The 72089-nt window shown below is 30.5% G+C and overlaps 6 protein-coding genes and 1 pseudogene across 8 annotated transcripts in view; 6 read left to right on the forward strand and 1 right to left on the reverse strand.

The window, feature by feature from the left end:
• Positions 1–1321, forward strand: part of LOC105779404 (FRIGIDA-like protein 4a) — a 3721-nt gene extending 2400 nt beyond the window's left edge. The window contains exons 2-3 of the mRNA XM_012603491.2: positions 206–381; positions 461–1321. Of these exons, the coding sequence (XP_012458945.1) occupies positions 206–381; positions 461–1033 (749 nt within the window). The 3' untranslated portion in view covers positions 1034–1321. The remainder of the gene's footprint in view (positions 1–205; positions 382–460) is intronic.
• A 4236-nt stretch (positions 1322–5557) lies between these two features.
• Positions 5558–11267, forward strand: LOC105780141 (aldehyde dehydrogenase family 2 member C4). Its single transcript, XM_012604670.2, has 9 exons — positions 5558–5692; positions 5786–5928; positions 6895–7278; positions 7471–7560; positions 8401–8574; positions 9012–9149; positions 10016–10153; positions 10241–10302; positions 10913–11267. Exons 1-9 carry the CDS (start codon positions 5581–5583, stop codon positions 11184–11186), a joined length of 1515 nt encoding a protein of 504 aa, XP_012460124.2. The 5' UTR covers positions 5558–5580; the 3' UTR covers positions 11187–11267.
• Positions 11268–14717: 3450 nt separating this feature from the next.
• LOC105780881 (aldehyde dehydrogenase family 2 member C4) lies at positions 14718–20695 on the forward strand. The gene is made up of 9 exons (XM_012605713.2): positions 14718–14886; positions 14959–15101; positions 16133–16516; positions 17059–17148; positions 18395–18568; positions 18664–18801; positions 19458–19595; positions 19683–19744; positions 20229–20695. The coding sequence occupies exons 1-9, from the start codon at positions 14775–14777 to the stop codon at positions 20500–20502; spliced, it is 1515 nt and encodes a 504-aa protein (XP_012461167.1). The 5' UTR covers positions 14718–14774; the 3' UTR covers positions 20503–20695.
• A 1421-nt stretch (positions 20696–22116) lies between these two features.
• Positions 22117–24828, reverse strand: LOC105781587 (trihelix transcription factor ENAP2). The gene is made up of 2 exons (XM_012606358.2): positions 23544–24828; positions 22117–22421 (listed from the first exon to the last, which is right to left on the reverse strand). Exon 1 carries the CDS (start codon positions 24602–24604, stop codon positions 23552–23554), a length of 1053 nt encoding a protein of 350 aa, XP_012461812.1. The 5' UTR covers positions 24605–24828; the 3' UTR covers positions 22117–22421; positions 23544–23551.
• A 3392-nt stretch (positions 24829–28220) lies between these two features.
• LOC105803117 (probable sulfate transporter 3.5) lies at positions 28221–35470 on the forward strand (annotated as a pseudogene).
• A 17070-nt stretch (positions 35471–52540) lies between these two features.
• Positions 52541–55238, forward strand: LOC105778123 (leucine-rich repeat extensin-like protein 3). Its single transcript, XM_012602054.2, has one exon. It carries the CDS (start codon positions 52742–52744, stop codon positions 54857–54859), a length of 2118 nt encoding a protein of 705 aa, XP_012457508.2. The 5' UTR covers positions 52541–52741; the 3' UTR covers positions 54860–55238.
• A 14414-nt stretch (positions 55239–69652) lies between these two features.
• The window catches only part of LOC105775439 (uncharacterized), a 3887-nt gene continuing 1450 nt past the window's right edge, over positions 69653–72089 (forward strand). For all 3 annotated transcript variants that reach the window (XM_052633128.1, XM_012598147.2, XM_012599496.2), the window contains exons 1-5: positions 69653–69910; positions 71216–71515; positions 71593–71666; positions 71750–71909; positions 71989–72013. In XM_052633128.1, the coding sequence (XP_052489088.1) occupies positions 71290–71515; positions 71593–71666; positions 71750–71909; positions 71989–72013 (485 nt within the window). In that variant the 5' untranslated portion in view covers positions 69653–69910; positions 71216–71289. The remainder of the gene's footprint in view (positions 69911–71215; positions 71516–71592; positions 71667–71749; positions 71910–71988; positions 72014–72089) is intronic.

Below are 72089 nucleotides of genomic sequence, written 5' to 3' on the forward strand. Positions count from 1 at the left end.
AGGCACAATCTTCTGATTTGGTAGTTTTGAAGTGGTTCTTTTTCTTATTTCTTAAGCAAATCACAAACACTTTCAAGAAAAACCCGAATTTTGTGGATTATGTGATTGATATCACTTAAAGATGAATGTGGATTATGCTTATCATCATTTTCTGGGAACTGAAGTAAATAGCACCTCATTGATTGAATTGTTTCTGAACTTTTAGATATTATTGATGAACTAGTAAAGAACGGCAAAGAGATCGAGGCAGTGTACTTTGCCAGAGCAGCTGGCCTTACAGAAAGATTTCCTCCTGTTTCTCTACTCAAGTCCTATCAGCAGAATTCCAAAAAGAATGCCACCACGATATTGAAGAATGGAAATTTTTCTGCAGCTGCAACGGTATATATGTATTCACTTTTTATCTTCTAATAACATAACAATTTAAGAACTGCAGGTTAAAGTTAAATAAATCATGCAGGAGGAGTCAAAAAATGTGGAGCTGAATTCAATTAAAGCTATTATCAAATGCGTTGAAGACCATAAGCTTGAATCAGAGTTTTCTACTGATTTGTTAAGAAAGCGAGCCACGCAGCTGGAAAAAGTCAAGTCAGATAGGAAAAAGAGTTCAGCAGCAGCTGGAAAGCCTCAGAATAAACGAAGTCATAGTGCTGGTAGTGCCCGAGGCAGTGGACCACCTGCTTTCCGTCCCACAAAAGCAGCTAAGTTTTCAAATGTTTATCCCCCTTTCAATCGCCGAAACCCAGCTCCCTCAGCGCAGCAAAGCCCGGCTGCACGATTTTCCGCACAGTATAACTATGTTGGCCAGAATGTTTTCGAGGCTCCTACTGCTCCTTATGCATCAGCATATGGTGTGACTCACTCACAAAGTCCTGCTGCAGTTACTCAACAGCACTACGTACACCCGGTGGAAAATTTGGGGGTTTCCAGTTTTCCAACCAGTGGTGCTTATGGGGGTCAAACTAGTTATGTAGCATATGACTATGGCTCTGCAGCACCGTCGGTGTTCCAACCCTCTTCGAGTACCCAATAGTCTAGACTCAGTAACCTAGTGAGTTGGAAACTTGTCGGTTTCCTCGAAATTTGGAAGCCCATCTTTTTCATGTACTCCTATCTTGTTTTCATAACTAGTAAGTAATCTTTTCGTATTGGAGATGGTTCATAATCCTGAAAAGAAGTAAGCTGCCTTGTGTCGTCATGTGTTATCAACAATCTAATTAGGAAATATTTCATTGTTAGAGAGGATGAATAGAGGAAATATTGCAATAATGAAATTGTAATATTTAGTAAGCTTTTAATACATGTTAGATTTTTGCCCTAATTGGAATTTACGTAATATATTTTTACTTTCTAGCATGAATAGTAGTTCTACCATAATGCTATTTCTATGCAATTAAAGATTTTCGGATCTAGGATTTATTTGGGATTGTGGCTGAAGATCTTGTTGGAAAAAAATTCATCAAAACCTATATTTGTACTTGGATTAAATTGATAAGATTTGGATAAAAGCCTTAAATTGCAATTATAAAAAATGGGGTTACTACAATGACCTCACAATGATTTGGATAAAAGCTTTAAACTACAATTATAGAAAAAGGTTACTACAATCACCTTACAATGGTATTGAACCGATGGATTGACCAAATGCATGTAGCAAACAGTGAAGTATAAATTGGAAAATGGTGCTCCGACTAGAGACATAAAATTAAATAGCAAATGGTGAGGCATAAACTTAGATAACAAAATTGATGGTTTAATTAATCCAACCAATTTATGAATTTTTAATAATTTTTATTTATTTATTTTATTATTATTGTATCAACAGTTTAATCCATTAAATAAAAACTAATGATTTGATGAGTTTAACCTAGTAGCTTAGAGGTGTAACTTACGTAAAGATCCAAGAGGCTGAAATTTTCAGAGTTTTGAGCAATGGATTGTTTTGTAAGGGATTTTGCTTTGTTAACTTAAATAAGCTGAATTCATCAAAACACCTCACAATTACTACATTTAATGTAAAATATAATAATTAAATAATAAACTTAATTTAGGTTTAGAAAAAGGGTAAATTACATTAGTAGTTGCCCAACAATTAATAAACTCCTTTTTTAATCACCCAACTATAAGAAATTACAAAATGTCCAAAATATATGGGGACTAAGAGCATATTTTAACCTTAATGATAGCTATACTATTTTTCCCCCTAAAACTCTTCTATGCCTGATTCATCGCTTCTAGCCTCAACTACATCTAGAGTTGAATTAGGTCATAATTCTAAATGGAGGAGTAAGCTTACCTATACCATTTTTTCTATCCACAAGACTCGAACTAGAGACCAAGAACAAATCGAAAGGAAGTAAGAAGGGCCCTGTCCTCTCTTATCAAAATGATAAAATTTCATTTTAATTTTTTTGAAAATATAAGTTATTATAGTGGAAAAGTTGCATTTTAACCCTCAAGATGATAAGATTTTAATTTAAATCCTTTAAAAAATCGAAAAGAATAAGTTTATACAATGATAAAATTATACTTTAGCTTCCTTAAAAATTTGTAATTCTTATCACCTAACCCAGCCAATGTTAAAAGGGATAGCATAATTCATTTTGTACTTGCAACTTTTTAATCCACTTTGGTATTTGAACTTGACAACTAAATTCATTTTGGTCCCGAAACTTAAAAAATATAATTATGTACTAAAAAATAATTATATCATAAAAGGAAAACAACAGGGTCTAATATGAATAGGAACAAAGAAGCAGACCCAAATTTCCTAGAGTGAAAGGAAAGATTTGAAATTTAAAAACTTTAAATTATTATATTCTATTTTAAGATAAAAATAAGAACTAATTCATTTCATACCGAATATAAAAAAAGCACAGACCAAAACCAAGAATCTGTTGTAGGTATTGACAAAGTCGTGTAATAAAATATATTGACTTTAAAAGCTTGTGTTTTTGTCTGAATTTCACTCTTCCAGTGTTACCTCACAAAAAGAAAAGTGTCAATTACACTCAAGGTCTTTATGTTTGCATTTTGGCCACTTAATTTTAAAAAAGTTAGAAAATAATCATACAACTATTAAAATTGTTGTTGTATGGTCTTCTCCATTTGCACCGGTTGCACCAACCGAAAGCTCTTCTTCCCTTTCGCTTCTACAGTTCAATTTTCTTTATGAAGCAACTTTGAACATTACGAATCTGTGAACTAAAATTCAAATAGTTTTCTTATCCGATCTCTGACACAGACTGTCAAATCGATTTGGATTTAATGTATATTCTTCTACTCATCAATGGATACAGATTCACCATACTGAACGTTGAATCGTCGTTTGGAGTTTGCTAGCCGAACTTTAAAAAAAAAATATTAATAGCCCAGTGACTTAAATAGAATTTTTTGATAGTTTAGTGATTTAAATAATAACTTTTGAATAATTCAATAACCATTTTGTAATCGTTACTATTAATTTACCAAAAAAAATAGTAATGAGTTTTTAACACGTTTATTATAATATTTTTATTTCTAAAAAGTAAAACGTTTTAAATTTGTAAGTGTATTTTGGAGTTTGGACAACATAATTATTTGATATTAGGCTTTGTTTACTGTTTGAATATGTACATATTATTTAGAGGTGAATAGGAACTGGTATAGTTCTAAGGGTAAAGCCTAATTTAATGGGATTTTTACTCTTTGTAAAAATAATTTAATAATCAATTGAGAGCCTCAATAAAAACAACACCTAATTAAGTTCTTAATCGAATATAAGCAATCAATTGAGATATCGAAACATTAATTTTCGTGTAAGTCATTGATGTTTGTTAACTTTACGATGTGGCATGCTAGGGTTGTGCTGTGCTGCATAGCGAAATCTGTTAGTTTTTCTTTAAATTGTTTTAAAAATCATTAGAAATTATAAAATAAATTTAAATTTTGGAAATTTTTATAAAATTGAAATTCAAAATATAAAATTATAAAAATTGCAAAAAAATTAAAATATTTAAAATTGAAAATAAAAATATAGATTTTGAAATTTTAAAAATGAATTTTAAAAACTATAAAATTGTAAAAGATTTTCAAAAGTTATTAAAAATAATAGAAAATTGATTAAAATGGAAAAAAATATAGAATTTTCAAAATTATAAAAATACAAAAATTATATTTTTGCAAGAAAAATCATAAAATATAACAAATTATATTTCTTATAGATCCATCTTTGAGATTGATCAACTTGTTGTTATCACTAATATAAGCATAAATGTCATGTCGGAACATGGCATCGTCACTAAAGAACCTGAACATCTCCCCTTTGACCTTAACCCAATTTTGGTTCTTTTTCTCGATGATCAAATCTTTATGTGACATGTTAGCTACCTATGCAAACTCTTTTGCATAATTTTATATATTTTTAATTTTTTCAGTTATTATAATTTTTTTATGCTTTTGTGATTTTTACTTTTTTTTTGTAATTTTGTATTATTTTAATAATTTTATAAAAATTTTCCATTTTTTTATTTTATATTTTTTAAATTCTATTTTGTAATAACTTTTAAAAGTTTAAGTTTTACTTTTACAATTTTTATTTTAAATAAATTTATTTATTATTTTTATCCTTTTAAAATTTATATTTTTAAACTTGAAAGTTCTATTTTTTAATATTTTTAGAATTTGTAATGATTTTTTAAACAATTTAAAAAGAAATTTCGCCATGTAGTACAACCCTAGCGTGCCATGTGGTAAAGTTAACGATTGTTAAGGGCTTACACGGAAATTGAATTTTCAAGAACTCAATTGGTTGTTAATGAGTCGAGGAGTCAATTAATTATTGAATTATTTTATAAGATTTTATTATATATTATTAGTTTTGGATTGAGGTTCTTACCTGGCTTCATTCTAAACCGTTTTACAATGTTCTTAGTGAATCATATTGTAAGGAGGTTATTTGGTCGACTCTGGACTAATCTAAATTCGGTGCTATTATTCAAGATTGTTAGTCGTTGAAGTCATTTTTTGAACATCTGTTTTGTCGTTGGACACGGTGGTATGTTAATAAAGTGGCTTATGAACTTGTTCGGATAATCCTCTCTATTTTCTTAGTATTTTTCTTAGAAATGGTTACTCTTTAATTATCCTTTTTTATAATTATCGAAGGGCATAAGATTAAGTGTACGAAATAAGTCTTATATGATAATTTTGCGGAATAACTAAAGCAAAATATTTAGATTAGGAAATCATGTAAGGTATATATATTTTAAAATTAATATGTTTCTATATATACATATATGTAACAAAATAAAAAAAATACTATATATTTATTTATGTTTTACTGTAAATGAAAATACAAGTTACCATATATGACATGGTATAAAATACCCCTCATATTAATAATGAAAGAATACAATTAGGTTTACTTGATCCGATTCAAATAAATTTTATTTGATTCGTACAGATATTAACTTTTGAATACATGCCATTTGAGTCTACTTTAATTTATTTTTAAGTTTATAAATTAAAAAGTTTATTATATACATGGTGAACCAAAGACAAATATTGATGAGAAAAATAAACACAGAGAGAAACTTGAAAATGGCAGATCATTGCAATGGAAGCTCTCAAAGCTCTGAATCTTTTGTCAATATTCCACCAATAAAATTCACCAAGCTCTTTATAGACGGCAACTTCGTTGACTCCGTTTCCGGTAAGCAAAAACCGGCGAAAAAGTTGTAAGTTAATACGATGAGGAAATTTCATTTTAGGTCCCTTTTAAAAAGTTTACTATCTTGTGTTACAGGGAAAACGTTCGAGGCAATCGACCCGAGAAGCGGGGAGGCAATAACTCGGGTTTCGGAAGGGGATAAAGAAGATGTTGATTTGGCTGTGAAGGCTGCACGTTTTGCTTTTGATAATGGCCCTTGGCCTCGCTTATCAGGTTCTGTATGTATTCCTTGTTTACTTCCTTTCTACTTTCAAATCCTTTTGTTGTTTAGGGGAAATGAAATAAAATTATAAAATTTTGGGGTCAGAATTAAAAATTTAGTGCTAAAATGGTTTAAAAGTTAAATTATTGATTTCTCGAAAGGGCTGAAAATGCGTAAAAAAACTGAAATTGAATATTTTGTTTTGTTGAAGGGACTTAAAAAGGAAAAATTTTCCATTTAGCCTCCTGCTTTATTTTCATTAAAAATATAAAAATAGTTGAAGAAGCAAAAAGTGATTTATAATATAAAAATATACAAGCCATGAACTACGTTGATATTATTGGAAACAAATTAAAATGGTTATCGGTATGGTGTGGATAACCATGATACCATTTTTGACATCACACAATAACCCCTGGTAGAATCAAATTATAACAAATAAGGGCAAACACGCCCTCTAGATGGTAAAAATACTACTAAAGTCTCTTGGAAAATTATAAAATTATAAATAATGGTAATTAAAAAATTTTGGCATCCAAAATTTTATAATTTAATCCGTCACTTTAATCCGGATTTTTAGATAAAAGTATTATGGAGGACCGTGAATTAGAATTTTGAATTGCATTTTGTTCCTTCTACTAAAAAATAGACAGATTAACCTTTGTATCTTAAATCATTTTGTTAAAAATTTCCTCTATTTCTACCATTAAGTGATGATGTGACATGCCACATGTCGTTGTCTATTTGCTCCACTTGCCACATTATTACTTAACTGTGGAAATAGATTGAATTTTTAACAAAGGGGTCAATTTACTCTTTTTCTTTATCTGCAATCCAGACTCTTAATATACGCCTCCATAATACTATTTTAGTTATTTTTTTTCCTTTTACTCCTTATCAGTAACTATTCGAAAAATTCAAAACACCCTATCAAATTCATCACTTAATTAGTATATTCTGTTGATTTAAATTGACTTTTTAGGAACGAGGAAGGATCCTAATGAAGTTTGCAGACTTGATCGAACAAAACATAGAAGAACTAGCTACATTGGAAGCCATTAATGCTGGCAAGCTGTTCTCTCTTTGCAAGTTCATGGAGGTCCCAGGTGCTGCAATGACACTGCGTTACTATGCAGGTGCAGCCGATAAAATCTATGGAACCGTGTTGAAATTAAGCAAAGGACTACAAGGTTACACTCTCAGGGAACCCATTGGCGTCGTTGGAGCTATACTTCCATGGAATTTCCCCACCACCATGTTCTTCATCAAGGCTGCACCTGCATTAGCTGCTGGCTGCACCATGGTGGTCAAACCAGCTGAACAAACCCCTCTTTCAGCTCTTTACTATGCTCATCTTGCTAAGCTGGTAATTAAAAGTTTGGACTAAATTAAAACAAGTTTTTAATATAATGTTAAAAGCTAAAAGTTAGGTCAAAATGTAATTTGACTTATTTACTCATTTTTTTAATAGAAACCGTAAATTGCAATCTGACGTATAGAACAAACCGATCTTAAAATGGATGTTTTTTTGGTTCTTGTTTGGGTTGAAATTTCTCAGGCTGGCATCCCTGATGGAGTGCTCAATGTCGTGAATGGATTTGGAGAGACTGCTGGTGCTGCCATTAGCTCTCATATGGACATTGATAAAGTAAGAAGTATGTTTTCATATGTATTTATATTTAAGGTTAATTTGTACCTTACGTCCCTAAACTATGGTGCAGATTTTTAATTGGTTTTAAAGTTTAAAACGTTTTAATTGAGCTTTTAAAGTATCAATATTTTACCAATCAGGTTCTTTAATTAGTTAGTTTATTGTTATTTTGAGCATTAAACGGGAGTCCAAATCTATCCTGAAACATAACTCATGCGGATCAAATTTTTTAAAAAATGTACTTATTATATGAACAACTTTAATACTTGTAAGGTTAAAAAACAAATAAATTTTATGAAGAATAATTTTTTATGTAAAATTCAAGTTGTCAATGAGCTAAGTACTAGGGTTGTAGCTAGAGAGCAGGTGGGCCTTGGTCTCCTGGCTAAATGGGAGTATTGCTTTTTTGCCCCTCCAAAAATTAAAACATTCAATTCAACACTTTCTAGTCTTTGATTAAATAAAAAAATGTATTTTTAGCCTAAAAAATTAATAATTTAATTTAAATAAATTTAAAACAAAATATTTAACTTTAATCCCAAAATTTTATAATTCGATCTTGAACTCTAAATAGAATTCTTAGCTTCACCATTGGTAAGTTTACACATATTTAAATGTACTTTGCATTAAATCTAATTAGGGATTTAACACTCAAGCTAACAGCTAGGTTAGTAGAATTTGTTTGATTTGATATTGATACTTTAGTGATTCTACTAGAACGTTTTAAAGTTTGAGATGAATTTAAAATATGAGTTTCCAATCTAGAGATATTTATATATAAGATAATAAAAAAATCACATTGATAAAGAAATGAGGTTACCTTGATGGGTCTTTCAGGTGAGCTTTACAGGGTCAACTGAGGTTGGGCGTAAGATAATGATGGCAGCAGCAGCAAGCAATTTGAAGCCAGTTTCATTAGAGTTGGGTGGCAAATCCCCATTGTTAATATTTGATGATGCTAATGTTGATGAGGCTGCAAAATTTGCTTTCGATGGCATCTTCACCAGCAAAGTAGGTTATTTTTGGTAAAAGTACTATAGAGTCCTTTGTATTAAGAGTCGGGTTGCAGTTTGCTTCCTCTATTAAAAAAATGGGCAAATTTGTTCTTATATATTAGATTAAGGAGCAAATTAATCTTTTTCTGTTAAATATTTTAACCAATTATGTTATTAAAAACCAAATAGTGGCACATGGTGTGCCACATGTACATCATGCTGATATACAATGACCAATTTTTAATAATAGCAATAGATTAAATTTTTAACAGAAGAGCTAATTTACTCTTTGATCTAACATATAAAAACTAATTTGCCTATTTTTTAAATAGTGATGCGCAAAATACAATTCAACTCTTAATACAGAGGTGTCTATGGTACTTTTATAGTTCATTTTCACTTTTATAGCAGCTTTAAATCCACAATTGGAACCCTAACATTTAAATTTTGTAGGGTGAAATTTGTGTGGCCAGTTCTCGTATTTATGTTCAAGAAGGTATTTATGATAAGATTGTGAACAAGTTAATAGAGAAAGCAAATGCATGGGTTGTTGGAGACCCGTTTGATCCTCAAGTTAATCAAGGACCTCAAGTAAGTGTAATTTATATGTTTCAAACACAAGTCATATTATATTGAACGCTAGTTAGAATTCGGATTATTTGATTGGGTTTAACGGTTTGCTTAAAATTTGAAAATTTTCGATAAAAACATTAAATTTGAAAAATAGATTTGAATAAAAAGTAAATTATGTTTCCTAAATAAATCGAACTTTAGATACAGATTATCAAATCTAAGTCAGCCGACCCGAATAGTAATATATTTAGTATTTATACTTTATGTATAGTAGTTAAATATATTTATGTAGCTTATAGCTAATCAATAGTCATTATCCAAATACAGAAAAAGATGGGGAAATTGGGTTTAGGAATTATGCTTCATAAATATGAGATAAATTACTTTTATTTAGATATTTTGTTGTACTCTTTGAATTTTGAAATTTAATTAGTTCATTAATTTAGAATGTAATTTTTACTTATGTAATATAAAAATTAAAGTTCAATTGATAATGCTATTAATTGATTTTCATTAAAAGAATTAAATTCCGAATTAAAAATCTAAAAAGTGTAGAGATCATGATAGCATAGTTAAACCTTTTATCAATTACAATATTAGAAAAAACGATGGAATGGTAGGATTTGAATGTATATCACAAATAAGAACTTTAACTACGGCTTCAATTAAGGGTTAGAAATACAATTTAATTTAGGCATGTCAGATCAAATATGGGTATTAAAATGAAATTGTAAGTCGGATTTGGTTATAAACCGACATCTATATTTCAAACCGGTTTATATTAATTTATTTAGATCCGGTTTAAACTTGAATCGACTCCATGTAATTGAGGGCCTATATGAATAAATGCAAATTTTTTATTTTTACTTTGAGGAATGGTGTAGACCGATAAAAATCAATTCGAGAAAATACTATCATACATCGAGCATGGCAAAAGAGAAGGAGCCACTTTACTAACAGGGGGCAACCGCATTGGCCAAAAGGGATATTACATACAGCCTACCATATTTGCTGATGTTAAGGTAACAAATATATTGTTTGAACAACCTTAAAAAACTATGATGTTTTTCATATGTTTCTTAATCTATGGGGACCTTTTTGTCTAACAGGAAGATATGATCATAGCAAAAGAAGAAATTTTTGGGCCAGTTATGTCATTGATGAAGTTCAAGTAAGTAGTTCTTATAAAAATTTCGTTAAATTATACTATTAGTCCCTTTACTTTGTAAAAATTATGGATTTAGTCCTTTTGCTTTAATTTGATCAATTTTAGTTCCTGTACTTTCCGATTTTTGGAATTTTAGTTCTTACTCAAACGGTAGCAGTTAAATACATTTGGTTAAATTGAATTACTAGTCTTGTACTATGCATATAGTCATATGTTTAATTCATATTCTCAAATTGATCATTCTAGGTCCTTATACTTTTCAAATTATGAAATTCCAATCTCGATGCAAATGATAGTCGTTAATCCATTGACTAGATTTTAAGTGAGTAATATGTGGAAATAATAAGTGGTATGACTTTACACATATGATCATATATGTTTGTCGCATTAAATTTTAAAAATAGCATAACTTAATGAATTTAATAGTTATCATTTACTGAGGATTACTAGTTCCAAACAGTAGCAATTAAATATATATGTTTGGTTAAATTCAATTACTAATCTTATACTATGCATACAATTATAGATTTAGTCTATATTGTCCAATTGTATCATTCTGTTGATGAACTAGTTTTAAGATAATCATTTTGTGTTTTCTTTTTCTTTTTGTAAGGACCATGGAAGAGGCAATTAAGAGGGCAAACGACACAACTTACGGCCTAGCGGCCGGGGTTATAACGAAGGACTTGAATGTGGCAAACACCGTGTCGAGATCGATCCGTGCCGGGGTCGTGTGGATGAATTGTTACCTTTTGCTAGATGTAGGTTGTCCATATGGTGGGTACAAGATGAGTGGGTTTGGAAGAGAAAATGGCATGGATTCATTTAACGAGTATCTGCAAACCAAGTCTGTTGTAACTCCTATTCATGACTCACCATGGCACTAAGTGTATAAGTCCCTAATTATTATCCGAGAATTCTATTTTAAGAGCACAAAACTCTAAATAAATAAAATCTCTCTATGCAAGAACAACCACATGTGTTATATTTTGAAAATCTCCTATGTTTAATGTTTGGTTAAATCACTTTTTGGCTTAAACTTGGCAACTATTCTCATATTAGGGTGTAATTTTTTTTGGGTCCATGTTAGTTTTGAACTTGACACTTGTTTCCACATTGAGCCTTTAACTTATTTGTCCAAGTTAGTTCCTGAACTTTGTAATCGTTCCTAAATTGAGGCTTAAACTTTTTTTGGTCCAAGTTAGTCATTGATATTTCCTTAAAAACCCTAAAGTTCATGCCCCTATGTCGGAACAATTGCTAAGTTCAGGTCCCAATATGGAAACAATTGTCAAGTGTAGGGACTGACTTGGACAAAAAACATTCAAGCCTTAATATGGGTACAATTGCTTAGTTCAAGCCCTAATATGGAGATAATTACCAAGTCTAAAGGCTAACTTAGAGAAAAAAAAATTCAAAGTTAATATAAGAATTGTTACCAAATTCAAGCCTCAGATAGTGATTTAATGTGTTGGTGAAAGATAATTCTAAACATCACCTATATATATATATATAAATCATCTAGATGATAAACTAAAATTCCAATTCCATATGTTCATGAACTTCAATTACAAATGTTTATTTTGGATTTAAATCAAAATAAATTTGGATAGTACTTGCTAAGTGTCAAAGAGGTCAAGTAATGGCATTGATTTCCCTAAAATGGTAAAATTTTAGTATAAATTCTTTAAAACTATGAAATTAAAATTGATAAAACGAAAAATTATATTTTAATCCTTAAAATCTATAATTTAATTATGTTAGATTGATTTCATCTTGAGCTCAAACATAATACCAACTTAAACCAAAATAAATTTAAGGAAAATTGAAATATGATTTGCATATTTCAACGTAAAACCTGACTCTCAATCTTACTTTTAAAACTAATACGTCGTTGATTATTATTTTTCTATTTTTAAATATGAAAATGTCAACAGTATTTCGTCACTGCATGTGTTCGTTACTAATTTTGTCAACCATTTCTTGCATGAATAACTGGAAAGTTGGAAATTGAAATAATAATAATAACAAAATAATAGTCATTCAACGGCGGCTATTCTATTTTATTTATATAACAAAATGCCGACCGATGATGACGTTAAAATATCCGGTGGAATAGAAACAATATTGTAACCTCACTAAATTATTAATAAATTTATATTTTAATTATTTAATTTTAAAAAGTTATTGGGCCGTTAAAGTCATAGTTGTATCATCTTCTCTATTCATATTGCTTACACCATTCGAAAGCTTGTCTTGTATTCTCCTTTTCTACAGTTTATTTTTTTTCATGAAATAATTTTGATTGGCACAAATTTGAGAACCAAAATCTAAATAGCTTTTTTCTCTGATCTCTAACATTGACCGTCAGATTGGCTTGGATCTAACGTATGTTCTTCTACTTATTAATAGCCAACAGAGAATTTACAGGGCAAGCAGGATCCCCAACCCCCCTAAATTTTGTAAAATTTCAGTTTAACCCTTTTAATTTTTTTATTTTAACCTTATAATTAATGCTTAAAAATAGGATAAAATTGTATTTGCCCCCTAAAGTTTTCTAACATTTCTTTTAATTTGATTTATGTTGTAGATTTATAGTTTTTATGATAAATTTAATAACATTTTTGTTTAATCTGAGAAACTAATACAAAATAATATCTAAAAATTAATTTGGTAAAATAATTAATGCTTAAATAATTACTATATTTAATACAAATTGAACATTTAACTTTTTCTTATAAATGTTAATTTTGGTTATCAAGGTTATCTCAAATTTAATAAATACATCTTTTTAAAGTCGACACTTTTAACATCCCCCTATCAATATTTCTAACTTCGCTCCTGTCAATAGGTACTATCCCATTGTACCGATTGTTGATTGGAGCTCGCCAGTCAAACTTAAATAAAAAAGATTTAACAGTCTAATGACTTAAATGAAAACTTTTAAATAGTTCAATGACCATTTTGTAACATTTTAAAGTTGAGTGACCAAAATGTAAACTTACTAATAGTTCAACGACTTTATGTGCAGTTTACCCTTTTCTTTATTCTACTACTACTAATAATAAAAATTATCGAAAGATAAAATAAATATGAATTTGTTTTATATCAAATACAACAACAAGAAGCACATGGAACGTGGGATTTAGTCACATGTTGCAAGCATTGACATAGTCATGTTATAAAATATATTCACATTAATTTTTAATTTATAATTTCATTGTCAGAAATTACCTATAACTCATAAATAAGAAAATAATGCATTTCATCGCATTTGAACTCACGTCCTCCTGCGTTGACAATAATACTCATACCAATCGAACTAAGACTCGATCGACAAAAGAACTATTAATATCTTTATTTGATTGAAATTCTTTACTTATGGAATATAATATTTTTGCTTGTTACCTCATACAATAAATAAATTAGTAACCAACTTTTTAAGGCATTCACTGAAGAATTAAAATGTAATACGTTTGTAATAAATTTAAATTTCCTATATGTTATATAGGTTTGACCCAAACCAAATTAATTTGTTCTCATCTTTTCTTCCAAATAAAAAATTCTTATGTTTAAAATTTGGATATTCATGAATATTTATAGATATCCATGGTAAATTCGAGGTATACGTGGATGTTAATCCTCGAATATCTATAATTTGAATTTATTTTATATTATAGTATAATCTAAATTCAATTTAAGGTATTTATCAATCAAACCCCCTTTACTTTTACAAATAACTAGTGATAGATCTTGATATCAAATTTTGAGGGTCTAATTGAAATTTTCAAAAATCATGAGAGCTTAATTAAAATTTTTAAATATATTCAAGGGAATAATGAAAATATCTAGAAAAAAATTTGGGTAGACCAAGGCTCCGCGGCACATATTACCATCCGACCTGCAAATAACCAATTTGACATTATCTGCTTTCCAGGTTAATATATTACTTGGTACTTATATTTGGTATTTGAATTTTTTTTGTCACTTAAGTTTGGCTTCAAAATTTAGTTTCGTACCTAAGTTTTTTCAAATCGATACTTGAGTTTTTCTTTGCCTCATACAAGTACTTAAGTTTTACTTCAATGTTCAATTTGGTACCTAAGTTTTTCTTTTGTCTCAATTAAGTACTTTTGTTTGTTTTTTACTAGAGCATATATGTCAAATATTTATTGGGCGACATGATATTGTTTAGTTTGGGTACCAAATTAAACATTGAAGCTAAACTTGAGTACAAATTAGAACAAAAGAAACCCAAACATCAAAATTAACATTGAAACTAAATATAGGTACCAATGGTGTATTAATTTTTTTGACTTACGAAATGCAGATAGGGACTTAAAAAGGTTTATGAATTAAAAACTCCTCCACTTGGCATTAAATACCGGGATACTAGACATACCAAATGTCAACCAAAATTTGAAGAGCTACGTTCTCTTTATATAAACGGTGAACCATAACAAAGAAACTTGAAAATGGCAGATCACTGCAATGGAAGCTCGCACAGCTCTGAATCTTTTGCCAATATTCCACCAATAAAATTCACCAAGCTCTTTATAAATGGCAACTTCGTCGACTCCGTTTCTGGTAAGCGAAACTGGCGAAAAAGTTAAAAGCTAATACAATAGTTATCTCTAATTGTTTATGATCTCGTTACAGGGAAAACGTTCGAGGCGATCGACCCGAGAACTGGGGAGGCGATAACCCTAGTTTCGAAAGGGGACAAAGAGGATGTTGATTTGGCTGTGAAGGCTGCACGTTTTGCTTTTGATAATGGCCCTTGGCCTCGCTTGTCTGGCTCTGTATGTCTTTCTGGTTTACTCTATTTCCTTCTTTCAATTTAGTATGTATGTATCCATGTATGTGTTTTCTTTTGAACAATAACAAAAGGTCCAATTCATTTGAGTACTACTTATGAATTTAATTGCATCTGGTGTCTACAAATTATGGTTCAAACTTTAAATTGGTTTATAAATTTCAAAACGTTATAATTGAGTTTTCCATTAGTTTCATATCGCGATAAGGTCTTTCTCTCAATAAAATCTTTAGTTTAAGTATTAAATGCTAGCTCGAATTTAACATGAAACATATTTAAAGTATATAAATTAAATTGTAAATACATGACATTCCATAGACAACTTAAATATGATGTGTTAAGAAAATAACTTTGAAAACTCAATGGCAAAGTCAGAAAATTTTTGGGAGGGCAATTAAGTTAAATATATTTTTTGGGAGCTAAAAAATGCAACTTTTTACTGTTTTAATAGCTTATATCTTCTTCTTCTTCTTCAAATGACTAAATTAAACTTTTATCATTTTTGAAGGACTAAAGTACAACTTTATCTTGTACTAACTTAAAAGTTTATCTAATTTAAAAGGCTAATAGTGGGATTCCCATTTTAAGGGGGCAGATCCCCTACCAGCTCCTCGTGCCGTTCTATAAGAACCAGAACCAGGGATAAAGGCAAACAGGCAGGAAGCGGCTTGCCCCCTCAAATGGTAGATTTGCCATTTAGCCCCTTAAATATTTATGAAATTATATGTTAGTAGTATAATGGTAAAATTGCACTTTAACCTCCCCAATAATTTATGATTCATCTCTGGCTCCCCTAAGGCAATTTTTTTACTCCGTCCCCGATAGGAATTGTTGGTTTTTCTTAGCACATCAAATTCAAGTTGTCTTATATGGGCTCTACATCATATCAGAATTGACATTCAATGTCTAAAATGATCACTAAACTTACAAAAGGACCTGATTGATAGGCTATTAATAATATGAAGATTCAATTTTAAGGGTCAATTTAGTGAAATTAACTTATTTCTTTCATGTTAGGAACGAGGAAGGATCTTGATGAAGTTAGCAGACTTAATAGAAGAAAATATAGAAGAAATAGCTTCATTGGATGCCATTAATGGTGGCAAGCTGTTCTCTCTTTGCAAGCTCATCGACATACCAGCTGCTTCAATGGCACTACGTTACTATGCAGGTGCAGCTGATAAAATCCATGGAACCGTGTTGAAATTAAGCAAAGGACTCCAAGGTTACACTCTTAGGGAACCCATTGGTGTTGTAGGAGCTATAATCCCATGGAATTTCCCCACTATCATGTTCTTCATGAAGGTTGCACCAGCATTAGCTGCTGGCTGCACCATTGTGGTTAAACCAGCTGAACAAACCCCTCTTTCAGCTCTTTATTATGCTCATCTTGCTAAGCTGGTAATTAAAAGCTTGGATTAAATGAAACAATGTTGAGGGGGTCGGCTCTCTTTTGAGAGAAGTTTTTAAAGGTTGGTCTGTTGAGCAGCTAATCGGACTTTCAAACAATAGAAGTATTATGCCTAAAGTGTTCATGCTCGGTTTTAATCTTGGATTTCATCTTTCGACTTCAAAGAGAGCCCAACCGGGTTCACAAAGTTTGTGGGAAAGCCTCGCCACCAAGAAAATGTTTTATCATTTTAGGGCCAAATGATAAAACATTTCCTTGGTGAACCTAGGCACTCCAGTCAAACCACGTGAACCCATTTGTGCTCTCCTCAAAGTAGAGAAATAAAACCCGAGGCTAAAATCGAGTATAGTCACCTCAGGCACAATACTTTTATTGTTTAAGGGTCTGATCAACTACTCGACAGACAACACTTCAAATTTTTCTCCCAGAGTACTTATCCCACAACAAAGTTTTTCGATTGTCCATGAAATGGAAATTATGTTGTTGAATGTTTTTTTTTGTTTTTTTTCTTGTTTACATTGAAATTGCTCAGGCTGGTGTCCCTGATGGAGTGCTTAATGTTGTGAATGGATACGGAGAGACTGCTGGTGCTGCCATTAGCTCTCATATGGACATTGATAAAGTAAGCTTTGATTTCATTTATATATATAGAGGATTTTCACTTGGTTCAAAGCTCCAAATTGTTTTAATTGAGTCTTCTAACTTTGTTGATTAGGATTTTTTGTTAATCTAATCATTAGTTTGGATTATAAATGTTAGTTTGAATCTAACATCGAAGCGAATCAAGGAATTTTTTTTGAGGAATCAAAATTGAATTTTAAAATTTTAAGATGTTAAATATAAATTTTATCATATATTAATTTATGATTTTATGATTTTTAAAAGGGTTAAATAGATTTTTTTTTCATTTTTTAGAAGGGCCAAAGCATAATTTTCCCCTATATTAATTTATAATTTGATCATTTATAAGGGACTATAATTACAATTTTTTAATTTGAGGGGCGGATTAGGGCCCTTGCCTATCCCCTTTATATCCGCCTTTAACATGAAGCATATTTTAAACATGTGTACCTATTGTATTAATAGCTTGAATTTGACATGTTGAAAAAAAAATAGGGTGTCAAGTCCCTCTATTATAAGGGCCGGCTCAAATCAATTCCTTTACTATTAAATGAATTAATTTAATCCTTGAACTAGTGAAAAGAATAAAATAATGTTAAATTTTGATAGGGTTAACATTTATTGTTTAAAAATCACATAAAATTTTTTTTCTGTTTGCAAACCCAAAAATATATAAAAATACCAACTCATTAAATAATAAATAACATTTTTTAAACACTAAATGTTACTCTATTTTGACTTTATTTGATTCTTTTTACTAATACAAAGATTAAAATGATAAATTTAATAGTATAGGAATTAACTTGAACCGGTCCTTATAATAGTGGGACTCAGGGACAATGCAAAGGGGGATAGGTAGCCCTACCCCTGCCTCAAATGGTAAATTATCATTTTAATCTTTTAAAGTTTTTAAATTTATAAGTTAGTTTAATGATAGAAATACACATTGATCCCTTAAAGATGAAAAGTTTTAGTTTAATCCCTTTTAAGATTCTAAAATAACAAGCATATACAAATATAAAATTGTACTTTGATCCATTTTAAATTTTATAATTTAAATTTGGCCCTCAAAGATAAAATTTTGGCTTTGTCCCCAGTAGGACTTGCTATGTACTTTCTCCTTTAAGGATTCAATTAGAATGTTTTAAAATTCGGGACCAATTTAAAATACCGGTCTTAATCCAGGGATGTCTGTTGCAATTAAGTCGTATTGTCGAAGAAATGAGCTTACTTGATGGGATTTTCAGGTGAGTTTTACAGGGTCAACTGAAGTTGGTCGTAAGATAATGGTAGCAGCAGCAACAAGCAATTTGAAGCCAGTTTCATTAGAGTTGGGTGGCAAATCACCATTGTTAATATTTGATGACGCCGATGTTGATGAAGCTGCAAATATTGCTTTCAATGGCATGTTCTTCAACAAAGTAGGTGTTTTTTTTTTTTTTTATGTTCAAACTGTAACTTTACAATTTGGTACATGAATTTAACAAAAACATTAGCAATGTTTCTAAATTTGTAGGGAGAAATTTGTGTGGCGAGTTCTCGTGTTTATGTACAAGAAGGTATTTATGATAAGATTGTGGACAAGTTGGTAGAGAAAGCAAAAGCATTGGTTGTTGGAGATCCTTTTGACCCTCAAGTTAATCAAGGACCCCAAGTAAGTTTTATTATAATGAACCTTAGTTACGCTAAACCTGTTTAAGGGATTGGATTATTTGCTTCGGTTTAAATGCTCGCTTGAAATTTGAGGAAAAAAAGGGTTAATTTCATGAATTTCAAACTATGGCCTTTATTCTGAATTCGTCCCAAATTTCAAAACGTTTTAATTATTTCCTTAAACAATTAATGTTATATCAATCAGGTCATTCTATTATTGAAACCATTAAATAAAACGTAAAATCTTATGTGACATAACTTAAAATGAAAATTTTAATAAATTATTTGCATAGGCGAATACAAGAATGCCAGGTAAGGCATTGGCTCCCAAATAATAGAAAATCGTTTTTTAGTCTTTTAAAAATGTTAAAATTAAAAGTTTATATATGGTAAAATTGCACTTTAGACTTTCAAAAAGAAATTTTTTTTATTTAATTCCTTCAAAAATAATGAAATCATAACTTAATACATGATGAAATTACATTTTGATCTCTTAAGAATTTTATAATTCAATTCCAAGACCTTAAAATAATTTCTGAATCCACCCTACTGTTTGAGCTCGGTTTGGATTTGGCCCAACTCGTGAACATGTATAGAACCGAACCTATATAAATTAATATGAATAACCGCTTCTTCTTTTTTTGACAAATGGTGTAGACTGATAAGAAGCAATTCGAGAAAATCCTATCATACATCGAGCATGGCAAAAGAGAAGGAGCTACTTTACTAACAGGAGGCAAACACATTGGCCAAAAGGGATATTACATACAGCCTACCATATTTGCTGATGTTAAGGTAACAAATATATTGTTTGGACAACCTTAAAAATCTATGATGTTTTTTTATATGTTTCTTCATCTATGGGGACCTTTTGTTTAACAGGATGATATGATCGTAGCAAAAAATGAAATTTTTGGGCCAGTAATGTCATTGATGAAGTTCAAGTAAGTAGCTTTTATTTAAAAAAAAGAAAAAAAACTATGTTGGTAAATGTACCATAGGCCCTTGTATTAAGAGTCGAATTGCATTTTACCCTTCTACTTTCAAAACGGGCAAATTAGTTATTGAACTTTAGATCAAAGAGCAAATCGGTCCTTCTGTTATAAATTACATTCATTTCTATTGTTAAAAACTGGTCCATGTACGTTAGCACAAGGCACACGTAGCATGACAAGTGTAACTGTCTGGTTATTTCGTCAACCACGCCAGTTTTTTACAATAGAAATAGATGAAATTTTTAACAGAAAGGACCAATTTAGTCTTTAATCTAATTTATAAGGACTAATTTTCCCCTATTTTTTAGTAAAAGAGACAAGATGCAATCTAATTTTCAGTACAAAAGCCTCCATTTTACTTTTACCATACTATGTTTTTGTTCTTGTCTCAATGAAACAAATTCATGTACCATTTTGTTTTTTCTTTTGTAAGAACTATGGAAGAGGGGATTAAGAGGGCAAACAACACGACTTATGGTCTGGCAGCTGGGGTTATAACGAAGGACTTGAATGTGGCAAACACTGTTTCGAGATCGGTCCGTGCTGGTGTCGTGTGGATCAACTGTTACACTGTGTTCGATATGGATTGCCCTTATGGCGGGTACAAGATGAGCGGGTTTGGAAGAGATTATGGTTTGGATGCACTTAACCAGTATCTGCAAATCAAGTCTGTTGTAACTCCCATTCATGATTCTCCATGGCATTGAACCTATTGAAAGTACACGAGTCATGTACTATTACCCAAAAATGCTATTTTAAGAGTATATAGTGTTAAGGAGGTAAGGATAAATAATGTTTTTAGTGTTGATGATATATATGGCAATCAACCAACAAATGTGATTTGGTTTGTAAGTTGAAATTTCAGTTTTGCCAACATATATTTTCTTATTGCTTTTGTCATCTTTACCTATTGATAGAATGGTTGGATTGATTTCAAGTTGGATTATTTTAGACTGAAATTTAAATTTTTAGGGGTCATTTTAGGTTATGCTCCAAATCATTTTGAGTGGGGATTATTTTGAATTTGTGTCCCTTGTTTTGAGTCAAATCATTTTGAGCTTAGGTCATTTCGGTTTTCAAATTCAGCTCAAATCATTTTGAGTTATTTTAAGCATTATCAATTGAGTTTGAGAATCAAGTCATTTCTGGTTACTTGTACAAATCATTTCAAGTCCAAGTTATTAAGTTTGAGTCATTTGGGTTTGACACTTGAATTCAGGTAAGTTATTTATCCGAATCTTTTCAAGTTTAGGTCATTCTAGATTTAGATCATTCCAAGTTTTGTGTCACATTGTTGCCTACATAAGAGTACGGGGGACTAGTAAGTAAAGCTAGGCACGGAGGGCCTAAATTAACGTAGAGTCATCACTAACCAATTAGGGCTAGGTTGGTTAGCCACCTATTGTCTAAAAGTTTAAAATTAATACTATGGAAAAATCCAAAAAGTCTAGACTCGATCTCATCACTGAATTTCGGGTTTGGGAGTATGATTACATGTGGGGAAGGTTATAGCAACCCCACAACGCCTATTTGGGGATAGTCCTATGGGGTCTTAGGAGTTAGGTTTTTTTTTAAGCATATTAATGTCTTAATCTAAGATAAAATCTTATGGAAATCTTAAATGAATACTCTAAAGAAAATGTCTTCGGTTTACTTGTAACTCGATTAAGATATGTTCACCGAACTTATCTAATTTGAAACTTAAATTAGTGATTTTTACTTCTAACAGGAACCCAAAGGATACCTAAATAATTATAGTAAAATACCTTCAATTCTTGAAATTAATTCTATTTTAGAATTCTAAAAAACCCGAATGAATGAAGAGAAATATCAAAATACATCTACAACTTATTTGATATTTTATTATTATTATTTAAAAGATTTAATTAATAACGTTGAACCTATAAAGATCTTACAAAAGTATCCTATGTCGAGTTTATGATTTATCTTACTTTAAAATTCTTGATCTAAGGTTTAAATTCGTCAAAATCATGAAATAATATATCTTAAATAACATTTATTAGCTTTCTTAAAAGTTTCTAAAATAAAATACTTAGAAAGATGAATCATTTAATCCCTTAATTTTTTGAATTTATATGTTAATATAATGATAAAATTACACTTTAATACCCAATAATTTATGATTCATCTTTGACGCCCTAAAGCAATGTTCAGGCTTCGAGTCAATGCAAGCTTATAATTTGCAATCAATAATTGGGAAGCATCAAATGATCCTTCAAAAATGCATCTCATCATTTCAAAGATTAAACTCTTGGATTTAAGTATTCTCTCAAATTAGCAAATGAAACTTGGGCCAAAAAAAAAGGAAATCAAGGATAATCTGCATTCATTTGTTTGGTCTAAAAAGCCTTCTAAGGAGCCAGTTTTAAAAAGCTGTCAAAATGAGCTCAATATTTTCAAATGGCAGCATATATATGAAGAAGATGATGAAAGCTAGCCTAACATATCATACATTTAATAGATTCTAAATACAAAACATCCAAAAAGACAAACTTTCAACTTCCATACGAAATCTCACCATGTAGAAAGCACAAGATTCTCCATTGAACGTACTTCTCGTTGCCCGTTCAGATTGACGCAATCATTCATTATAAAGCTTCGAATGCTGAGAATAGAACATTTACAATGTCAGAAAATTAATGAGGGCTTCAACGGATAATGAGAAGTCCACATCTTAATTTAGAAAGAAAAAAAACCCATAACAAATGCATAGAGTTCAATGGCCATTAAGAAGTTCTGGAAACAAACAAGATTATGGTCTAAAATAATGAAACTAGATAATCATACAATAGATTATGATGGATCCTATATCATAAAAGACTGAAAATATAATAAGCCAAGGAATGGTAAAAGTACCATAGAGGCCCCTATACTAGGAGTCAGATTGCATTTTGCCCCCTCTACTCAAGATATGGACAAATTAGTCCATGTACGATAGATCAAAGAGCAAACTGATCTTTTTTGTTAAAAATTCCATCTATTTCTACTATTAAAACTGGTCCCTACAAACCAGCATGAGGTACACATGCTGTCTGGTTATTTCGTCAACCACGCCAGTTTTTAACAGTACAAATGGATGAAATTTGGATGAAATTTTTAACATAAATGACCGATTTACTCTTTGATTTAATGTACAAGAACTACTTTAACCATTTCATACAAATGGGAGAAAGGAGGACAAGGATTTCAAGGTGAGCCATATTAAACCTCTAGAACCATTAATTTAAGCTATACCTCATATTCGCTTCAATTGCAACACAATTTTACAATCTAGAAACCTAATCAAGACCTTATACTCCGTAAGATCTATTGCTACCTCTATCAACACTGACCGAATAAGAAAGGCATTATTGGGCCCAAACACGGCCATCCTTTCTATTGCCTAGAAATCTACTCTTTTATGCAAGGTCCTTTATAGGTTCTCATCCGGCACTCAGAAGGCCAGCCTGATCAGCTTAAGTTGAACTGAAGACCGGACTCAACCCACTATTAGTTAAGATATGCTAATATATATATATATATATATATAGGCAATGAATCTTTCTTATTTAAGTGAGTCTCCAAATAAAATAAGCACTATTATATCAAGAATCAAGATAAAGCAACAATTAACAAATACAAACAAGAGAAAACAAATGAAACATATCCAACATTAAATGATCTATAATAACGGGAAGCAATTTGATATGGCAAACTATAGGAAAAAAGATACACAATAAGTACACACCAAGAAACCTATTCGCTGATATTTTCTGTCGAATCGCCATTGTCGTTGCCGTCATCATCATCATCAGTCTCGTCATCATCGTCATCGTCGTCATCATCCTCTTCCTTCATTTTAGCAATCTCTGCTTGTGCTCTCTCCAAAATCTGCTGCTTTTGTACTTCCAACTCCTTCTGAAAATCCATCCTCATCTTCTCCAACTCCTTCATATGCTCCCTTTTACTACTCTCGATCTTCTCGTATATCTTACCGAACCTCTGCACTGAATCAGCCAACATCCTCAACGAACGCTCATCGTTCACATCCACTTTCATTGACCCACCATCGGCTTCTTCTCCATCATCATCATCATCATCTATCTCTGACTCTGCGGGACTATCCCTCATCTCATCGAAACCATTAGACCTATCCAAATAAACTTGCGGATTCATAAACACAAACTCCCCGGAATCGACTCCACAAGCCAACCATGATTCTTGTTGCCTAAACGAAGAAGAACCCAACCCCATTAACATCTCCATTTTCCTAAAGAACACCCATTTACTCGAATTCAACCCCATTCTCTCAGCTTTCGACTTCTCTTTCTTAAACTTCCTCTTCAACCCATCAATCATACGCCTACACTGAGCTTCATTTTTCATACTTTTCAAAGCATCACTAACTTTCTCAGCTATATCAACCCAATCCTCACCCCTCAAACTCCTCCTCCCTAATTGCAAAAACCTATTCCCCCAAACCTCTAACAGAACATAAATCTCCTGTTGGGTCCAATCATAGGCATTTTTTAAGCTATCTCTATGGTCAGGTGCGTATTGGAAGCTAGGGACTGATGTTCTCACCTTTTGACGCTTTGGGTACCTTTCAAAACGCTCGCTTTCTTTGACGCGGTGGTAATAAACATCTGGGTCGTCGTCGTTATCGTCATCTACATCTTCGTTATCTAGTTCCATTTCTTCTTCATCGTCGAGCTCTTCGTCTGGTCCGTAACTGTATACATGGCGAGTTCTGGTTGAACGAGGGTATTGCGGATGGCGATTAAAAGAGTAGGGTTCAACGCCATCCATCTTCCTCTTTAGGGTTTCCTTCTTTTAGGGTTGTGGGTTTTGGGAAATTGAGAATTGGAGGTCAGAAAAGAAAGAAGATTAATGCTTCGTGGGAAGAACAAACCCTCAATTGAAAATTCTAGGGTTCGGAAGCTTTCATGATTTGGGGATGAGGGTTGAGGGTAATTAAAAGTAACCCGAATTTGGGCATTTCGGATCTTTGATTTTGGGCCTTACTTGGGTTCAAAGAGCTAAAGCCTAGAAACTACTACTTTAATATCTAAATTCTTTGCCAGGAAAGTAAAGTAGATTCGGAAAATTAAATTTTGATAATGAATAATCGAAAATCAATATATGCTTCCCTTCTGAAGTTGTTGCGGATAATTGCTAAAATATTGTTACACAAGCAATACATGCAAAGCCCCTAAAAGATAACCCTTCACAAAAACCCCTAGGCTTTGATAGTAGAGCCCATTCATTAACCGTCCTATCTTATATAACTTACAGTACATCATAATACCATTCTACCTAGGCTTATAACTCTAGACCACTCAACCACTTACTTCTAACCAACCACAACTTAATATGTGGTGTCCCAAGATAAGGAGCAATATATAGCTCATGGCTGAGGAGAGGGGCAAGCAATTTGCATACTACCTTCTCCTACCTTAACTCTGGTTCCATCTTTTTTTTCTCAAGCAACATTATTAAACAACTATCTACATTGACCTAAACAGGGTGACCATCCATCTCTACCATCTACTACATTGTTTTATCAACAATTGAAGTTGTGAGTGTAGAAAAACTTTCTTGGAAGTTCTTGAACTATTGTGAAAAGTAATAAAACGACCAGACCCAAAATTATATAAACTCCTTGGATAAGAGAGCGTCTCCAAACAAAAAACCACAAAACATGTCTCTTATCCACAAATGATAGTGTGATACATGGCATTTTTCAAACTCAAACAAAAGGTAATTACATGTGCAAATTCTAAATTGTGAGTTGTAATGCTTAGTCATAATTGTGGGTGATAATGACGTGCAGTGTTTGGAAAATGACAATCATACAAGCTTTTCACGCACAAAACTCACCCTTTCAACTTTAATCACCCCCACGGTGATACTAAACCCTTACTACCCCAAAGGCACATGTCCTAATATAAGCATGTCTTAACCCTTTACAGAAGTTTTCTCCTAACATTTTGACAAGTCTTCAAAGCCCAACACATTTATCCTTCAAAAAATTTCCTTAAAAAAAGAAAGGAAGAATGCCTTAAGGCAAGTCACTCTATAACCTCCTCCTTAGCTAGGGGCGATTGTTATACCTTAATAGGACGACTTGAACCATCTACTCCACAAGTAGTACATGCAAACCCCTCAAATGGAACCCCTCGCAAAAACCCTCGGCTCTTACAGAAGGGCTCACTCATTAACCGCCAGTAGACTGTAACTACCACGTCCCATCCAAGGTAGCTCAGAGCACATTATAGTGCCACTCTACCTAGGCTTATAACTCTAGACCACTTGGCAACTTGCCTTTAACTTACCAATAACAGCTTGACATGTGATACTTCAAGGCAATGTATGTGGCTAACGGCCTGAAGAAAAGGGCAAGCAACTCGCGTCCTCCCTTAGCTCCAGTTCCACATTCTTCTCTTAGACAACCTTATTATATAGTTCTCTGCCTGATCCTAAATTTACTTTTTAGTTAAAAATGTTAATTTAGTTTAAAAAAATTAGCCCAAAATGTTAACTCTCTAAATTTTAATTTTTTTTTCTTTTTAATTGCCTTTCTTTTTTTTTCTTATTCTCTTTCTTCTCTCTTCTCTCTTTCTTCTATTCTCCTTGCTTTCCTCTTATCTCATAAACAACCTAGACTATCAAGCAACATCCTACTATTTGAAGGAATTAGTTCAAAAAATGAAAAGACAATATCTAGCATGCATCCTCTGCAAAATGCATTTTCCCATTAATTTATAATAATCAAGACACAATATGTTTGGATTGTTTATGGCAAAAGAAGAAAGAAATGCAAATAGAAAAGAAAAAGGTAAATAAAAAATAAAAAAATGAAATAGAAAAATAATTGTTTTTACTAGATGACATGTCAACTTATTATTGGTTAAGATTTTTTAAAAACAAAGTTGACGTTTTGGGCTAAAATAAATAATGAAATAATAGTTTAGATATACAGATTTGTGAGTTAAGGTTTTTTTTTAATTTGTTATGTCATAACAAAAATTATTGCATTTAATATGAGTAATATTACTGTGGTTATTTTAATGTATGTAATATTATATCAATATGAGACATTCCTTTTAAATGTGTTGGGCTTCTTCCAAAATATTATTTTACTATTTTGTTTGCTTGTATGATGTATCAACCGGGATGAAGTCAGAAATTTTATTTAGGAGTCGAAATTAAATTGTAATTTTACGATAATAAAATGTAATTTTACTATTTTAATAGCCTATATCTTTATAATTTTTAAATGATTAAATCAAATTTTTATCATTTTTAGGAGGCAAAGTGCAATTTTACATTTACTAATTTAAAATTTTTAAAAAATAAAAGATCTAAATGAAAAAAAATTCATTTTAAGGGAGGCGGGGCTCCTGCCAGCCCACCTAGCTACACCCTGTGTATGGGTTATGAGTTGTATGAATTAATTAAATTACTTCGAACTAGAAAAAGATTAAAACATTTTACAAATAATATAGTCAAGAAAATTCATTCTATAGGACTTCAGATTCTTACAGTAGTAAAAGGTAAACTATATTAATAGTCACTCAACTATAGTTTTTGGTTTTTTATCACTTAACTATGAAAAGTTACAAAATAGTTATTTAACTATTCATTTTTATTTTTTGTCACTAAATTATATTAGATTTTAGGGTATTTTCATTTTTTTAGCCAACAATAATAATCACTAAAGATGAGTCATTCATTTATAATAATGTAAAAGAAAAAATATAATTAATAGAATTGATTCCAAAATTAAATTGATTTTAAATTAATAGTGAGTCTTAATTTTTATTTTAATATTATAAAATATTGACGTGTCAATCAATGAAGCATTCTAGTTGTCGTATTATAAACTCATCCACCTAAGATTGTTTTTTTTATACAATACCTAGGCCTAGAACTACCTATAGCCTCTTACCAACTCTTACTTAAGAAGATAAATACGCTTCAACGTGTTCAAACTCACATCTCTTGAATTGACAATAAGGCTAATGTCAATTGAACTAAGACTCAATCGACAATATTGTTTTTTATTTTACATGAAAACCTTAGATTATAGATAATTAAGATCAAGATAATCCAAGTGAAAACATAAAATTAAAAGTGAAAAAAAGAATTGTAGTAAAATTAATTGTATACAACTAATTCCTCGTTTTGTGTTAAGACAAACTTATATGGCATACATAGAGTTATACTAGCATTTCATTTGTCCCAAGACGAACATTTCGAACTTTGTCAAATTTTTCGTTAGTTGTAACCACTATTTTGGCACTATTTCCGTACTAATTGTTTTCCATATAAATCTCACTCCCAAACTCTTTTCTTTTATTCCACATCGATTTGGTTTCAGATCCAATCTGATTTGAATTATTTTACTTCTTATTCTTTTATTATGACGGATTCGAAACATACGGTAAATTTCGCAACCCCAAGAAAATTTATTAAAACATTCAAAAAAGATTGTAAAGAAACGTTCTTCCCTGATGATCCGTTCGGTAAGTTCCGACACGACAAACCATTGCAAAAAATCAAGAAAAAAAATCCAATATTTCATCCCAATTTTTGAATGGCTACCGAGGTACAATCTACATTTATTTAGATATGACGTGCTCGCCGGTATCACCATTACAAGCCTCGCGATCCCTCAAGGGATTAGCTACGCCAAACTGGCTGATCTTCCTCCAATTATCGGCTTATGTAAGTTATAATCTCTTTGGCTTCAATGGTTTTTTTCACTAAAAATGTGTCGTATTGATTCGTGTTATTCGTCATAGATTCAAGCTTCGTACCACCTCTTATTTATACTGTGTTTGGGAGCTCAAATAACTTAGCGGTCGGAACAGTAGCGGCGTGCTCGTTGCTTATGCATGAAACCCTAGGAGCTGTGGTATCATCAAAAGATGACCCCACATTGTATCTTCACTTGATTTACACTTCAACTTTCTTCACTGGGATTTTCCAAACTGCTTTAGGATTTTGCAGGTTAGTCATTTAATACATCTAATGACATTAGGTTAATCCTAACTACTACCTAGATTTCAAATTAATCCCAAACTAAAATAGAATAAATTAAATTATTAAATTTTGGAAGGGCTAAAATGGATATTATATCCTTTAACCAAAGGGAGCAAAGGCTCTTACCTCTGTCCCATAACTATGATGTTGAATGTATAAATAGCTTGGATCTTGCATGTTAAAAAACCAGACGATCTCATTAAAATTTATGAAGATTATTTCTTTAAAATACACACATCATATTTAAGTTTTCAAATACAATAGCAACACAAATGTTTAAATTTTGATTTTTTTTTTTTTTAAACATGCTAGAAAGTAAGATTCAACTAGCATCTGATGCAAAGGCTAATGGGTATGCTAAAGGAAGGATTTGCAAAGGCGACACCGAGGGGTGACAAGGGTCTTGGTTCCCTAAAATTAAAAATTTTCAGTTCAGTCTCTATAGAAATAATAAAATTACAATTTAATTCATGGTAAAATTCATTTTGGCCCGTCAAATATGAAAAAAATTCTATTTAGTCCCTTCAAAAATAATAAAATTATAAATTAATACATGGTTCTAAAAAATTTTATAATTCAGTTCTGGCCCCTCCTAAAAGCTTCACTCTTGAGAATATGATTGATAAGATGCTGATACTTTGAAGACTTAATTCAAAGTTTTGAAGTTTTGCACCAATTCAAAAATTGGATCATAATTAGAGGACTTTTAGTGGAAATAACCAAATACAGTTTGACGATTTTGCTCTTATATGTCTTAAATTTGTTCAGGTTGGGAATTTTGGTTGATTTCCTATCACATTCAACCATCACTGGTTTCATGGGAGGGACTGCAATAATAATTTCCCTGCAACAAATGAAAGGCATACTTGGTTTAAAAAATTTCACCACTCGTACAGATGTAGTTCGTGTAATACAAGCAATTTTCCACAATAGAAACGAGGTTTGTACATACATACATGCATGCATGCATACATAGAACATTTCACCACTCGTACAGAAGTAGTTCGTCTAATACAAGCAATTTTCCACCATAGAAACGAGGTTTGTACATACATACATACATATACAATTTGATGAGCAAATTAAGGATTTTAAAATGGGTTTCAATTAAGGGTGAGGATTTAGTATATTGGAAGTTTATTTTACAAGCAATATTAAAAAATTAACATGTGTGTCTTTTTTTAAATATTTATTTTGTCAACCCCTTACCCTATTTGTAGAGTCTAAAAACTCTATTAACAGTATACCAAATAATTTCTCTTTAATTAATTATCGTGAGTTTGATTTGTTGAATTTGTGCAGTGGAAGTGGCAAAGTTTTGTTGCTGGTTTGGTCTTCCTTTGTTTCCTACAAGTGGCTCGATATGTGGTGAGCTTTTTTATCTCGAAAAAAAATTAAATTTGATTAGATAATTACCAATTCAAGCAATTTGAGCTTCCAATTGAATTGAATCCAAGCACCATGATATTTTATTCAAATAGTTTGTGAGCGTAATCGAACTTTTTGTTCAAATTTATTTTTATATGATAAAATTACATTTTTACCCTTATTATATAGATATATCTTAAGTATGAACAAGTTCAAGCAGCTCAATTGTTTCTCGAGCTGAGCTCGAGAATAAAATTTGATGTTCTATTGAGCTTTAGCAAAGTATCGATCCCTAAATTTCGAGTTAAATTCGAGCTCGAGCTAGTTATTATTTGACCTTGGTTTGGCTCAATTACAACCCTACTTAAGTTCTATATTCTGTAGATTTTTGCAATTTAATCCTCATACTTTTAGTTTGAGATATTAAAATGCAACAAATACAAATATAATGGAAATCCATTAATAGGATTTAATTGGATTTTAATTTTTTAAATTAGATAAATAGAAAGATTAAATTCTTGGAAATACAAGCAACTAAATCTTAGAAGTCTGAAGAGTACAAGGATTGTAGGTAGAATTAAACCATGCATGTGGGTGTGAAATTAATGGATTACACTTTCTTTAAACATGTTGAGGAATTTCCGACTCCTTCGAGAAAAGTTTTTGACGTGTCAATTGCCCAAAGTCGACAGACCCCTCAACATGTCCAATATTATCCCCAATCAAGCCGAGGTTTTATCTCCCAACTTAATCGGGAGCCCGAGTACATGAGGCTACCTGAAGAAGCGACAAATTTAGAAGTGTTATCTACCCAGAACCAACGAGCCCCTCAACATGTCCAGTATTGTCCTCGATCGGGCTGAGGTTTTATCTCCCGACTTAGTCGAGAGCCAGAGTACACAAGGCTACGCGAAGAAGTGACAGATTTAGAAGTGTCATCTACCCAAAGTCGACAAGCCCCTCAACATGTTCAGCATTATCCCCGATTGGGCCGAGGTTTTATCTCCCTAGTTAGTCGAAAGCATGAGTACATGAGATTGCCTGAAGAAGTGACAAATTTATTAGGTAAGAGCGCCTTGTTGGATCGAACCGCGTGTGGCACACAACCCCCCACCAAAAGAAATGGTGGCCATTTGCCAATGGTAGGGTTTGAACCCCCAACTTGTAGGATATAGGTCTATTGAGGGGAGGCATAGTAATGGTAGCTTGTCTGCCCACCATTGCCATTTAGGAATTGGGTTCAAACCCTATCAATGATAAATAGCAACTATTACCTTTATATAGGGGTGAAGGGAAGGGACAAACAGAGGTCCTGACCAGCTTAAAATGAGAAATTTTTACTTTAGACCTCCCAAAATTCATAAAATTATAAGTTTATATATGATAAAATTATAGTTTACCTCTCTAAATATCTTAAAATTTTAATTTAATCCTTTTAAAAATCATAAAGATATAAGCCAATAGAATAGTGAAATTTCATTTTTAGCTCTCATAAAAATTGGCTTTGCCCAGTCTTGGTAGGTGAGCACTCCCACCCTTTGAACCTTGTGCAACTCTCAATGGAGTCAAAAAAACAAAACCCCCAACATCGGACAATACCAAATATGTTGAGGGATCTGTCAACTCCGAACAAACAACATTCGAAGACTTCACCCAAAGAAGTCGGAAATCTCTCAACAAAACAAATATTTAATTCAACTTAACCATGAAAATGAACAATTCCTTAGAAACCTTTCCTAGTTCTCACCATGTGCTTTTTGCAGAGACAAAGAAAACCTAACCTATTTTGGGTATCAGCTATATCTCCCATGGCGGTTGTCGCGGTTGGTTGTCTTTATGCATATTTGGGACACGGTGAACAACATGGAATCGCCATTGTCAGTTCATTTTTTTTCATTACTTGTTGATTTTACTTCTTTTCTTTTTTTTTCAACTTACTCCTTTTACTTACAATTATTTTATTAGGGCTGGTGTTGTCACTGGGCTTATTTCAATGGTGGTAAGTATCCTACCATTTTTATTTTTTGGGGGTAAATTTATAATGGATTCATAAACTATAGATTTAAGAGCAAATTAGTACCTCAACTATATAAATAGCATTTTGTCTTTCTACATTTAATTTTGAAACAAATAACATACTTGTTGTGTATAAATATTAAATTTATACATGAATTTTGTCTAATATGAAATTTGATACATGAACTTTGATTTGGTGCAATTTTACACATGAAACTTGAATTACGATTCATATATATACATGAAAATTTGAATTTGATTTAATTGTATGCATTTAAAGAAATGAATATATAAGTTTATTTTCATATTGAATTAATATAATTGTTTGTGTATGCAATATATGAACATAAAATGGTGCTAATTTGATAATATTATTAGTGATTTATAAAATTGAATCAGATCAAAATTTCATGTATAAAATCGCATAAAATCAAAGTTCATATATGACATCAAATAAACTGAGCAACTTAGTGTCTTTGTCAAGCTTTAAAAATCCTATAAATTGTTAATAGTATGTTTGAGGCTTTGGAAACTTTGAGATATCAAATTCGAGTCTCACCCTATTTAATTGGGTGGGTTATTCTCCAAATTTATTCGTTAATTTGTTTAAGTTTAATTATTGCGTTAGTTATTCAATTATGTACGTGTAATGAGTGATTCTAATTAAAACTATTAATATAGTTTTAACTCAGGAAAAAGTCCTAATTATCTTTCAAAATGAAAATCCCAGGAAGGAATAGCAATAGGACGAAGTTTTGCCATCATTAAAAATGAACAAATTGATGGCAACAAGGAAATGATAGCCTATGGGTTCATGAACATAATCGGATCTCTAACTTCATGCTACTTAACAACAGGTACAAAATCTAATCTCCCTTTTAAGATAACTTCAAACTACAGTCTGCATTGGTAAACTTCAAAACATTTTAATTGACTTTTTAAAGTATTAGTATTGTATCCAAGGGTGAAGCCAAAAAAATTTTAGTGAGGCTGAGATTAAATTATACATTTTTATGATAGCTAAAATACAATTTTACCATTGCATTGAATTATATCTTTATGGTTTTTCAGAAGAATTAAATCAAAATTCTAGCATTTTGAGGAGGGCGAACTATAATTTTACCATATAATAACTTCAGATTTTTAAAATTTTGAAGGACTAATAACTTCATGTTTTTTAAATTTTGAAGGACTAAAGCAACAATTTTTCATTTCGAAGGGGTCAGGTCCCTACTTGTCTCCCCTCCCTTCGCCCCTAACCGTATCAATTAGACCCTTCCTTCAACTTAGTCATTAGCTTATATCTTTAAGGTTTTCAAAAGAACTAAATCAAAATTCTAATATTTTTTGGGGTCAAACTATAGTTTTACCGTATATTAATTGTAGATTTTTTTAATTTTAAGGGACTAAAGCAGCAATTTTTCATTTTTGAGGGCCAAGGCCTTACTTGCCTCCCCTCCCTTCGCCTCTAACCTTATCAATCAAACTTTTCCTTCAACTTAACCATTAGTTTGGGCGTTAAATGTCCGTTTAAATCTGGCATAAAACATATTTAAAATACATGTCGATCAAATTATAAACCTATATATACCTAAATGATTTATATTTGCAGGTCCATTCTCAAAAACAGATGTGAATGTGAATTCTGGATGTAAGACGCCAATGGCCAATGTAGTTCAAGGATTTTGCATGATGCTAACACTATTGTTCTTGGCACCAATCTTTAGTTATACCCCTTTGGTAGCTTTAGCTGCCATTATCATGTCTGCAATGCTTGGACTAATCAACTATGAGGAGATGTATCACCTCTATAAAGTCGATAAATTCGACTTCGCCATCTGCATGGCTGCCTTCTTTGGCGTCAGCTTCGGTAGCATGGACATAGGCCTCTTGCTCTCGGTAACTACAAGATACATAGCAACTCAAATGAACAATACAGTAAACGTACCATGGAAATATTTGTATCAGGAGTCGAATTGCATTTTATTCTTTCTACTCAAAAAATGAGCAAATGAGTGAAGGGGACAAAATATAATTTGAGTCTTAATATAAGAAACTCCATGGTACTTTCACTGAACAAATACAAATGTAACATATACGCATACACATACATATACATAAAATGTGTTACCATTGCAGGTGGGATTGTCATTACTGAGAGCACTTTTATATGTGGCAAGGCCAGCAGCTTGTAAACTAGGGAGACTTCCAAATACAAGTTTATACCGTGACACCGAGCAATACCCTGAAACGATGTCGGTAGAAGGGATCCTTGTGCTTCAACTTGGTTCCCCTGTTTATTTTGCAAACTGCAGTTACATTAGAGAAAGGTACGTACAAGAGTGAATTGAATGTTTACATATTCATCATTTTTGAAATGATTATATAATTTTTTGGGGGGCCAAAATATAAATATTTATAATTTAAAGATTTTTAAGAAAATTGAATTGCAATTTTCCATTTTTGAAGGGATCAAACCCTTGTCCGCCTCTTTGTATTCGCCCTGTGCCTGTATATATGTATGCATGCATGCATACAATGTTAGATGAGAAAGTAATTAGTACCAATTGCCATCGGATGGATTTTGAGCAGGATTTTGAGGTACATTAATGAAGAAGATGCTGTTACAGAGTATCGTACTGAGCATATTTTGCTAGATTTGTCAGGTAATTATCATTTTCCATGCTAAATCCTTTACCAAATATAATTTACTTTCAGAAAAAACAATTGTAAATATTAGAAAAAGGTGTGAAATTCATATACTAAATTATGCATTAAGCATCTGACTGATTATGGGGTTTTTGCAGGAGTTGCTTCCATTGACATGTCAGGCATTGACACATTCATAGAACTAATTAGAGTTTTGAAAGGAAAGCATATCAAGGTATATTATTGGTAGAAACATTGCACTTTCAAGGAAGAACACAAGTTCGAACTTTGGAGACAATATTATTGGTAGAAACAGTCATAAACTTTGAACATATTCTGTAAAATAGACATGAAAAATTAAAAAAACGAAAACTGTGTTTTAAACCTTGTTTTGTTTTGTTTTTTCAGTTAGGTTTAGTGAACCCTAGGATTGAAGTTTTAGAGAAAATGACATTAGCCAAATTTGTTGATGTTCTTGGCAAACAAGCTTTCTACTTGTCGATTGAAGAAGCAATACAAAGTTGCCGGTTTACTATGGATACTAGTACTAAGGAAGAAGCATTGGGGTCCTCGAAGACTGAAGATGTTGTTTAATTAAAAGAAAAGAAGAAGTAGAAGATACAAGCACAAATTTAAGACATGTCAAGGATCGATTAGCAAAACATAAAAACGAAGGCTGTGTGTTGTTTTTTTCTTTTTTTTGGTCCTGAAATTTCGACCGTTACTCTTACAAAACATCGACCGATGTATGTATCATGTAAATGGTGAGAATTGTTGAGGTAATCCATTGTTGAATAGAAAAAATCATTGTTTCCGAAATTGAATTCAAAACAATTTAAATTTAAAAATAGAAATAATTAGGACAAGTAATTCAAAATTACCAAAATTTGAAGTAATTTGAACTTAAAATAACCCGAATTAAAAAAAATATAAACTTAAATTTGAATGGCGAAAACCTCATAACAATTCGAAAATTATGGGCCTAAATAGATTGGAGAGTTGTAAAATTCGATTTGACTTTTGATCTAGACATTACCCTAAACTGATCAACTCGCCCCATAATTAACAGCTATACACTTATCTCTTATATATGTAATGAATACTTGAGAGATTCTTCAATTTAGTTCCTCTGCTATTGGAAAATAAAGAAAAAATTGATAATTTAGACTCTATACTCACTACAAAATCAATGAGTAGTGGAGACCAACTTAAAAGGAGGAATAAAGCTATCGTCCCTAGCATCATAATCCTTTCTAGAGACATGATTTTAAACAACAAATGTTAGGGACAACTTAAGTTATCTCTAAAGCTATTAGACACCATTTTCAAGTTTTTAGAGGCATTTTTAATCGTCACCAAAGCTACTAACTTTTTTAAATTAAAAATGAGCAAATAAAGATAATTGAATACGGTTTAACTATCTGCCTTTGTAAAAAATAATGTGATAAAAGGAACAAAAACTTAATTGTGAAAAGCATCCAGCTTCAATTAATTATATAAAAATTAAATTATCAAGTTAACTGAGAATTTCCCACTATGAGGGTATGGCGTGATGCTGGGATTAAATATGAGCTTAGAGTATACAGTACAATTGGTTTGTGAGGAATATTTTATGTGTTTTGTATTTTTATGATTTTAATATGTTTTAGTCATTAATTAGTTATAAATTGAATATAGTGGGTAATTCGTAGCCATTCACATTACTTGTTTGTAATCAAGAGAATGAAAACTTTTCATTTATTTTGAAGAAGTTTTATTTAATTTTAATAAGAATTTTTACTCATATTTATGATTACATGTTTAAATATGTACTAATTATTATTTATTTTATGTCTAGCTATTTTAGAACATATAAAACAATTATGTTTTTTACTCATGTTGTTACACTAGCACCAAACATAGTATGGGTGATTTGTTTTTACCTTCAACAGGAAAAGTGAGTAGGAGAGAGTTCATACTAAATATACTTGAGTGAGGCTACAATTATCTAAGGGTTAGAATAGATTGAATTTAAATTATCACTTTATCGTTATATTTAGTATTGGTATTCTTCCTTAAAAGTATGACGCCGTAAACATAAGTTAAGTCTGAACTGCATTAACAACTTCCCTGTGTTTAATCTTTTTATGTTTGCTTATCGGTATATCATTTGATGTATCATTGAATATTTTCACATCTCTTGGCACATATTATTACAAGTTTCCGTTTCAATTGGAATCATAGTCATACACCTAAAATATTTGATAATATCTTATGTTTAATAGTCATGCAATAGAAGATATGAAGGAGGTTGATTCAACTCTACGTCTACCCTCTTAGATGAATTTTATTATGTCTATTACTCAACCTCCCGAAAGGGATGCTAGAGTTTATTGGTTTGGTGAAACTCATTGCTTCTGTCTTGCTTCTTTAATATTGATAAAACAACTTAAAAATGACGACTTTATAAAACAACAACTTTGACATGTCAAATTTAATTTGATTCTACCCTACAAAACTATCACCTTCTAATCTATATGTTTCAAATTAGTTGTTTATTCCAATTTGAAGAAGTGGATTAGGAAGTTTGTTTTGTTTTTTTTCTATATTTTACTAATATTGGCTTTGGGTTAATTTCAACGACTAAAACTACACTAAGTAACCCTCCTCCTTAATATGCATTATGATATATGTATATATATATATTATATTGGGCAAATGATGTCATTGTTGCTGATTTCTTGTTTCTTCATCTGTTTCTCCTCACTTGTTCGGTTCATCAGAGGGCAGTGACTTTGTCACATCACTAACTCTAATCCGGACAGCAAATTCCAGCTATCATATACTAATTTTCTACTTCTTCACTTAATTCACATATTTCTTATGACCACCGATAACATATATTTAAAATTGATGATAAAGTGTAAAATTAGATATATGAACTTTGATTTTAATTTAATTGTATACATTTAAATAAATGAACACATCAATTTATTTCTATATTATATAAATATAATTATTTGTGTATGTAATGTAAACACAAAATAGTGTTATATCAATAATGATGTTATTGGTTTGTGAAAATTGAATCAAATCAAAGTTCATGTATAATATTACATTATGGGGTAAAAGTACCATCGAGGTCATTGTCCTACAAGTTAGAGTGATTGCAGTTTATTCCCTCTATTCAAAATGGGCAAATTAGTCTTATACATTAGATCAAAGAGCAAATCGATCTTTCTGTTAAAATTTTCATTCATTTCTACGGTTAAAACTTGGTCATTGTACGTTAGAATGAGGTATACGTAACTGTCTAGTTATTCTGTCTGTCACGCTATTTTTCTACGGTTAAAACTTGGTCCTTGTACTTTATTGCTTAGTTTGGTTTTTATGGAAGCTTTAACAATTTATGGGCTCGTTGTAGCATTGGCACTCTTATTTGCGAATCCCTTTTGTTTAATCCTATAAACATGAGAATTTTGTATTTTTTTTCTTATTTTAGGGCTTGGGACTTACTCCTCGCTTTTTTGAATTCTATCAAGATTTCACCCCTACAATTAATTATTAGTTGGGACAATAATCCATGGGAAGGATTAATTTGAGGATGAGGAATTATCACACCGACTCGCTTTCTTCCTTCCCCTTCTTAGTTCAAGAGAACCCCTTATTTCTTATTTATTGTTTAAAAGAGTGTTGCAACAAATGAGGTATTTTACCATTGACATGAAACCTGCCCCCTAATTCTAATAAGAATTATTACTATTGGGAATTATTATTATTAAATGGGTGAAATTTCTAACAAAAAAAAATTATTTACTTTTTGATTTAATGTACAGTGACTTATTTTTAAGTGAATGAAATAAAATATAATCGACTCTTAGTACAATAATCTCCACAATACTTTTACCCAAATTAAATCAAAACATACATAATTTTAGGATTTATCATGAAGTATTACAAAAGCACAATTAAATTAATATCTAAAACCAAATTAAAATAGATCTTAAATAGATCCACACGATAAAATTTAACTCAACAAAAATTTATTAACAATCCACACATAATTTACCTAACATCTCTTCCTAAAGATGTTCCAACGGCTAGCTCTGTACATGAAATTTCATTGTTGTCACATGCTAGAAAAAAGAAAACATCCCATCATCTACTTTGGTTGGTTGATGCTTTGAACTTGTGTGGTTCATAGTTCATACAATCGAAAAACTAACGATATTTTTTGGGGGTTGTCCATCCAGGGTGGAGCCCCAGTGAGCTTATTTGATACTATCAACGGCCATGAAAACATATCCTGACCCACATTTGCAGTAAATAGCAAAGCTGGTTCCATGCTTGAAAACTCAAAAAAATCTTTTAACAATTTGTACAAATATAGGAGCCTGCCACTGCATGTTCTTTCCATGGTAGGACATTTATAAACTGCATCTTTTTGCAAATGTTAAAACATACTATATAAGTCTTTATATTTTTCGAAATTTTATCTTTGTATTTTTATTTTTAAAAATTTAGTTATTACACTTTCTAAATTTTTAATTTAAGGTCCAATTGTTAAAACTACTTTTTTTCTTTTTTGCTAAATTTGTTAGTACGACATTTTGAAACTAAAATATATGTATTCACTTTGTAGTCATGTAATTTACAAAATAAGTTATAATTTATCTAAATTTAACAAAATAATTTTAATAATGTTAATAGTTGGACCTAATTTTTTAAAATCTAAAAAATAAAGGGATTGAAATCTTAAAAGAAAATAACAGAGATTAAATTCGAAATTTACGAAGAAGAGATTTATGACATAGTTTCCATTTGCATGTTAGAAATTGAACTCAGTTGCCTTTTACTCTTACTTGTTCAATGGCAATGAAATTTATTGATTAAAAAGTCCCGAAATAGGAATAGAAAAGAGGATATGAATGACAGCATAGATATCCCGGAAAACACCAAGAAATGAAATACAAAACTTGCCTAAAAACAAGTGAAGGACAAAATAGCTTTTGCCTACAAATACATGCAATAAAATAAAGAGGACAAAAACAGTCACAATTCAAAATCAAAATCACTAGAGGAAAACAAAAGGTAAACTCCCACAAGAACGAGTAACAATGTCCTGTTGCACTTGTGTCACATCACAACACTCAAAAATTAACCTCATCTACCAATAACAACACCAAAAAAAAATCCATTGAAGACAGTCCAGCAAAACAGGGAATCTCAGGGCAATAAGTACCCCATCTTCCGCTAAGCTACGACCAGTCAATAAAAGCCAACACTTGAACAGACTCAAATGACCTCCAAACATCACCAATTCTAGTAACATTCTCCCCCTCTCATTTATGGTTTGCTACTTGAGTTTGGTTCAATATAAAATCAGTATTAAAATTAAATGACATTATATGATTTAATGAATATTCAACACATGTGTTCTAGTAAATATATATAGGTATTAAATCGAGATGAAGAAAAGCTCAAGTACCAAAATTGAACATTGAGACCAAATTCAAGTGCTTAATTGAGACAAAAAAAATTCGGTGTATCAAATTGGAAAAACTCAATTACCAATTTGAATACTGAAACCAACCTCATGTACCAAATTGAGCATTGAAGCCAAACTCATATAACAAATACTATATTAACCCTTTTGAAAATACGTATTTTTAATCTTGACACCAACGCTTTCTCATTGGCTTTGTCAAATAATTTAAATAAGCTTTGTTTTTAAAAACATACCGTGATGTGCCACATATATATATATATATAGTCTTGCATTGCACGTTTATTTTTATAATAAAAGATAAAAGTATATAACCATTTAATGCAAATATTATCTAGAGTTGTAAATTATAAAAATATAATTATAATTTATAAAGTAGCTAGCTTTGTTCTAACGTTCCATTCTTTTTGGATAATTCTAACTTATTAATGCCAACTATCTCCATTCTTTTTACATGCAATTTCTTAGATGTTACTTATTGAATATATCTAATAATTAATTTTATTTAAAAGCTAAACTTAAATTTTAATTAGTATATAACTCTAATAGTAATTAAGTAATAATTAATAGATAATTTGTTTATTTTATACTTATAACTCTATTAAATTATAAATACAATTTACAAGTATGACTACTACTTTACATTTAAATGTCAATTAATAGTTTTAAATTAAATTATAATTATATTAAAATGTTTTACTACTTTATGTTAGTTTTATAATAATATTTAAATGCGAATACAATTTGTAATTATTATTTAATTGAAGTAGCATTCTACTTTATGAGTAATAAATCTAAACTAAAACTTATCACTAAGATATTCTAAACTTACTTGAGAGAACTAATGAAAACAAGTTTTCTTCATAACTAAAATAAATATTTCGAAAAACAAAAGATTGGAAATGGTTTGCAAAGAAAACACATAAATCAAGGACCTTTTATAGAATTTGACATTTCTCTTGTATCCATATACAATAAGTTCTAGTTGATTTTGGGTTATGTGAAGCTACATCACCTCAATTCAAATTTTAAAATTTCGAGTAAATTTCAATTCAATATCAATCATTTGGGTTTGAAACTCGAGCCATTACAAATTCAGGTAATTTCGTATTTCTATTTAATTCAAATTTAAACCATTTTTAATTGAATTGTTGATCCGATTAAATTTGTTTAATTTTGAGTTATGGAATCAATTTTTGAAATTGTTATTAACTTAACAAAAAAGTAGAAGCTTTTTCCTATTGATGTTTGTTCCTTCTATTACAAAGCCAGCTGTTGTTCATGTGATCCTTCACACTTTTATAGATGCAAAGCAAAAAAAGAAGGGGGGGGGGGTTTAGAAAGATTTGGATCAAGTTCCTTCCTTTCATCTTCTATCTTTATTGTTTTAAAATGTATTTTATTTAGAATAAATGTATATTTGATGTTGGTTTGGCTGTTCATGAATGAAGAGTAATTCTTTTAGAATTTATAATAGGGGTGAAGTAAGAAAATTTTTGGAGGGCTGGAATTAAGCTATACAATTTTATGAGACCATTTTAATAGTTTAGAGGATTAAATCAAAATTTTATTATTTGAAGAGATTAAAATATAATTTTATAATCCATAACTCTCTCTCCTAATACCATTAATTATCTTTTTATTGAATTGAAACCTTTATGAAAAGAAAACTACCAATCATGAGTAATCATTTAATATTCTTTTGTTAAACATTATCAGCCAGAAAAAAGAAAATCCTTTCACATCCTTTTTCCATCTTCCTTTCTGTTATTATTCTTTTTAAATTTTGTACCCTTCCATATAACTTCATAGTCTCTAAATTTAGTCACTTAATATAATGATAAATTTACATTTTGGTTAATACCATCATACCAATGAATTCTCTCTTTTTTATTTTGGTTACATGGTTATTCGATAACATTTTTACTTATATCAAAACATCATATTAATGAATTTAACAGACTTCTTATTATAGTTAAGAGAGTAAGGTAGAAAAAGCAAATCTAACTTTAGTTCAATGGAACATACTTTACTTTGTTCTCATATGCCGACATAAAATAAAGAAGAAAAGGAATAGATTTTTGAGTTTTCTGCCCGACCTTACTTTTTCCCTGCTTCCTCTGAAATTCACATGAGATGATTGTTTATATATAAAATAATATTTTTAAATATTTTATTATGTATTTAGCTTTTTCTTTTATATAAATATTATAAAGTTGAATTAAATCGAGAAAGATTGTTAAGTTTAATGATTAAATCTCGTTTTCTTATAGCCGTATTTAGAGATGGTAAAAACAATTTAACTTAATAGGTCTTAATCCAACCCGATTTAATAAGGTCGGATATATTCTTTAAAAAGAGCAAGTCTAATTCTAAAATTAGTTGGATTGTGTTAGGTTAAGTTTAGATAAATTTTACTTACCTCGAGATAATTATTAAAATATTGTTTTATATAATATTAATTTAAAATAAATGATAATAAAATATATACTAATATTAGCTGTGACATAATTATACCTAGAACATAATTAATAGTACCATTAAAAGTTAAGGCATAATGATTTATTTGATCCTCTAATCTTATAAAAATATTCATTTTAGCCTCCATTTTTTTTTTGGTTTCTTTCAACTCTTAAACTTGCATTATTTGTCAAATTACCTTAAATTATGATGGAAAAGTTAAAGTTTGTTAACTTTGTTGACATGGCATACATGTGGATTGTCGTATGGGTTCCACGTCAGCAATTAATTTTTTAATTTAAAAAATTCAAAAAAGTATAAAAAGTATTTAAAATTATTAAAATTGTTTTAAAATGTAAAAATTATAAAAAAATTAAAATTTTTAAAAAATTAATTAATGGCTAACGCAACATACATATGGACTACCACGTGAAAGCTACATCGACAAAATTAACAAACGTTAACTTTTCCACCCTTTTGGGTGATTTAACTAACAATGTAAGTTTAAAGACTAAAAAAACGAAAATTAAATGAAGAGTTAATATGACCTTTTTTATAAAGTTGAGTTGTCAAATAAATTATTATAACAAAAGTTAATAACTTAAGTGGCATTATAATGAACAAAGACTTCAACTTACTTTAACTTCTATATTTATAAATGTCCCAAAAATTTCTTACTCTACAATTCATTTATGTTTCGGGGAGGAGCAAGACAGAAGTTTATTTTATTTTGAAAACAAAATTATTGTTCTATTTTGATAAAATTTTGAAAATATTAAGAAATGTGGTACATCGAGGAGTCAAGTAAACCTTTAATTGTACCTTCCTTTTTTTTTTCTTTTTCTTTTTAGAGTTAAAAAAGATCATTCATTCGTGGGTCCTAATATATATATATATATTTGAGATATTAAGAGATTCGAGCCCATTGTACCTTCCTACCATCCGAACAGGGTTTTGTGTTGGATGATTTCAAGATATTAGATTCATCATGCATGTATATATATAAAATATGTTGCCGTGGGACAATGATACTTATGGCGTAGGGACTTCTAAGACAGGTTGATTCATGGTGTTAGAAACCAACACATCAAACTTATGATATTTTTCTATTTAAGGTCCAAAAAAATTATGGGTCTTTCCCGTCTATAAATGATCAGCAGTTTTTTGGGACTCGAAAAGAAAATCAAACAAGATTTGGAACAAGTTAACTTTTGAAGTTATTATGGGGGGAGGTTCTTGGTCTTGTCACACGCAGGTATATAATGACCTTCGAGGAATTTGAGAGATTGGAAACACGACAATTAGGAGCCTTTAGTTTGTATCTAGCTAATTATCTCGGAATTTTGATGGTTGATTAGATTATGCATAAATGTTATGTGTGGATTTTCTTTCATATTTTTAGTAAGTTTTATCTAAATTTATTTATATTTCAGAGGGCTAAAAGTGCAATTAGATCATTTAATCAAGGGAGCCAAGTTGAAATGTCCATGGCCTAGGTGACCTACTTGAATGGTTGGGCCGGGGTTCGACAAAGATTTTCATGGCTCAAGCTAATCCAACTCAAATTCCAAATTAAATTTAATTATAAAATATAGAAAAAGAGAGTTTTTAAAAATATTTGAACAATAAAATGAATTCAAGGATCAAACTTACAAGGTTATTCAGAATCGAGTTGTGACTCCACCGAACCTAAGTTATGAATAGCTTCTCTCCCCTTGGCCGTTGGTATACTTTGAACACAAGAAATAAAGGATTGTTATATTCTAGATTGGTAGTCAAACTATTTTGGTGTCATAATCGAAGCTAAAAATATGCCACAAGGACCATCTATATCTTTCAATTTTTAAAAACATGTAATGGTTTTCTAAAATAAAATTCATTGTCGGTGTACATTATAATTATTCATAAAAATATGAATTTTTAAATGGAACCCAAATTGAATCGAATTCAACACTTTCAATAACAACTCACCTACTCTAAGCCCCAATTGTAAATGAATTGATTCTTCCCTTTTTCCCCTTTCAATGCTACTTGCAATGAAAATGTGACCCCTTATGCTTTTGTTAGTGGCTTCGACTGGTTTGAAATGTCCATATCAAATGTGGCTTAGCTAGTTACAATTAGGAAGAGCTAATAAACCAAATAGAATGTTATAAGTTTTTATATTTTCTGAAATTTTGAAATTTGATTTTTATATTTTTTATATTTTAAAATTCAGGTTTAATTGTTAATACTTTGAATTTGTTAGTATGACATTTTAAAATTAAAAAATACTCACTTGATAATCATGTAATTAAAAATGACATAATAATTAATTTGAATTTAACAAAAGAAATTTAACAGTATTAACAATTGAACTTAAATTTATTTTTAAAGAGTAACCTAAAAAAAATGTTATGTAAGGAAGGAATAGGGCATCTTATCTCCAATGGAACAAGTTTTGTGCATTTGAATTTGATAAGATGAGGAAGCAGCATATGGTCCCTCTATTGCATTCTCAAGGACAAAGTTTACTATTTTTCAGGTCCATCCACTTTTTTTTTGGTGGATTATTGAAAAGCTGAACAAGATTCTAGTGAAAAATCTTAATATAAGTTCACTGCCATTTTCATGGCATGTTGCATTATAATGGACCAACCCACTGCCGTTGGCTTTTGGCATTGCCTTCCCTAGCTTAAGCATCTTGGTCCACTTAGGGTATAGGCCCTCACATGCAACTTACCCACCTTGGCATTCACGTAGAAATGTCAATTCAGCTGGGTTATTCGATTCTATATCGAATTGTCAACCATACAAGAAAGCAATTACTAATATATTTTATGATACCTTAACCTTGTTTATATAATTGCCCTTCTCTCAATACCATTCAAAAATTTAGATGAATCATTTCAGGGTTTTGATTAACTCTTTATTGGTTATTTTTAATTTGGGTCATGTAATCATTTGTAGGGGTGTAATAATGTTGAGCTGAGCCGAATTTTAGATAATAGCGAGTTTGAGCTCGACTAGAATATCAATTTTTAAATTTGAGCCCAATTCAAGACATAATCGAACTTGATTAAAACTCATTCATTTTTAAGTTTAAGTTTATTCATAATTAAACTATTTCTATATAATAAAGGTAAAGATGTGATTTCATAATATAAAAATATACTAAAAAGGAAAAACTTGTTGATTCTTGAGAGCCATTCGAATAGAATATCATAGTGCTCAAATTCAACCCGACTGATAACTATTGAAACGAATTTGAATTTTTTTAAAGTCGAACTCGAATAACTTATAAGTATTAGTAACTCATTTATACCCCTAACTATTTGTGTTTGTTAGTCAATTATTCGAGTTCGAATCCTTTTAAATTTTGTATCGAATTTAAAACTAGAGTTTAAATCAACTTAAAATCAAATTTGGGGTATTTTAAGTTCAAGTTTCAATCAACCAAATACAAATTCAAGTGATTTAAATCGGAATTTTAAATTTAATTATTATTTTTACAACTTAATCAACTTTCCTTGGGTACCATTCCCATCAAAACCAGAAGCAAGTGGGACCCCTCAGCAAAAATCCGCGACGACACGAGGGCAACATTCACATGAAACGTGTCGTTTTGAGAAGTATAGCTGGCATTGCCGGTTGGCATTTTTGTAAGGTTATAAAAAAGAGGTTCAACTATGAAATCCATCCCTATATTTTATGAAAATTAAGAAATTAATCCCTCCAATTTAATCTATCAAAATTTAATCTTCGAATTTTGTGAAAATTAAAATTTTAATCCAATTAGGTAACATTGTTAATGCTTCCCATTAAATCCAGTTCAGACTAAATTATCAAAATTATCAATTAGACTAACGGTTAAAATATGTCATAAGTCATTATACTCTTTATAAAGTTAAATTTTAATACTTGATACTTTTTTATTTCAAATGATTTAGCTCCTTTACTTTTCATATATCAAAATTTAGGTCCAATCGTTAACATCATTTAATTCTTTTGTTAAATTTGTTGGGTTGACATTTTGCATTAAAAAATACTCACTTGGTAATAATGTAATTAAAAATAATGTTGTAAAAATTTCAATTTAACAAAAAAATTAATAGAGTTAACAATTGGACTGAATTTTGAGATCTAAAAAGTATAGGAACTAAAATATAAATTTATAAAGTACAGGGACTTATGGTATATTTTAACCTTAGACTAACTCTTGAACTTTTGTAAAGTGCAAGGACCAAATTCTAACATTTTAAAGCATAGGGACCAATGTCTTAATTTTTTTATAAAATAGAAGGATGAAATTCATAATTAAACCTAAAATAAAGTCCCACCTTCTTACGTGCCATTAAAGGGTCCCATGATGACCTGTACCATCCCGCCGTTTATACGCTACGCTCCTAATTAAGTTGTGTTTGATAATGATATTTTAGAAGAAAAAAAATTAAATTGTGTTCTTTTTTATGAAAATGAATAATGAAAGACAAATTGACTTTATTTTTCGGTGATTATTTAATTTTATAACAATCAAATAATAAGTATCATAATTCAACATTAGCATGAAAAATTCAATGTATTTATATCTTAGTTGTTAAATGTAGCCAAAAATATTCTAATATATAATCTCAATACTTATCCACAATAATTTGGTCAATTTTAAAATTTCCTTCTTCTTTATAATCTCATCCTTTTAGTTTATTTACCTTTCTTTCAATCATTAGGTATTTTTTCATTAATTTCGTTTTTTTTTACATTTTGTATAATTAGACAATTTTTGTACATTTAAAATGGAAAAATTATAATCTTTTCAAATTGCACCCAACGTTGATATTATATATATATAGGATAAAAGTTAAAATTATACATGAATTTTGGTATAATGTGTAAATCGATACATAAATTTTGACGGTGTACAATTATAAACATGAAATTTTGATTGTGGTTTAAATGTATACATGAAACTCTTATTTTGATTCAATTATATACATTTAAAGAAATAAATACAAATTTCATTTTTATATTGAATAAATATAGTTATTTGTGTGTGTAATATGTTAACATAAAATGATATTAATTTTATGACGTTTAGTGTATGAAATTGCACAAAATCAAAATTTATTTATAAGATTACATATTAGACCAAAATTTATGCCATCACATGTTTTTTTTTTAATAAATCATATGAATAATTTGACAAAATTATTAATGACAAAAAGTTATTATTAAAAAACAATAATAAATGGGGTCAATTTGTTACTTTTGAAAGTTTCAATTTGCCATGTTTTTTTCACACATTTAATTGCCCACTTGTTTGATTAAATTTAGATCATGGAAATCTCTTGGTTTACGTTAAAATGTTGACGAAAACTCCAACATCCAAGTTGACCAAGCTAGTAATTTATAAATTGAAAGTAGAGACAGATAAAATTAAATACTGTAATGATATAATAGTAAAAGAAAAAATAGAATTTAATAATTGTTTCTTTTTCTTAATATTTAAATTTTACTATCAATTTATAATATTCTTTAAAATGATTGCATTCTATTCTTTTTGTTAATACTTCCTATATTTTACTGATTTAAATATCAAACTTCCACACCACTTTATTTATCTATTTATTTCGGTGAATCCTTATACTATGATAAGATTTGAGATTTAGACCCTCTAATTGCCATATTTATTGACATTAGTTAGTTAAAGAAATCTGGGATTATTTCTTACACAGTTAGGATCCATTTGAAGACTTTTAATGTGATTGAATTTGCTTAAAAAGATTTAATTTTGAAAATGTTGATCCCTATAATATCTCTACAATTGGATTATTTATTCTAACCCAATTCAAAGAAAAATAAATTTTACACGAAGTGATGGAAGAGAAAGCTTATTTATTCATTCTTAACCACTTTAGTTTGTGAATGGTAGACAGTATAAGTAGATGAAATACTTTGTAAATGATTAAAACGTGTACTTTAAACAAAATGGATTGAATAAAATGACTAATTCAACCATCTCGAAAGGGCCAAACAATATGATAAAATGCCTGATTTTTGTTCATTACCACTTGAAATCCAATCATTGTTCAAGCAACCGCGTCCTACTGCTCTCAAACAACATCTAAATATTATATTAAATTATTCCCAAATTTTTATTTAGGTTCAGTTAGAGAACCCCAAGAAACTATTCGATAAGCGGTGCGGTGGATTAATACCTCATTGATGAGTAGAAGAACAAACTTTAAATTCAAGTCAATTTGAAAATCAATATCAGAAATCGAAGAAGAAAGTGATTTGAATTTTGGTTCGCAGATTAATGACATTCAAAGTTATTTCATAATAGAAAACAGGAAAAAAGAGGACTTTCGATGGTACAGATAGTGTAATTAATGTAAAACAAAGGGTAAAGGATGTATTGAATTCAAAACATTGATGTTAATCAATATTTAATTTGAAAGAAAATGTGTTATGATTGCATGAATAGCTCAATTAACAAAAGCAAACAAAAATAATTTTCGTTACATTATAAAATAATAATAAAAAAGCCCAACAAAAAGAACAAAAGAAAAAAAAATGCAAGGCTAGCGTCCATTATAGATGATGCGGTCGCGGACGCGGTGCACACCGAAGATCCAGCCGTGAATGACGTGACACGTGGGGCCTATAAAGGGCCTAAATACTCGCTTGATTGATGTGCCTTAAATTTGAACCAAATCTTTTTCTAACTTCTGGTCTAATTCTTGATTTAAGTCCCTTTATCATGTTAAATTTTAACATTAAATCCTTTTTATTTTAGCATAGTTTGATTCCCCTGCTTTTTTAAATATTATTTAACAGTTCCAATTTGATAGCACCTTAGTTGCTCTTTTGATAAGTGGTGAAGTGGAATCCTCTAAATAAACTTAAGCATTTAATTGGCATTAAAATTTATTATCAATTGAACATGGTTTGATAGATTTCATTGTCCTTGATTGTGTGCTCGAAAATCAATGTTAGTAATTTGCTAAACCTCACAGACACTTCACTTAAATTTTTCTCGTTGAATTTTAGTGGTGACTCCTCACTCGGGAACGCATCACAGGGTCAACCCCTATTGAAGAGCAAACACCTCCCCCAATCGATCCTTGCAATCTGTCCACATTAGTCACCACCACATCAAGTAAGCCCCACTCACTAATCATCCTGTCCAGTCTGAAGAGCCCCTATATACATTATAGCATCACTCAACCTAAACCAATTAGGACAAATCATTAGGCTATTGATGCCTCAATCACGGAACGACACATGACAACTTGGGACAATAAAATATCCATATATATATATATAAACCAATACCTCAACGAGAGGGCACAAATAAATTTAAAACACTTGACATTTTCATCTAATTAAGCCTCTGCCATTCTTCTATTATCCGTCCACCTACTTCCGACCACTGAATGTAGGGTGAACTATCCTAAGGTACCACCATCTCATTTATAATTATAAATTTATAAAAGTAGAGGGACTAAAATCAAAATTAAACTTTTCCCCCCTTCATCTCATTGCCCTTGGAAGGGGTTAGTTTTCTTAGTCCGATGCTGATGGATTGTTATGATAAATAATGATCTATGGTTATAATCCATCACCATCAAGCCTGATGCGGACGAGCAACATGCATGGATCTTTCGATGTAAACCCATTTTAAAGCTTTGACAAGCAGCGCTTTACGTCATGTATTAAAATAAAGATTTAATCAACTCCTGTGTTTAGTTTGCATGTAGAATCGATACAGATTTAAGCTGTAGACAGAATGTATATTTATATGGTATGAATATATTCATATTGTGTATGTGTATACAACACCAAAAATAAATTAAAAAAAACCAACATAAGAAAAGATATATATTTTAAATAAATCAAATTCTAGTATGAACATAAGGTCTTACAAAATTTAATCAGAATGATTTAGTAGGAATGGAGTCTAATTTTAATTTTACTGGTTGAAAATTACTTGAGAGTTAAGTTTATTAATACGATAAATATTCTTAATAGGTAAAATATCTTAGTCCATTAATCCCATTGAATAACTCTTAGCCACAGTTTTAAAAACGGTGATGGATTTAATTATCAATAATAATTAATATTTTCATAAAATTACAAATCAATTTAGTTACTGAACTTTTTAATCTTAATTTTGGTTCTTAACTGATTCTAAGTAATTCATTTAGAGGAACAAATATATGAATCAAATCTAATCACTCCTAGCAATTGGTCAGAACTGTATGTGAAAGTGGAAAGTAACGTACCAACAAATTACTATTATTTTCTTTTTGGTTACTATTGATAGCTGAATTACTTCAATTTTCCCATCGGAACACATGGAAAGAAGAGCGTTCATACACTGGACAAAAATAGTAAAACATTTCCTTGGAGTCTCAAAGCATTAGAATTGGATTAGTTAACATTAAATTCTAATATCAACCACGTTTCATAGACAATTTATATATGTCATAGACCAAGTTCGAAACTTGGAATTTACTTCAATACTGTCCTCGATTTGAAATCATGTCAGTTTTTAACAATACAAATAGATGAAATTTTTAATAGAAAGAATCAGTTTGCTCTTTCATCTAACATGCAAGAACTAAAATATCTATTTTTTTGAGTAAAAGGGACAAATCCGTCAAAATGTTTTAAAACTTTAAACCTGTTAACCCAAAATTGTCACCGTAATCTTGTGATATCACCAGTCTACCCGGTGGATATATTATTTTTGTGGTCAACAGCTAACGCATATATTATTTTAAAACAATTTGAAACTTTAAGAATTCAAAAATTGGGTGACAATTTCCCCTTTTTTATTAAAATGGGTTGCTTCTTTGCTTGTTTCAAGTTTGAAATGGGAATGAGATTCTAAAAAAAGAATAAAGTCGTCAGCCTAGCTATGAAAGAGAAATTTTAATATTATTAATTATAACACTGAGATAGAAATAAAAGGACCTGGTGGCTGGTGGCTTTGAGCTGTGATTTAGCTGTCCTTTTTTATTATATGTTTCTCACTTTGAATTTAAAGCTCTAATTTTGGTTTTGGTCCTTCTTACTATGTTTAAATTCGAAATTTAATCTATCTATTTTAATTTTACGTAATTTGGTCATTCATTTTTGTCATGTTACAAATATGTTAAAAGTGATAAAAGTGGTTTTTTCAAGCTTAGGCCACGATTTAACTTTTAAATTATACTCGTATTTTCACTTTAGTACATGGATTTTTTCATCTATTTTGATACTTAAACTATCAATTTCGCTCAAATTCATCTCAAAATAAAAGTTGCTAATAACAACATAATATATGACACATTCTTATAGGATACCTATAATTCTTTAACGAATGTTTGATTTTCTTTTTTAATATAATATTAAGAGTAAGGGATAGATAATACCATTCAACCCATGCTAAATAAATATATGATTAATCATTATTCCATCCAAATCAAGACAATGACTAATTTTCATATGATCTTAATCGTAATTGAATAAAAGATAAAATAATTATAATGTTACTTCAATGATACGAAGTAATAGTGTTGTCCTTCCGAACCTATAATAATATTATAAGATTGTAAATTTAAAATTATCCCAAAATTGAAGTAAAAGGACTAGATATCAAATTTTAATATAATATAAGGACTAAAGATAATATTAGACCTTAAATCTAAATAATATATTTTATATAAACAGCTTTACAGAAATCCTACATTTATATTTATCTTCTCTCCCATACACACATCTCCATACTCCAAAAACCCAAGATCGCTCTCTCTTTTGTCTCCTTCTCTCTACATTTCCTTCTTCAGATCTCCAAATTGAAACCCCAAATTCGTGTTTTCTGCACAAACCCAAACTTTTGTTTAAAAAAAGTTCAAAAAAAGGTGGCATTTTTAATATCAGATGTCTCATGTGAAATGAAGAAGACGAACATTATCGACCTCCATTGCTGTTCTTCTTTTTGTTACCTTTTGTTTCTTTTAGTTTCAGTTTTTGTATCCTTATGTTCATGCGATGAGCATTATGCTTCCAGCCATGGCGGACTTACCGACAAGGAAGTATCGTACATAAAGCAACGACAGCTGCTTTATTACAGAGATGAGTTCGGTGACAGAGGGGAGAACGTCACCGTCGACCCGTCACTGGTTTTTGAAAACCCGAGGTTGAGAAACGCTTATATAGCTTTACAAGCTTGGAAAAAAGCGATTCTTTCCGACCCGTTTAATCTCACCGCCGATTGGGTTGGATCCGAGGTGTGTGACTATACTGGTGTTTACTGTGCTCCAGCGCTTGACAACAAGAGAATCAAAACCGTCGCCGGTATTGATTTAAACCATGGAGATATTGCCGGATACTTGCCGGAGGAGCTTGGGTTACTCACCGATCTGGCATTGTTTCATATAAACTCGAACCGGTTTTGTGGTACGGTTCCGCATAAGTTTATAAAGTTGAAGCTGATGTTCGAGTTGGATCTTAGCAACAATCGGTTCGCCGGTAAGTTCCCTGAAGTGATTCTTAAGCTGCCTTTACTTAAATTTTTGGATTTGAGGTTTAATGAATTTGAAGGAACTGTACCCAAAGAGCTTTTTGATAAAGATTTGGATGCTATTTTTATTAATCATAACCGGTTTAGATTTAATCTACCGGATAATTTTGGTAACTCGCCGGTTTCTGTTATTGTGTTGGCTAATAACAAGTTTCACGGTTGTGTGCCGGCGAGTCTTGGGAACATGACGAGTCTTGAAGAGATAATTTTAATGAACAATGGATTTCGATCTTGTCTGCCGGAGCAAATTGGGGGGTTGAGAAATATGACTGTTTTTGATGTTAGCTTTAATGAGTTAATGGGTACTTTGCCGGAGCAAATTGGGGGAATGGTGAGTCTTGAACAGCTTAATGTGGCACATAATATGTTGTCTGGGAAGATTCCAGCAAGTATTTGTCGGTTGCCGAAGTTGGAGAATTTCACGTTTTCGTATAATTTCTTCACCGGAGAACCGCCGGTTTGTTTGGGGTTACGTGCTTTTGACGATAGGAGGAACTGTTTGCCGGCGAGGCCTTTACAACGGAGTGCTGCTCAATGTAGGTCTTTCTTGTCTAGACCGGTGGATTGTAATTCATTTAGATGTGCTCCTTTTGTTCCTTCTTTGCCGTCTCCTCCTCCGCCTTCTCCGCCGCCGGTTGTTGTGCTGTCACCGCCACCCCCATCGCCTGTTTTTATTCCACAATCACCACCTCCGCCGCCGCCACCGCCAGTATACTCTCCCCCTCCCCCTTCACCACCTCCACCTCCGCCGCCACCTGTGTACTCTCCTCCTCCGCCTCCACCATCGCCCCCGCCACCTGTGTATTCACCTCCACCACCACCCCCCTCACCTCCACCACCTTCACCACCTCCACCAGTTTACTCTCCACCACCACCACCTCCATCCCCACCTCCACCATCACCCCCGCCACCTACTTATCCATCACCACCTCCACCATCTCCTCCACCACCTTCACCAGTATACTGTGTGAGGTCTCCACCTCCTCCACCACCAAATTCACCCCCTCCACCACCTCCATTGTTTTCCCCACCTCCACCAGTTCCTTACTACTATAACTCCCCGCCACCGCCACACCATTCACCGCCACCTCCGGTACATTCTCCACCACCACCACCACATTCACCTCCTCCACCAATTTATCCATACTTATCTCCACCGCCGCCGCCACCTCCTGTTTATTCCCCACCTCCTCCAGTTCACTCACCACCACCACCGTCACCTCCTCCATGTATTGAGCCACCTCCACCACCACCACCACCACCACCGTGTGTAGAGTACACGCCATCACCCCCACCACCATCACCATCACCCCCACCCCCAGTTCATTACAAACCACCTCCATCACCTTCACCCCCACCCCCACCCCGACCAATCCATTATCATTCACCTCCACCACCATCACCTCCACCGGCTCCCGTATACGAAGGGCCACTGCCACCAGTAATCGGAGTATCATACGCTTCACCTCCACCGCCACCTTTCTATTGATTCTTTCAAGAATTTCCCTCTAACCTTGATTAAAAAAAAAACCCCCAAAAAAGAGGAGAAATTCTCTCCCATAAATTATTTGATATTTGGAGTTGTGAAAAATAAAAAGTAGAGAAGAGTGTAGGTTGAAAGGAAAGTTGTATGTATAGGGGATGAAGTTGCAAAAAAAGAAAAACCATAGTCATCTAAAGCCCTTACAATGGTAGCAACAGGCAACACTTGCTTCATGTTGCTAGCTTGCTTCTAGTTTGTGGGCTTTTTTCTTTTTATTATTGTTATTATTCTCTCTTATTTTTTTTATAGTATATTCTCATGAACATTTTACATGTACTTTATCATCATTTAGCCATTCATAATCAATTCTCCCTTGCTTCATTCATACCTTTTACATTCTAAATGCTGTTGGAGGTTTTGCTTCTTCAACATAACATTGTGTAGGGAGCATTTTCCAGTTTTTTTGGCTTAAAAATTCTGGGTTTTTTAAGTTAGTTTTGTATGAGTGGATTATGAAAAGGACCCTGGAATTTCTATCGAGGAAGTAGGTGGTAATTGAGATGATTAGTGGGACCCTAAAAAGGGGGACATTTTCCTTAATTGGTGGTGGATTCAATCTGCGATCAATTTTTAAGCATTTAATTAATGTTGTTGGGATTTAGTCCCATGTGCAACCCTTAATGCTGGTGGGCTTAAAATTTCCAATTTTTTCTTTTTAAGAGATAATCGATATCAATCACAAAGACCAATCAGTGCCATTACAAACGAAGGTCTATATGAGAGATTTCTCAATAATCTAGTTAAAGTATGTGTTGTTATTCACCTGCCACTCTACCAATTCTCCATCAATCTTATCCCAAATTGCTGAATAGCTTTCCCACTATTAGTAATTTGCTAATTAAGATTTTACGATATGGAAAAATATTTAAAATAAGTGTATCGAATTATAAGTACAGATGTGCTTACTTTATGATTTCATTTGGAGCACTGAAAATGAAATTTTATTTTATTTTAATTATACACGTACGTTTGAAACAAAATTATTTATTTTTCTATTGAGTATTATAATTATTTGTGTATACATTAAGTAAACTAAAACGGTGTCTCATATGTAAAAATGATTAAAATCTAAATGTCACGAATAGAATTGTATCCAATCAAGTTTACAAATGATATTACATATTAAAATAAAGTTCACGTGTTTTAAATATATTTTAATTAGATTTAAGCTGACTCTTAACATTCGTTGTTGTAATATTAATATTTTAAATTTTAATTTAAATTCTAAATTTTAAACCTAAATTCGAGATTAATTTAATATCAATCCTAATTTAAGAACCACTAGTGCAATTAATGATTTTTTGGCATTTTTCGTTTTTTTTTCCCTTTTTGGAATATGAAATTTAAGAGTTGAAAGCCATAGACACCACAATTGGCTATTGTCCTTTTTTTTCTCAACAATGTGGCAAGAAAACAATAAACCCAACTCTTCCTCAATTGGTACTTACGTTAGTGCTTCATTTTAGTAGGACATGCAGCCTCTCAATTGTGATGGTTGAGTCCATTAAATGTGATTCATATAAAATTAAATGCTATATATTGTGCTATTACAATACCAATAAGTGTTGACTACATTACATACCTAAAGATAAGAGCGAAGGCCAGAATTACGTTTTATAATTTTTTGAGAGCTAAAATACAATTTTACTATTTTAAAAGCTTATATTTTTATAACTTTTTAAATGATTAAATAATTTTTTATCATTTAGGGGAGTCAAAGTGCAATTTGATTATATATTAATTTAAAACTTTATAAATTTTAAAGGTCCAAAATTTAAATTTCACATTTTAGGTGGGTTGCCTAAGAGAGAACATAAGTTCTAGTCTTGGAGACGACATATTGGAAATGGCAACTACAAACCATGAACATGGACTATAAAACGGGCATTAAGAATATAAAAAAAGAACAATTGCCATTACAATTGTCCAAAATATCCAAATTTAAAACGGCTCAAACAAATAATTATTACAACCAATTTGAAATGATCCAAAATTGAAATAATTTTAATAAAATAACTCAAAATTGTTTAAACATGCAATAATTCGAACTTGAAATTGACTCAAATCCCTTGTCTTCATCAAGTTGCAATATTAAATATTTGATTACCAGAAGCGTATCTAAGGGGCTTGGCAGGGGGCACTCCCCCTTAAAATGGAAAATCTTTCATTTAAGTCCTTTAAAATTTTTAAAATTTTAATTAGTAAAGGTAAACTTATATTTTTATTATTATAAAATTATAATAAAATTTCTTACTTCACCATGCTGATTACTTAAATCAGTTTATTTGCTCTTGCTATTTTCTGGCCTACAAAGTAGAGTACTAAAATAAAAGGTATGAAATTGAACAATGTTGTTCTCTTTCAATAATAATTTAAATGGAGAATGGTCAAACAAAGAAAGAAGATCCATGACCCTAAAAATACGAAAAGTTTAGATAAAAGGGTAAAATTCTGGTTTTGGTCCTTATGCTATGTTCAATTTTAGAATTTAGTTTTGATCATCCTAGTTTTATAACATTTCTTCTAATTAAAGTTTAATTAAAATATTTTCTCAAAAACACATTTTCCAACTTATCGTTTGTTGTTGTTGGAAAGGGTATTTTTAAGTATAAACTACTATCCATAAAAGCAGTGGTTGAATGTAGGAACCATTCCATAAGGCAATCTAGGGTCACTTTCCTAGCTCTGAAATTTCAAATAGGCTCTTAACATATGATGTTATCAGAGTTGGAGTTTTGTAAATAAAAAAATTTAATGTTTTGAACTCAAGATTCTATTAAACACCAAATCTAAGGAAAAAGAAAAAAATTAAAATGAGATGCCATAACCTAGTCAATTTTGAGCTTGAATTCTGTTTGTTTAAATTAAACTAAAAGCAAAGCCAACAAGCAAGTCTTCCATTTGCAAATAGAATGACAAAGATGCAAGGTATATCTCACCAACAGATGCAGAAAGAGGGAAAATAAAATAGAAACTGGGGCCCTACAAAAGGTGATAGTCACATGGGATGTTAGAGCTTTGCACATCTTTAAAAAATGATGTAAAACTTTTGAATTTTGGGTTTAATTTTACCTCAAAAATGGGGCATAACTATCATTTAATTAGTGTTTCAACAGGTATATGGAAGAATATAAAGCCATTGCTTATGAAAAATAAGATTTCTTTTAACTGTTTATTATCTGTTTTTTTTACATAATGTTTAGAACCACTCATAGCTCCTCTTCAATTCATAAATAAGAGGATAACACGCTTTAGCGCACTCGAATCATAAATAGGAGTTTGACATTTTTTTAAATGTAGTATTTGTGTTATTTTTTAGTCCAATTTAATACTTGTATTTGACAAAAAGTTATATGTTTCGGTACTTAAAAGTAACAATGTTAATATTTTAGTGTTTAATTTTGGTTTTAGGGTTGATTTGGTGAAAGTTAATTACTAATACTATTAGTGATTATAAATTTTCATGAAATCAAATTTAGAACCCAATTAAATACACAAAAAATATATCATTGTTACCTTTAACAACATAATATATACATTTTGTTAAATACAAATATTACATTGAACTAAAAATAACACAGAAACTATATTAAATATATATTAAAGTCAAGCACAAAATTATGTATTAAAATCCTAAAAAATTGACCCCAATCAACAAAATGCAAAAAGGAAAACTAAATAAAATAAGCATTTCCCCATCAATTTACCAAATCCCACCCCCAATGATTTGTGTTGTTCTTATGGTAATCTTTTTGCCCATACTTGCTATCTAAGTATTGTTAAAAACAAACAAATCCTTACAAATAGGTAACCTTAGAAAAATAATGCATTTTGATGAAGATATTAAAAGAGGATTTGTAATTTTGTATCCCTATGATGATCTAGATGAGTTAATGTCGAGAGTAGGGGCAGCCGGCCAAAGCTAGGCATCATTGGGGCCAAATCCGAATTTAATATATTATTAGCTGATGTGTTACCTGTATTTAATAAAAGTTATATATTTTAGTACATAAAGGTAATATTGTTAACTTTTTGGTGTTCAATTCAGATTTTAAAGTTGATTTCATAAAAATCCATAATTAGCTAATAAAATTAACAATTAACTTTCATCAAATTAACCCTAAAACCCAAATTAAATCACATCCATCGACTATATTTGACAAATTAAATGCAAAATTAAACAAACTCACAATTAGCACTAAATTTATTATATCAACAAAATCATAAAAAATTCAAACCTAATAATTATATTAACAATTAACTTTCATAAAATCAACCTTGAAAACCCGAATTAAGCACTAAATGCTAGTACCATTGTCTTTGGATTCCAAAATATATAACTTTTGTCAAATATAGATACTCAATTGGACCAAAATAACACAGGTACCACATAAGAAACAAGTATCAAGCTCGAGTAGCAAATGATATATTAATCCATTAATTAGTAATTATATATTTATTATTTTTAAAATTTATAAACAAAAATAACTTAATATATTTTTAGTATTTACATTATAGTATACTATGTCTATTTTTCATAATATATAAAAGAAAAAATTACAAACTTCAAAAAGAGTTAAGTCGAGCTCATATTTTGAATTTTAGAGACTGAATCATCCCATATTTTAAACGGGTCTAATGTTTTTATCTTAACCCATTTTTCAATTCTAATATGTATGTCCCAACTCTCTCAAATTTTGGACAAATCTTGGGCTTGAACGAAAAGCATGATTCTTGAACATGTTTAGGTTTAATTATGGCTTTAGTGTTCTACACTATTGAAATTTAATATTTGATATTTAAGGGTTGGGAGGAGCTATTGGTAGTTTTAGGCATTGTATCAAAAAGAACAGATATAATAAGAACCTATAATGAAATTAATATTTTTTTATTTTTACTTTAATATGACTTATAACATTATTAGTAGGGCGAGGGTTTGATTGCGCTGAAACGCATTATTCTCCTATTTAAGGGTTGGGGAGAGGCAATAGTTAATTTTAGGCATTGTATCAAAAAGAGCAGATATGATAAGAACTTATGATGGGATTAATATTTAAAAAATAAAAATAAAATGATGACCTGAAACAAGCTTTGAAATGGTTTTAAATATTCAATTGATATGTAAATTTTTTATTGATAATTTTATGTATTCTTATCATATCACTCTAATTATACCATCGAATAACAGTGAAAAGAATGACTTCCACTTTATAGCTTTAACAGCAACAAATAAATATATCATGATTGTAGGCCTACTAATAAAATTATAAAAATAGAGAAATTAAGTCTCTAAGTTTCTAAAGCTTTTTAGTCATTGTGACAGTGATGGGGTGCTGAATTTAGTAATGCAACTTCAACAACAAGAGTAGACGACCCTCTAATGGTATAATTGGAGTCAAGTTAGTAAATGAAATATGGTCCCCATAATTTAGTACAGTTGAATTTTGGGTCATGGAATCATTGATCAACATCATGGATTTATATATATAAGGAAAGGTAGGTAATGTTTATATTGAAAATCTTTAACGATTGTATTATGAATTCAATTTATAATTTTATTCGGAATGTTAGATAGTTATAATTTGTGATTACTTGAAACAAAATAAATTCTTTAAAAAGTATCTAATCTAATATAAAATTGAATTGTCAATTTGATACTAAGTGCCAAGCACTTAAAAATGGGGTTATATTGATAAATTTAAATTTCAAATGTATCAGTTTGTTTTATGAGAAAAATATACCCCACGAGAAACATACAAATGTCCTAGAGATATAATAAAATATTAAAATAATATTTAAAAAAGAAAAGAGAGACATTCAACATGCTTGTGAAATAAAAACAATACATTGTCAATGTAGCAAATGTTAACCCTAAGTTGTAACTCTAATAATTCTAACCAGATATGAACTACAATAGGAGTCAAGGTATCTGGTCTTCCAAAACTTTCAGAAATTTTCATCAAGTTATTTAATTTGATTTAATTTACTTTTCATTTTGTAATATTATTAGTAAATCTAAATTGATTTCACATTTAATTATTATCGCTAAAATAATGATATGGAACCATTTTTTAAACGATGTTAAGCATTTAATGGATATACAAATTTTATATCGATTGAATATGATTGAGAACGAAGTCATAATTTTTTTTTTTTGGGGGGTTGAAAGGAAACTAGTTAACAGGACTAGTTAGCACCAACTACAAAACTGAAGTTGTCTTCCGCCAGAATCCGCAAAACTGATCCGAGTGGTTCTGCAAACACTTGCATTAAACCAATATCAGCATGTGCAAGTTTGGCCATATGATCAGCGACCAGATTTGCAGTTTGCTGGACTTACCGTAAACGGACCACCAACTCCGACTGAGCATTTGCGACACTAAGCGTAACTCAGTAAGATTGCTGTCCACAGCACAGCCGGCCCGAATAGCTTCGACAAGAACACCATTGTCACTCTCCAACTCTACTTCCTATACCCCATTCACCCAAGCCAGCTAGAGGCCCTTGCCTCCAATTGAAAAACCGAAGCAGCCCTATATTCATCGCAAATCAAAGCTGCCAGTCCCCATCCGAGCCCCGCAAGACTCCTCCAACAGACGAACGTCGACAACTTCCGTCACACGCGCCGTCCGTATTAACCTTGATCCAAATTTCATGTCATAACTTTAACCACAACAATTAAATATATCACAATTTTCAGCTACTAGTACAAGTTTCTAAAACCTTTTGGTTATTAAATTGTTGTGATGGTGATGGGGATGGGATGTTGGCTTAAAGTGCGTTCGTGTGTGGCTAAAAAAGTAAATGAACCAGCTAAAAGCACTTCTTGGCTGAAAAGTTAAAAATTTTTACTTCTCCGTCTGCCCAAAAGCATTTCTCAACTTTTGAGAATTTGTTACCAAACGAAGGTCGTTTTTCATTGCTTTTCAAAGAAAAGCACTTTTTCAAGGAAAAGTCCGTTTGTTAAGCAATGAAGAACGCAGCCTTAGTAATGCAACTTCAACAACAAGAGTAAGCCACCCCTCTAACGGTATAATTTGAGTCAAGTTGGTAAATGAAATATGGTCCCCCTAAATTAATACAATTGAAGACATTGATGTAAGAAAAGAAAAGAAAAATAGGACTCGAATTTTGGTAATGGAATTAATAACTCTATTTGGAGTCTTTTATTTAAATGGTAGTAGTGTTTAGGACCGAACATAAGACCCAATGTTTATTAAAACTTCACTGTTATGGAAATCTTTTGCGATTTCACCTTAAATTCGGTTGATACCTCTTTTCGGATTTTAAATTTTAAGGGTCTTTGAGATGCGTCCAATCTATATAAATTGAAATGTAAAATTTGATACTAAAAGCGAGTCACTTAAATACGAGGTCATATTGAAAAATTTACATTTTAAATGTATCATCTTATTTTATGGGGAAGAACATAAGAATGAATTCTAAAATTGCTCATAAACTTTGGTTAAAATGCAATGTTATACACAAACTTTAGGTTTGTGCATGTCATTTTGGTTTGACTTAATTTTTATAAACAACTAACATTATTATCGACATAATACCATTTTACATTTACATATTACATACATAAATAATTATAATATAAAAATAAATCGATGTCTTCATTTTTTTTTAAATATGCACAATTAAATTAAAATCAAAATTTAATATTTATAATTATAAAAAATTAAAATTCATATATTAAATTACATATTAAATCAAATTTTATATATAATTTTAATACAATATATAACCATATGTTAGAAGTCCTAATAAAAACAAGAGGCTGACTATAATGGAGCCAGAAACGCCTCCAAGATTTTTAAAAATTTGACATGAGCCACCATGAACAAGCCCATGAGTGTAGTTTAGGCCTAGTTTTCATATTTGGGCCTATTAGCTTCTCTTTGAGAAAGTAGTGATGACATACATGTTCATTAAACAAGATGATAATATCTGTTTATTTGGGCCATCAATGTTATTTTCTGTTTGGATTTCTAAAGGAGGTTTGACATGTTAACCACCAAATTTCTATGAGTTCTCAAACCTCATCTTAAATGAGTTCTCATATTTTAAGATGTTTTAATTATATCTCCAAATTATTCAAGTTATATCAATAAGTCCTTTCGTTATTAAAACTGTTAAATGACGTGTCAAATCTTATATAGCTAAATTTTAGATATTTTTAAGAAAAAAATGTTGCAAGATAACTTTTAAAAGTAAAACTAAAAAATAAAAGAGTGAACGATAAAGCATCCGTAAAAGTTCCAAAACTTTAAAGTCAATATTTTGACAACATCCATTTTAACAATATTCATTTTAGATTATGTCATACAAGATCCGATGTATCATTTAATAGTTAAATTAATAATTTTAATAACAAAAGAACCTAATTAATATAACACCGATAATTTGAGGATATAATTAGAATTATTCACTTATAAAAAGTAGTCCAAACTCCTAAATCTTTACTATATTAGATTCACAAGCTAGATCATTCTATACATATAGATCAATCAAAAAGACAAAATGGTCTATTTATATGACTTTTGGAGTGAATTTAGGGAGAAACTAAAAATTTGTTAAAAAAGAGAGAGTTAGTAATGAATTATAGATATATGGTTATTATATTAATTTATAATTTCACAAAACATGAAGAGTTTAAATGGTAATTATACCATTTTTGGGTCCATGAAATGATTGAATGTCTAGGTATAAAGCGAGGATACCATATCTTCATGTCTGTTTTATAATTTGTATTCGGGATTCATGGTTGCCCCTCCTAACAATATTATTTTCAAGATCTGAACTTTTGTTCTTTATTGAAAATGCAATATACCTATCAGATTTTTGCTGTTGAATGTATCCCCTAAGTGCTTCCAATTCCATCTCTAGTCAATAGGACGAAGCTAAAAATTTTATATTAAAGATTGATATTGAATTATATTATTTTGAAAGATCAAAATGTAATTTATTATTAACAAGAGCTAGGTGTAGTGGTAAAGAATATTACAATTTTAACAGGAGAATTCAACTTCTCTTTTTAAAAATGATGTTGTTGAAAAGAATAACCACAAATATAAAAAAATTTAATATTCACGAATCATAAAACATATCGTAATTTAGAAAAAAAGTAATTTTACTAATAATTTTAGCTGACACTACCTATCCTCTCCTAAGTGTTGGAAGGTCCCTACCTTCAAATTCTTTTATAAACTGTATTCGACTTGCCTTTGCAATTTTTGTGTATTGACAGACCATAATGGGAGTCGAGAGCCTTGGCCTATCTAAATATTTTTGGAAATTTTTATTAGGCTTTTGAAAATTTTAATTAAGACCTCAAAGTTTTAAAAAATTCTCATTAAGCCCTTCAAAAAATTTGAAACTTTTAATTAAACACTTCCAAAATTTTAGAAATTCAATGTAAAGACGCGTTAATGATTTTGTGCCACGTAACTTGCCAAATTGTTCTCCCGAACTAGGCCTAAATCTAGGCAATCCATGATGGACATGTTTGGAAGAATAAAGACCAAATAAAGGGACAAAGTTAAAACTTTCTTTTAGGGAGGGCCAAAACTAAATTATAATTTTTTTAGAGTGTATAAGTACAAAATTTTCATTGTATTAACTTTGTTGATACCAAAAAGTGGCATGGAAGTTAGAGTCGTTTTACCTTATTTGGGTTGAAAGTCGTAGGGTTTGATGGAAGAGTAAGGATGGAAAGGAGAAGGAGCAAGAAGGTAGGGAGGATGAAAAAAGGGGGTTGGAGCTTGAAGGAAAGTGTCTATGTGTGATCCTCCCTTGCTCAGTGGCGAGATATAAATATGGTCAGCTTCCCTTGTCATGTATCCCCTCCTAATATGTTAGGTGGCCACTTCTTGATTCTTTCTTATGTAACATGAGATAAAGTGATTGATATTTTGTCAGTAATGTTTAATAATTGGATTGATAGTTGAATTTTATGTTTTTTAAATTGAAGCAATGGTTAGTTTACTGGTTCAATCAATTCAATTGATCTGATTAAAAAATTATTATAAATTCAAAAAATTTAATTTTTTTAAAAAAATCTCAGTTCAACCAGTTCGTGTTGGTTCTTAATCTGATCGGTTCAAAGCCACTCTTCAAACCGATACTCAGGTTGATTCCTAATCCAATTCAAACATCACTAGTTGAATCAATTAAATTACCAATTCCGATTCAACTAAGTCAATTGTCAAGCCAACAATAATTAAATAAATTATTAAAAATATTATAAGATCGATTCATCTGTTAGATATGGATTCAACACTAATATTTATACTTGTATACCACCTAATTCCCAATTTAATTGATTAGTCCAGTGGTAGTAGTCTAATTGTCTGAAATGGTTAGCTTGTGATGTAGCAAAACAATTTGTATGGCGAAGTTAAGAGATTATGATGCCTTCACGAAGGTATCCTAGTGGCGGAGCGTACATGTATAACATAAATGCATCACCATTTTTGAGGCACCTGCTTGCCCGGGCGCCATCCTAGCCAGATATGTTGTACCTAACATGCTTGGTTCCAGCCAGAAACATCGTTTGTAATAATATTCTTTGTAATTTAATTTACTAAACCAAACAGATTAGATGCTAAGCCTGTCTGTCCAATTCCTTTGTTAGAACTTAGAACCCCCATTCAAACATAAGCTAACTTTTTTGTTGCTTTTTTTAAATTTAAATTCTGTAAAAAGGAAGACCAGTCTATAATTATGGGCAATGAACATACAAAATATTTGTTGTTAGCCATTGATTTGTACCAACAAAGGCTCCTTGATTGACGTTATTTGCGTAAAATCAAACCCTTTTTTTCTTTCTTTTTCCAAATAGCTACAAACATAGTTATTCTGTTTGTTTTTTTTCACTTTTTTTTCCTTTAAGTTTTCTGACATTTGTTAATTAAGAATTTAACAAAGTTCAAAACAGCTAAAGCAAGGGTAAACACGTAATCCAAACATAGATCACAAGAAAGGTGAAGCAATTTTTATTACATTCTTACGTAGGAACCCAGCAATTGAAGAAAAGAAGGTTAATTTCATTGTACATCCTCGAACTATAGTTCAAATTCTAAATCGGTCTTCAAACTTCAAAGCATTTTATTGAGTCTTGAAAGTGTCATCATTGTATAAATCAAACAACTCAAATATGGAGTACATAAATCAAATTTTAAATAAGCGTGTATCTATCGCATGGATAACTTGGATTTGACAGGTAAAAAAGAAAGAGAAATACTCCTCTTAAATGGTGATGACATAGTTTGCTTTTTTGATATATTAGATCTCAATTGTTCGTGCGGTAGGTACATACTAATTATAATTTGATCAATTGTTTTAAACATGCTCTACGTTAGATGTGAACATTTAACATCAAAATTGATAGCTAGCCAAACAAATTAGCTTAATTGATGTAATATTGATATTTCTATGACTAATAACATAATTTAATCAAACAAATTTGACTACTATTGTTTGGGTCAAGATTGAACTTTTAAAATTCAAAAAGTACAATGACTAAAAGTTAACCAATTCAAAAGGCATAAGGATTAAAATTGACCAAATTAAAGTGTACGAACTAAATCTATAATTTACATATAGTACATAGATTAATAGTCAAATTTGATGTGAAATTTAAATACCAAAACATGAAATGAGTATAATTTAGAAGTTAAATCACGAATTAACCCAAAATTTTATTGTCTCATTGCTCTTTTAGCGTATGGATTATGGACCAGGTCCCCTCCTTTAGACATAAAAGGGAAAAAGAAAAAAAGTACTTAAAATTTTTGTCAGTCATTTTGGACAGTTCGATTTTGTATTGTTCAAATGAAAATCCACGTGATTTCAGAATTTTTTTTTAAATCTTATAAAATAAAATAAAAGTATCATGGATGTCATTGTATTAAGAGTCAGATTGTTTTTTTGTCAATTTTATTTAAAAATTGAGCAAATTAGTCCATGTACATTAGATCAAAGAGCAAACTGATCATTCTGTTAAAAGTTTCACTTATTCTTTCTGTTAAAAATTAGCGTGATTAACGAAATAACTGAATAATTATATGTGATATGCCAAGTGTATCTAAGGTTGATGTACAGAGACCAACTTTAACCGTAAAAATAAATAGAATTTTTAATAAAATGACTAGTTCACTCTTTAATTTGACGTTTAAAATTCTTTACTTATATTTTAAATAAAAATACAATTTAATTATTAATAAAAATCTTTATAATATTTTCACCTCTTGATACAATATCCAAATCAAACTAAAGAAATAAGAAAAATAAAATAAAGTTAATAAAACCCCACTCTGGGAAACTTTTATATTGCCTTATCTGGAATCATTCAATCTTATTATAGCTTTGTTATTTGTTTATTGGACCATTGCTCTCCTTTGCTCCCTTTTTCTTTTTATCTCCTTTTATAAAAAGATATATGGATCAATTTTTATTTGTTCATTATCATTTTATATTTAATGAATGGTAGGTACATCACCTAAAAAAATAAATGATGTATTATTATTTTATTTACTTACTTGTGGCAGATACGATTCTTAATCTTTATTTTTAATACAATACTTAGAATTATCTATAATTTCCTTCAATCCTTAAATAAAAGATAATTCATTAATAATATATATGATATCATATATTAATTAAATATAATTTGTAAAGATAGATATATACATATTTATATGTTTATTAAGAATTATTACAACGTATATCCAATGATGCCAAGAATTTACTATCATAAAAAGTGACAACATGCCCTCTTAAAAGGTGACAAAGATTGACATGTCTTTATTCTAATTGAGTGGCCTCTCATGTTCACCCTTTTCTTTTTTCCCTCACCACCAAATCAACAGTCCTTCAAGTATGTAATTATATTATGAAGTGAATTTTTAAGTTTTAGTGTTTGAGTATGGTTGTTGGTTGATGTTAAGCAACACGAAATTATGGAAAACATTATTACTATTATTAAAACAAAATAATATTATAGATTTTAGTCTCAGTTTTGGTTTGAGAGTGCTAGTTTTCCTCCATTGATGTACAATAATAAAAAACAACATTGTCAATTGAATTTTAAGTAAATTTACATCATCAAGAGTATTTCTTGATTTAAAGGTTTGGAGTTATGAATAATTAAAGATTATCTTTAATCTTCTAAATGCTTTAATTTTACTAAGTCCTTAACTTCATGTAAAATTTTAACATCTGCAAGCAAGGGTTTTAGTTGTGGATCATGATTGACTCTTTTTATGGGATTGAAATTTTATTTATCATAATTCCATTGAGGGTTCCTTGACTGAAAACATCAATCAATCAATGTTTGGCATGTGACCTAGTTAATGGAGTGCATGCATCTTTAATTAAGCCTTTGTTATTTTTTAGAGAATCTAAATCTTTTCTTAAATACATAATAAATCGGCAATCAATTCAAACTCATCATCATTATATAATGTTATTTTCTTAATTACTTAATTAATGTCCAATTACTCAAATTAATTATATTCTTTAAAAAACATTAATTCAATGAAGAGCAAATAATAAAGCTTGAATCTATGCGATTATTATTATCTAAAATCTAATTTAATAACGAGTCATCGTTTTAGTCTAAATATCAAATACGTGTTTAATTGTATTAAAATATAAGTTTATTAGGATATTTTACCTATATTTATTATTAAATAAATTTTAAAAGAAAATATTTACATTACGGTTGTGACAAAATCAGTGTTACAAATTAACCAAATACTAATTCAGCAACAAAAATAAAAATTGTATATGTTTCCAAAACCAATCAAAGCCTAAATACCAATTTTAAAATAGCAAAGAGACTACACCATAACTTGACCAATAAAATAAAGGATAAAATTCAAAATTACATTGAACTTTGGTCTATATGGATTTTTATTTTCTGCAATTTTATACATTAAATGTTGATTTGATTCAATATTCACAAATTACTAACACAATTACCGATATAATACCATTTTAGGTTAACATATTGCATATACAAGTAATTATATTTATTCAATATAAAATAAAACGATATATTTATTTCTCTAAATGTGTATAATTGAATCAAAATCAAAGTTTCATGTTACATTTGAACTACTACAATCAAAATTTCATGTATCTAATTGTATTAAATCAAAATTTACATATCAAATTATGCATTGAATCAAATTTTAAATGTAATTTTAATATTTATCTCTAAAAATTTCATAAATTTATGGTATATTACTAGCGTGAATACAAAGCATTAAAAAAAGTGATGAATATTGATAGTGAATTTGATATGTTTCATGTAAAGTTTGATATTCAGACATTATGGGTAAAAAATCAAGAAAATTTTTAAGGTGTAAATTGATAAAAGAAGTTTAATTTGGTGTAATTGTACACATGAAACTCAAATGCGATTCATATGTGTAAATAAAACTTTGATTATGATCATTGTACATTTTAAAGAAATAAATAGATACATTTATTTTCATATTTGATTAATATAATTGTTTGCGTATGCAATATATCAATGTAAAACAGTATTAATTCAGCAATATTGTTAGTAATCTGCAAAAATTGAAATAAATTAAAATTTAATTTATAAAATCATAATGAATGCATAATTTTGATATTTATTAGAAACAACAACATTGAGAATGTTTGGCGATTAAATTTATTTAAGTTATAAATAAGCCTTGTAAGCAAGGATGTATAGGAGAGCTTACGCCATGGGAAAAGTAAAAGATGATGATGAAGAAACCCAATTACATACCCCAAAAGCAAGCTCTCCATCTCTTTTTCCCTTTATGCTACACACACAGATATATTAAAGAAACGGAAAAATCTATATCTCTTTCTTCTTCTTCTTCTTCTCCTCCTCTCTGTTTTTTTGCTTATCTGAGATAGAAGGAGCTCCCTATTTGTAGAGAACGTTGCCGTTTTGGGATTTTAAAGCTTTGGACTAATCTCATTTTCCAGGTATACATATACGTTCAGTTCTTTAAGACTGCAACTTTTATTCATGCGTTTTTCGGTGCGTGTTTATGATTTTGGAAGTAATGCACATGACAACAAGTGTTTCTTTCTATGCTAATTTTCTTCATTTTAGAATTAAGATTAAATTGATATAATGTTGAAGATTAAATATATTGTTTTTAAAAGTAGGATAAAAAATAAATAAAATTGAATAGTTTAACATTTTAAAGTTAGGTGACTAAAAAATAAATTTACTAATAATTAGATGATCATTCTGTAACTTTTCATAGTGAATTAATAAAAGAATTACTAATAATTAAGTGACTGCCCTAATTAAAAGCTAAAAAAAAAACCCCAATTTTCTTATAAAAGCACACTCCCAACTTTTGACGTTTTGATACTATGATTATTTAACTACTTTTAAAAATAACCAGATCAAACGTGAAATCAGCAGATTTGCAAAGGTTAAAATTGTACCAAAACAGTAAAAGGACTGCTTGCAATTGATTGTTAATTTCATTCACGGTTCTCCATGCACAAATAACCCATCTTTATTTTTTTTGGTGACATAAATTTTAATAATTTGCATTTTTACAGCAAAGAAAAAAGAAAGATTCACTGCCAAATTTAATTTAGATGCATCAATTTCTTATTAAAGTAAAGATAAAAGCTGCAAGCTTACCCTGCATTGCACGCAATCAACTTAGGTTCTCATTTCTAACCGGTCTATTTCTAAATTGGTTTAAATCATTATTTGGGTCTAAATTTCATAATTATTTTTTCCTTTTTTTTTTTTATAAAAGTTAAGTCTTGAACTTAGCGATTATTCCCACATTGGGGAAATTTTTTTTTTATTTAAATTAGTCTTGAACTTGACAATTGTTCTTATATTGGTGCTTGAACATGGCAATTGTTCTTGCATTGAGGCCTAAAATTTAGGGTTAATTTTTAAAATTAACAATCAATGTCACAAAGAAAAACAAAACTAAAAAAAACAAATTACATAATGTGTAAATATTGAGGATTAATTTTTTATATAATCAAGATTAAATTGATATAATTTTCAAATATTGAGAATTAAAGTTACTATTATACTAATTTAAAAAGTTACCACAATTAACCCACTAGTGACTAAAAAAGACAAAATTAAATAATTAAGCTGAAAAGAAAAGAAACCCAATTTTCTTATGGAAGCACGATTTTCGATAAGTCCCACCTTTTGACATTTTGGTAACGGTATCATGGATCCACCATGACAAAAAAATGATTATTTAAAATTTTTTAAAAACAAGGTTTCCATTTTTGCAGTGAACTGGGAATCTACTGTTTTTTTCCCTTGCTACTTTCTTGGAACACAATGAAACCTGTAATGTAATGTAAGAATGGAAGGTACTACTGGAAGGTCCAAAAGTGAAATGGAAAGTGGTTCAACAAGCAACAACAATGAACGTCGTATAGCTTTCAAGGAAGGTTCCTGGTTTGGTCAGTTCAAAAATGGTTCCAACCCTTGGATGGCTAGATATGTCTATGGTTTGATCTTCTTAGCCTCGAATTTGTTAGCTTGGGCGGTCCGAGATTACGGCCGCAACGCGTTCCCGGAAATGGAAAGTAAGACGATTCGATTCAATTGTTTTGTCTCCGACATTGATTTCCCTTACATAACATGTTTCACAATGTGGTTGCAGGACTGAAGAACTGTCAAGGCGGCCGGGGGTGTTTAGGTGCCGAAGGTGTCCTTCGAGTGAGCTTAGGATGTTTTGTATCCTTTATATTATGTCACATTTGATCCATTTCTAAATTTGTGTTGCATTGTTAATCTGTTACCTTAACTTTATATGTTAGGCATTTTATTTCGTAATGTTCCTTTCAACTGCTGGTACTTCAAGTCTTTACAATTGCAGAGACACATGGCATTCAGGATGGTGGTCCTTCAAGATCGGTCTTTGGATTGCCTTGACGGCAACCGCGTTCTTAGTGCCTACTTTTATCATACAGATATACGGTTTGTGTTCTATTCATAAGTTCTGTTTTGTTAATAGACATGGATGGTCTTAACACGTGTTTTCCGGTTGCTCGTGTAGGGGAGATTGCGCATTTCGGTGCCGGGTACATGACAGATTCATGTTATAGTATGTTGAGGAAGTTGAAGATGCTTCCTATGTTATAATTATTCAAATCTTAA

The sequence above is a fragment of the Gossypium raimondii genome, chromosome 7 (genome assembly GCF_025698545.1).
Source record: "Gossypium raimondii isolate GPD5lz chromosome 7, ASM2569854v1, whole genome shotgun sequence".
NCBI lineage: Eukaryota > Viridiplantae > Streptophyta > Magnoliopsida > Malvales > Malvaceae > Gossypium > Gossypium raimondii.

Coding starts and splice junctions, on each gene's coding strand:
- LOC105780141 (XM_012604670.2), top strand. CDS start 5,581: ATGGCAGATCATTGCAATGGAAGCTCTCAAAGCTCTGAATCTTTTGTC. Junction 5,929..6,894: donor GGCCTCGCTTATCAGGTTCT/GTATGTATTCCT, acceptor TTGACTTTTTAG/GAACGAGGAAGGATCCTAAT. Junction 8,575..9,011: donor ATGGCATCTTCACCAGCAAA/GTAGGTTATTTT, acceptor TAAATTTTGTAG/GGTGAAATTTGTGTGGCCAG.
- LOC105780881 (XM_012605713.2), top strand. CDS start 14,775: ATGGCAGATCACTGCAATGGAAGCTCGCACAGCTCTGAATCTTTTGCC. Junction 16,517..17,058: donor ATGCTCATCTTGCTAAGCTG/GTAATTAAAAGC, acceptor GAAATTGCTCAG/GCTGGTGTCCCTGATGGAGT. Junction 19,745..20,228: donor ATGTCATTGATGAAGTTCAA/GTAAGTAGCTTT, acceptor TTCTTTTGTAAG/AACTATGGAAGAGGGGATTA.
- LOC105781587 (XM_012606358.2), bottom strand. CDS start 24,604: ATGGATGGCGTTGAACCCTACTCTTTTAATCGCCATCCGCAATACCCT.
- LOC105778123 (XM_012602054.2), top strand. CDS start 52,742: ATGAAGAAGACGAACATTATCGACCTCCATTGCTGTTCTTCTTTTTGT.